Genomic DNA, 72,089 nt, shown 5'->3' on the forward strand with positions numbered 1-72,089 from the left:
AGTATTTCCCTCAATCCAAGATTAACAAAGGCAAACAAGAAATCTCTACTCCAGCAAGACATGGATGAGTCCTTGGGGTAAGCATGGGACAGGTTCAAGGGATTGCTCAGAAAAACTCCCATTCATGGATTTGATGAACCTACACAACTTACTCTTTTTTTAGCAAGGCTTAAATTCCAGTCAAAACCGAACTAAGAAAAAACACTGAAAGAGAAGATAGAGGTAGGGGAAGCTGATTTTTTTCTTTATATTCTTGATGATTAACATAGAAAAGTATAGAGCATGCATGTAACAGTGGTATGAAGATGTGTGTTGTTATGGGTGATTTACGTTTTTTTTCGTTTCTACCATTCACGTTCGTACGCTATGGGTTTCCAGTGCCTTTTCTTTGTTTTCAATAAATTGCTATAGCACTTGTTGTGATGATGTATGGGATGTGTTGTGTGGTTGGCCAAGGGATTTTTTTAGGGCAGCGTGAGAAGTCCATGGTTGGGTGAATGAGAGATGTTTCGTTTGATTTTTTATTTATTTTCTATTTGGTCATCTTTTTGGTAGTTGAGTGGATCATTATAGGTGCATGAGTCATGGGACTACTTGAGTCAATGCAGGAGAAAGAATACAAAAAGTTTGGTGGGGTCTATGTATAAACTTTTATTTCTTTGTAAGCTTTTAAGTTGCATGGGATGATGTTCCTTTTCCTTCATGGTCCAGGCACATGTTTTATAGCTAATTAGTGCATGAGTTAGTTGTTATAGATATATGGGTATTAAAACATGGGTTTTTCTTTTGAAGGGTCAACAAATGTTAGTTAGGAAGGGTTTAAGTGTAATGTTTTTTACTTAGCTTTTAAGTGCAACTTTTGGGCTTTCCACTCTTTTTCCGAAACTTTGTTAGTTGGGGTGTTGAGTATTCATGTTTGGGGTTCTATATCCGGGTGTGTTGAAACCTTGATGGGATTAGTTTTTTTTTAGAGAAGAAAACTTAGAATTTTTGTGACTACCGAGGGGTTGTCCCCAATTTCCTTTTGGCCTTGCTCCTTTTAAATTTAATTTGAAACTCTCATATGGTGAATTGCATGTGTATAGAAAGGTTTAGAGTGGAGCGGTGCAGTTGCTATCTTTTATTTTGGTTTATGCAAAAATCCTTGTTGTGTTGTTGTTTATAATAATAAGATTTTATTAATTGGGTACAAATTAAAGGAATGTGTTTCCTTGGTTATTTAAGTCTCATGGTAGATGGTAATGATTAGAAAAGGTAATTTTTTTTAGTAATTGCGGAAGATGTACGTATATATTTTCTTTTGGTAAGATATTTTTTCTTTGTATATTATATATTAAGGTATGTAATATAAAAGGCATATATTATAAGGTTCTTGCATCTTTGTTATTATTATGGATAAAAGTTATTGGCTTAAACATGGTAATCACGATTTTGTTTCTTTTAGGCTTAAATAGTCATTTGGTCCTAGTTTTGGTCGACTTTTTTCACTTTGGTCTTACTTTTAAAATTATTTTCAATTTGGTCCTACTTTTTGTTATATTTTTTCAATCAACTCCTTTTTGTTAATTCCGTCTAAATCGATAACGGATGTGAACTGTAACTGTCACGTGTCATTTTGTGATTTTTTTGATTTTTTTTAATTTTTTTTAATTTTTTTTAATTTTTTTTTAATTTTTTTATTTTTTTTTTAATTTTTTTTTAATTTTTTTAAAATGTACACGTGTCAAGTTCATATTATGCCACGTGTCATTATTGATTTTTTATTTTGATTTTTTTATTTTTTTTTAATTTAATTTTTTTAATTAAAAAAAATCCACATGTCAAGCTAATATCATGCCACATGTCAGAATCATATTTTTATATTCAATTTGTTCCTAATATTCGTTATTTGTTTTCAATTTGGTCCTAGTTTTTTTTTAGTTTAGTATTTTTGTTCCTCTCCAAAGACAAAATATAATTTGTATATAAATGTGGCTTAACTGCAGTTATATGAATATTCTTATTAAACTACATATTTTTATTAAATATTTTTAATTTAAAATTAGAGTTGGTTTAAAATTAAATAATTTTAACCTCTTAAAATTTTAAATTAATGGTGTTATTGCTTTTTTTCGTTTTAATTTTAAACTAACGCTAATTCTAAATTAAAAATATTTAACAAAAATATGCATTTTAATATATACAAATTAAATTTTGTCTCAATTTGGAGAGGAACAAATATGTTAAATTTAAAAAAAAAATTAGGACCAAATTGAAAACAATTAACGAATATTAGGACCAAATCTACTATATATCTAAGAAATTCTTAGTGCGGGTAATTTACTGAAATAGACATTCTATTTCATTAACACCTGTCTTAAATTGAGGGTATATTAGTCTTTTGAATTTTGTGTTGTTTTGCCGCTGAAAACATTAAATGCTGATTGACTTTTGCTGACAGTAAGAGCCTTCTTCTTCAAGGCAAAGAAGTTGGTCGAGATATTTTATTTTTTTCTTCTTCCGTTATTTTTCTCCTTTTTCTCCTTCTTTTGTTTTCTTTTTTCTTCTTCTTCAACATCATTACTTCTTCTTTCTTCTTGATACCAACGTAAGTGTTTTTTATTTTTATTTTGTCTATTTTTTTGGATGATTGTTGTTGTTGAAGGTTGACAAAAGTTTTGGTCAATGTAGGTAATTTATTCTTCAATTTCTTTTCTTTTTATGGTCGTGAATATTTTTTTAATGCTTCTTCTTTCTTCTTCATACTAGCCCACGTTTTTTATTTTTTGTGTCGGTCTTCTTTTTTTGTGATTGTTGTTGTTGAATGTTGACAGAAGTTGTGGTTGTTGTAGTTAGTTTATTGTTCTATTTGTTTTTTTTTTGTTCGTAGCTATTTTTTCTTTCTTCTTCTTCTTCTTCTTACTCTGTTAATTTATGTTTGCTTCTTTTTTATTGTAAAGGTCAAAGATATAATTTTTCCAATATTTTTGGTGTCGAAGAAGAGGTCGATATTTTTGTTTTTAGAAACTGTTGAACATATTTTGTTCTTTTTTATGTTGTTGGGTTTTGCTGCTTGAAGTAATTAGTGATTGAGGTTAGCTGTCTAACATCTTCTTCAATCTGTTTTGAACCATTTGCTTTGTCAAGGTTAGGTTTTTCTCTTCTTCCGTCTTCTTGGTCCATCCTTCTTTCTTCTTCTTCATTCAAAGTTACATTTTTTTAACTTCCTATTTATTGTTCTTCATGCAGATAAGAACATTTGCTTCATCAAGGTTAGTTTTTGTTTTTCTTCTTCCTTTTTTTTCTTTTTCTTCTTCTTCTTCTTTGTGGATCATTCTTCTTTCTTTTTCTTCGTACTCTGTTATTTTTTTTAACTTCGTGTTGATTGGTCTTCATGAAAGGAGATTAAAAAAGGCCCTTTGCAAAAGCAGATTAAAAAATATTCAATTTGTAGTTTTTATTTTATTTTCTTTTTATGCTTCAAATGCTTTTCTTTCTTCTTTTTTTTTTATGAAATTTTTTATTGATTGTTAGTTGTTGGATTTAACATTTTTCAATTTTGATTTTTTCAGATTTGGAGAGATAAGGCTCGAGGATAAGGAATTAAGGTCCTTTGCAAGATCTGGGTTTCTTATGGTCAGGCATTTGCACTGCTTGAGACTCTTAAACTCTACAGCAAATTGTTGGCTCTTGGGATCAAAGTTGTGTTCATCACATAAAGACCATTGGGTCTGAAGGATGTGACTGTTTCCAACTTGAAGAATGTTGGATTCGAACTAATTGCGAGGTTAGTTTTGTTTGTTCTAATGAATCTTAAACTAAACATGTTTTTTATATGTTGTAGTGTTTGATGAACACTTTTGTTGATAGAAAGAAAAACTATTTGATGAACATTGTTTGAAGAATTGGTTTTTGGGTGTAGGGATCCATCCATATACGTCATTGTCTTTATGCTTTTCTTTGTTGTTTCCTGCTCCCATGCTGAAAAAATCTGGCCGTGAGTGTGCATTTAAGTTTTCCCGCTTCTTCTTCTAATGCCTGATCAAATATTTAAATGATTCCATAATTAATGCTTGATTAAAATATTGATTGACGTATTGATTGACAGACAATTGTTTTTCTTCTTCTTCTCCCAAAAAATCTATTTTCATTCTTCTTCTTCTTCCATGAAACGACAAATGTACATGAACAGAAGAAAATCCTTCGGCCTTAAGGTTAGTGCTCCTTAAGTTTTTTTTTTCTTTTTTTTTTACTTCTTTTGCGATGAATTTACATTGAGTTTTTTTTCTTTTTCTTCGTGGTCTTCTTCTGGGTTTATGGTAATTTTGTGTTTTTGGTTTTTGGTCATTCTATAATTTGCCAAATATTGATTTTGTCTTTACCTTCTATCTCCTATATCAGAGCTTGGGTGCATCAGATGGTTATTTGGTTAACCACAGTCCTCACGATCCTGAAGGTTTTTATTTTTTTTTCAAAGAACTTATCTTTTTGGTTTCTTCATCTTCAAATATACCTATACATTTTTGCCATTCTTAGTTTTTGGGTTGAGATTATTGTAGGTACGAGAATGTTATGTTTAAACACTATGGTTTGGATTTGTTTTTGTATTTGTAATGTTACTTTGGAGGGGAGTTCGTTATATAATTATGTTTTGTTCTGCACTTAGGTGTTTGTTACATTTCGTTGTAAAATATTGGGTTTGTGAATTTCGATTTTTATTACTGTAAATATTTATGTTCAAAATCTTTTATATCTTTAAAACTTTCATATTATATAAGTTATTGTTATTATTATTATTATTATATCAATTTTCTTATTACAAATTAAAAGAAATAAATTCAGTTGAAAAAAAATAAAACCAGTATCTTATATAACAACAAATAAATACAATAAATTTAATACAACAAAGTAAAACAAAAAATTTATTATTATTGTTTATAATGGAATCGTAATAGGATTTCAAAAATAAAAAGCAACTTATCATATATTGCTTACGGGATTATATTACACAAGATACATACGATTAACTATAACCATAACATAAAAAATATACAATTCATTTTAATATAGTATATAATTATTCATTCTATTATTATTTATAATAATTGTGCTATTAAATGTATAGTACATCTCTCTTATTAATCGACCTTTCTATAATAAGTAATATTATAAAAGGTAAATGACTATTTAATTTAAATAATAATTAAAAATGTTCTTTTTAAATTCTTTAATTAATTGATATTTCTATAATAAGTAATATTATACATTTTATAATTATACCTAATAATCATTTTAATAATTGTATAATACATTTCTCTTATTAATAGAATTTTCTATAATAGTTAATCTTATATAAGTTAAATTGTTATTTTCGTAACTATTAAATCGATCATAATAACACAGAAATATAATTTAAACATTGAAAGTAAAATAAGTTTATTATAATTAATCATAGTCACACTTCATAATAAATAGCGTCAAATTTGAATAGAAGGATTTATAATTGATCTAACCATACTTTATCATGAGAAGAACTATTTATAATTAACTTCAATTAATTTCACAATAGTTTATAATGGAACGAAAAAAAAAAAAACTACTTCAATGAAATAACCTACCTACAGTAAACAAATTAACACAATATTAGATTATCAGAACCAAGTTAATAGACATACTGAGTATAATATTAGAAAATTGATTCACGAAATAAAAGGATCTCCACGAAATCAAACTGCAGAGGCATTGAAAAAACACCTAATAAGTATTGTTTGCCGCCAAAATTAAACCCTTCTTATTAATTCTAAAAATGTAATGATTTGACCACTGTGAAATAAGTTTACTTCATAAAGCTTATTTAAGCCGTGTGAAATATGAATTATATTAATAATTAATTAGAATAATTAATAGTTAAGTGTTGTGAAACATTAAAAATTAATCACCAATTATACAATACAAAATAACTAACAATAATATATCATTTCATGTTAATTATACGAAATATATTTTTCCTAATATAAATTGATTATTTTCAATTAACAAATCTATATTTAGATATAAAAAATAACTAACAAAAATATATAAAAAATATATTTTTTCTAATATAAACCGATTATTTTCGATTAATATATATATATATATATATATATATATATATATATATATATATATATATATATATATATATATATATATATAACAAATAACTAACAAATGCTATAAAAAAACATTATTGTTACTAATTGTATTAGCTAATATAAATTTATTATTGTCAATAACCAAAATAATTATTTAAATAATATATTTATCACTCTACATAACATAACGAAATCAATAAGTACACAAGTTAAATTATTATTCTCATAAATTTCTTAGTTTTATTGAATTTCATATATATTGAATACATTTACAATATATCAATCATAATATTACAAAATAAAAAATTAGGCATTTAAAATAACAATATTATAATTACTATTTTGTTATTATTATTTGAATCGATAAATATATTTTATTTTAAATTATTACTTTAATTATTATCCAACAAATTTTGAATCAATATACATTGAATATATTTATTACATTTTATTTACAATGTCAGTTTTAATATTACTTTACTACGTTATTTGTATAATAGGCATTTTACTGTATGAATAAGTTATCTTTCCAAGATTTGGCCAAAATTTGTGGTTCAAGGAAGTATTATATGGTAACAAGTAAAATCAAGATATATAGTGTTAACATATCTAGATAGTGTTATACGGTAATAAGCTATCTTACACTTTTATTTTAAATTAGGTTGATTGCAAATATATTGGTCCATTCCACTTATACTTTTATGATTTTTTGTTGTTCATATTGCCAAAATGATAAAGTTGTATTTAGTTATTTCTATTTTAAATTTGTACCAATTTAAACTTTCCAAAGTAATAATTAATTTATTTTGAAATGGGATTGGGAATATTTAAAGGATTAAAACATTTATTTGTTGATTTATTTAAATATTTTAAATTTCTTTAACGATGTCCAAAAATTATTTGTAGAATTATATTTTGTCAATATATTTAATTATATTTACATTATCTTCCTTAGTTTGCAATACATTTATCATTACATTATTATATTATAATTTTATTCAACAATTTTATTTCATTTTAATATTTTTGTTCAATTATTAATGTTATTTTTATTTCTATTATTTGTTATTATAAATATAATGAATTGTTCTAATTTATTTTAATTTATTTCTTTATTTATTAATACTATTATTTTTAATACTCAGTGGAGGTTGAATTTATATTTATCGAAGATTGGAAAGATTTATTATATTTTATTTTTGTATGGGATATATTATACAGTATGTCTATATTTTACTTTAGCAGCTACCAGTGCATACACATTTTATTTTAATATAATTCTATTTAAAAACTTTATTATCAATTTCACATTGTATTTATTTTATACAAGAGCATATTACATATTATGCCTAAATTTTATTTTAACAACAACACGTGCATACATATTTCATTCTAATGTAATATACATGTGTTTGTATCTACATGTGTTTCTATTTAAAGATGTTAACATCAAATTCATGTTATATTTTTTTTTGTATGAGATCATATTACATACTACGACAACATTTTACTTTAGTAGCGATTCGTGCATACGTATTTCATTTTAATATAACATTCAAGTGTTTATATGTACATGTGTTTCTATTTTAGAATTTTATCATCAATTTCACCATGTATTTATTTTATACACATGACCATATTACATAATATGACTAAATTTTACTTTAACAACAACTCATGTATATGCATTTTATTTTAATGTAATATACATGTGTTTGTATCAAAATGTGTTTCTATTTAAATATGTTAACATCAATTTTATGTTATATTTATTTTCTACGGGACCATATTACATTTTACTTTAGCAACGACCTATGCATACGCATTTCATTTTAATATAATATACATGTGTTTCTATTTAAAAATGTTAACACAATTTCATATTGTATTATTTTATACAGGACACTATTATATAATACACCTACATTTTACTTTGACAAGGACTCATGAATACACATTATATTTTAATATAAAATACATGTGTTTATATGTGTTTTTATTTAAAAATTTTAACATAAATTTTATTTTTTATATATTTTGTACGAGACCATATAACACAATATGCTTACATTTTACTTTAATAATGACATGTGGATACGCATTTTATTCTAATGTAATATACATGTGTTTATATCTATATGTATTCCTATTTAAAAAAATTAACATCAATTTCACATCGTACATATTTTGTACATGACCATATAACACCATATGCTTTTATTTTACTTTAATAATGATGTGTGCATACATATTTTATTGTAATATATTATACAAAGTATATATATTATTTTAATATAACATGCAATATTTCTTTTTAAAAATTTTAACATCAATTTTATATTATATTTAATTTATACAATACTATATTACATAATATATTTACATTTTACTTAAACAATAACCTATTATTATTACACATTGTTATAGTTAAATAAATTAATAATATATTTAAACAATAAAATTAATCATTATACAATTAAATCAATAACAATAATAATTATTCAAATCACTAATTTATATATAGTAACAATAAAATCTGTTTTAAATATTAAAATATATAAAACGAAGAAAAACACGACCCGTGCGTATGAACGGTCTGCTGCTAGTTGAATATAAAAAACTGACTCTGACACGTGGCATGATATTAGCTTGACACGTGGATTTTTTTAAAATTAAAAAAATTAAATTTTAAAAAAAAATTTAAAAATTTAAAAAATTTAAAAAAAAATAAAAAATCACAAAAATGACACGTGGCATGATATGGGCTTGACACGTGTACATTTATTTTTTAAATTAAAAAAAACTTAAAAAAATTTTAAAAAATTTTAAAAAATATTAAAAAATATTAAAAAAATATTAAAAAAAATCAAAAAAATCACAAAATGACACGTGGCGGTTACTGTTCACATCCGTTAACTATTTTAACGGTGTTAGCAAAAAGAACTTGATTGAAAAAAATATAACAAAAAGTAGGACCAAACTGAAAACAATTTCAAAAGTAGGACCAAAGTGAAAAAAGTCGACCAAAACTAGGACCAAATGACTATTTAAGCCTTTCTTTTATATAAGTGATTGCAGGTTTAATATATTTCATAAGGTTTAAAGAGTTTATGCCATGGGTGGTAGCTAGATAATTCATTCCCGGGTGTAGTAAATCATTCCCAGATGTAGGTGCGTGTCAATGGGGTCATGAGTTGGATCTTTTTCTTAAGATTATAGTCATTGTATTTGTGCATGATGTGATTGTGATTATAATGTTAAGTATATTATTTAAATAAATGTGATGTTAAGTATTATTCACAATCTTCTTTTGCTAAATTATGATTATATATCATTGTTATGGTTAGCTTATCCCTATTTGTTTGCTTTGTGTATTATTTGTGTTTGTGCGATGATCGTATGACGTGTGTGTTATACGTGAGTAGTTGATAATGCAGATGCTTCTGCAGTGGAGCAAATTGACGACAGGATAGGGTGAACTCGGGATTTCATTAATTTTCATTGAGTTGTTTAAATTAAATATTCAAGATGTGTAATTTTCTTTTATTTGTCATTGACATGTGAAAGGTTTTTGACAATCAATGTTTTGAATTACGATATTTAATAAATTAAATTCAAGGCTTTTACGTAAGTCCGTTTTATCGATAATTGTTTTTTCCGCTAAAAGTGTTAATTTTATAACTTTTCTTGACATTCAAAAGTTAGGGTGTTACATTAGCCATTTTGAACAAAAAACAAAGTTAAATTGTGTGACATTGTGATGGTGGAGAGAATGTTGTTTATATCCATATACCAGTGAGCTTGAGTGAAACACTTGTTCTTGTGAGAAGTGGTTCCCATTGATCAAGGAAACATTTTGCCATGATTGTTAATCCCTTGTAAACTTTTGCATGGACTTGTGAAACTTTTGTTTTGTGAGCACCATAGCTTTAGCTTGCCTTGCTAATGAAACACATGTGCCAAACAATCTTTCAAATAAAAGCAAGCACAATTGACATCTGTTTTAGTTGTTTAACTATATTCTCCTGAGTTGCTAGATCATTACAATTGTGTTGTTCATCTAGGCCAAGTTACCTTTTTGCTTGAGGACAAGCAAGGTTTTAAGTTTGGAGGAGTTGATAATGTAGATTTTTACCATTATCTTGGCTATCTTTTGCTAACAAAATCAACTCCTCTTGAGCTTTTAAACCACTTAATCCTCACTTTTACTTTGCTTTTGTGAATAAATACAATATGGGTTACATAGATCTAATTATAACACTAATCCCCATTTTTGTGACCAATTTAATGATAGGAAGCTTTTGTCTCAAGCCAAAGAAGTTGTCAACCAAAGAAGAAAGAAGAAAAAAAGCCAAAATTGAAGATATGAATATAGCAGAATCCAAGGTTGAGCGCCAGAAATCAAGGCTGAGCCCCATTCCTCTCGCATTTTCTAGCGCTCAGCTTCAGAATTCAAGGTTGGGCGCCAATCTTCTCGCATTTTTGGACGCTGAGCACCAGAGTTGGAGAAATTTAAAACGCGGGAAATTTAAAACTTTTATTATAGAAAGCTTTTGTCTCAAGCCAAAGAAGTTGTCAACCAGAGAAGAAAGAAGAAAAAAAGCCAAAATTAAAGATATGAATATAGCAGAATCCAACGCTGAGCGCCAGAAATCAAGGCTGAACCCCATTCCTCTCGCATTTTCTAGCGCTCAGCTTCAGAATTCAAGGTTGAGCGCCATTCTTCTCGCATTTTTGGATGCTGAGCACCAGAGTTGGACTTCCCCAAAACGCAGGAAATTTAAAACTTTTATTATATCCAATATAGTCCAACAACCAAAATTAAAAACCATATTTGAATATCTAAAGTTGGAGAAATAAAGGATTACAACTTATTTCCAAAAACATTAAATAAATATAAAGCTCCCCATGCTATCCCCGCTCCGTAGCTAAGTCTCACTAGAACCACCTACAACAACATCATTTGCTCCCGTGTACTGCGTACATGATCATCACCAAACACAAGCAGATAGGGTGAGCTTAACAGGATAAACATATCATTATATTTATATACATATATCAATCACTTATATATATTTCATGCAATCACACCAATTGAAAGCCCGCCTTCGATTCCATATCACCTGGCCACAACCCGGTTATTCGCGTTCTACATCTTCTAGTGTTTACCTCAAGGTGACTTGCTGCCATACCTATCGGCCACAACCGATAGAGCACGTGTGGGAAACCATTGCTACGGATCATACACCGTAACGCCAGGTGGAGTTCCCAAATATGAACATAGTTTGTAACGTCCCAAGACTACCAAACTCATCAGTTAAATACTGAGGAGGGCAATCTATCTGGACCCATCCGTACTAGCCACAACCAGCACACTCACAACGGCAACACTCGCCAACCCGAGCTTAACTCAAGGGTTCCTCATGTTCATCCGCCATCCTGAGCTCAACTTGAGGGATGTGATTCTGAACTCAACTCGATGAATGCCACATGCTTAACCCCTATCCCGAGCTAAACTCAAGGGATACCAACAATTCCACCTTTGAAGCATCACCAAAAGTCTTGTAGATCACGCATGCAGAATCTAGCAACTCAAGGCTGCAGCAGCAAAATCGCTTGGCGGGGGACACGTACCGCCAGGCGTTGCCGCTCCCAAACCTCCTGGCAAGGGACACGTACCGCCTCTGATTCATCCTCGCTATAGATACCGCCTGGTGGGACGACCCTCACCGTCAGGCACACTCCCAGTCCCTAGCTCTCTGTTGGCAGCTATCGCCTGGCGGCTTCGACTCTGCCGCTAGGCACTATATCAGTAACATTGATAGTTACTGGTTTTGGAGTTCTCCCTCGTTGATTTCTACATCTCACTTTGCACAACCCCAGTACTGAACTTTTCCAAATTAATTAATCTCAAAACCATGTGATTTAACTCAATTTCCCATGTTCTTAATTCCCATTTGGTTCACCCACCTAAGTTTACCAATAGTTCATCTTGCTTAGTTTCATTTCTACATTACCATATACCACTGTTAACCTCATACTTTTAGTACTCTATTAGTCACTCATAGGGGCCTAAAACTCATGACACATCATCCATATCTTAACAAAATTACACCACACTCCCATCTTGACCAATTCCACTCACATTCAAAACATCAGCTGGTGTTTAAATTTTTTTCGTTCTTCTTACATGTTTACCAACACTCCACTTATAAATATAACCTATCACGAAACAGGTCACGTTTCTGGACCTCCTTCACTTAGCTTACCCCCATCCATAATTTACACTCTATCAACCTTCAATTATCAGTCCTAAAAGAATTACTACGATCCAATTCAATGTTTAAGCCACTATGTTAATTCATACATGAGGATCATGTCATTAATTACCCAAGAATATCACCAATCCATTCTCCCAGTTCCAAGTTCAACTGTAACAGAACCCACCCCGGTGCCTTCCATCACAGCCACGCACCTTCACTGTCACTGCGTTGGCGCCTAGCGGCCAGCCTCGTGCCGCCAGACGGTACTTATAATTATGGGCAACTTTCTAGAATTTAAGCACCTGCGAAAGACTCCCTGACAGTCTCCACTGCTCTCTTCTGCTTATCTCGGCCATTTCGCACATGACCATGGTAACAGTGCCACAATTATTTGATTTTCACAATCCCCAACAACAATTTTAGTGCAATCACAACTATTACATGCAATTCACCAAAACCCCCGATTCTATCAACCCTAACATTCCAATATCGCTACATTAACTTAATTCTCATGCACCACGTGAATTTTCACAACTTATCATCTCTATATTTATCAATCCATGATTACCACTTTATTTCCACTAATCCAAACAGCCTAGAAAATCAGCAAAATTCAAATCCAAGCCAATATGGCTCCCGTCGCCTGGCGGGTCAATTACCACCGCCAGGCTGTTCATAGGAAACCCAGAAACTGGATGGTGTGGCTTACGTCGCCTTGCGGCCAGGGATATGCCGCCAGGCGGTTCTTCTGCAGGAAACCAAAACTGCCTAGACTGTGATGCGTCGCCTAGCGGAAATTCATCACCTGCCAGGCGGTTTCTGAAATTTTTCAGAAACCCAAAAAATTAACATGAGCGTAGTCATGCAAAATAGAATTATTCATCATACAATTAATCCAGGCATCTGCTCCTACGCGTCACTCAATATTTCTTGCTAACTAATATAATTCGATAATTATGTCATCATTCAATATGCTCAATCATATTATTAAAACAATAATAATTAAATAACACACAATAGGCATACATAAGACTTGAACCCAAGTCCTCTCACACAATTAAGTACTCTTAACCACTTAAGCTAGTACTTTTCCACGTCACTTTTATAAACATTTAATACCATAAAGGCTCCCACTACCCGTATTTATTAATTAATTATTTATCTAATTAATTAAATTCCACGGGTCTTACACGTTGAGCGGTGTGGGAACGACGCTGAGTGACACCTGTGCTGATGTGGTAAAATTTAACCTATTTCTTCTGGATTCTCGAGGGGAAACCATCTTTGGCAGTGGAAGGTGCGAGCAAACTCATTTTGGAGAGCATGGAGGTGTGCTAGGGCTATTGGGAACAACTTCTTCTTCCTCTTTGTATCTCGTTCTCTTCCATTTCTTCCATTTGTAAGCTTGAGCTCCCCATGACAATGGAGGGCTGAACCCATTTTTGTTGGGGTTAGATGTAGCCACTGCACTCTTATGTAATTGCAATGCTTTGAATATATAAATCCCTCTTTCATTGAATGCTAGTCTTCTTATTTCTTCACTTAATGCTTGCATTGATTTAGCCATCCATTGCATGATATTTGGTTCATTGGGTGTGGAAATATCTTTTGAAACCTTGATTTGGAATAAGAAAACTCAGTGGGGCTTGTATCTAGGAATGAGGCTTGACCCATTGGTTGTCTTAAACCCTAGTGCATAATGCAGATTTGCTTATTAAGAGTTCAAGGGATTAACTCTTAATAAGAAAATTTAGGCTCATTCCACAAAGGAATTAGGGTTTGAGTAGAATTGTGGGTTGACATTAGCATATTGATGTAGAGGATGTAAAATTGTAGTTGCATGAGAGCATAGTTGGTGAATTCTAACCCTGATAATATCAATTCATATCATTTCTAATCTTTTCCATTCACTAAGTGCCTTTAACTTCCAAAGTTTAATTTTAATCATTTATGCAAAATTTAATTTCTTACACAAAACTCAAAATATGGATTCATTCTTTAGTTTAAATTAGTTATTAACTACGCAATTATTTAGTATACACGAGTCTCTTAGGACTCAAAATATGGATTCATTCTTTAGTTTAAATTAGTTATTAACTACGCAATTATTTAGTATACACGAGTCTCTTAAGAAATGATATTCCGATCTTACCGGTTACTACTTGCGCAATCTGGTACACTTGCTGGAGTCATAACATTTGTCAATCACACAAATACATTAAGCTCACACTAATAGTTATTAGTTCACCAAAATCAACTAACAATGTAACACAAATTATCTCGTCACAAATGCACTAGATATCATGAACCCACTTAGTCTCAAAGACCAAATGAGTTACTAAGACCAAATGCTTCATTACCTCTAGAGACTCCTACTCACACATGAATCAATATTTGAACATGGAAAGTTCATCTCAAAGATTTCTTCACATCCTAACAATCCAAATCGGACAGAGATTCATTTAGAGCCCTTAGATGACACATACAAAAACTCAACACCCCACATGTAACAAATCAATTTAAAGACTTAAAAGATAGACAAAAGATGAACTTATTCTATTTAAGAAATTGATCGGGTAGGATTGTAGACCATGCTGCCATGAATCCTATAACATACTCTGATATCCAAACAGGTAGATATAGGAGTTAGAATCTTGTAGAGATATAATGATTTTTTATAAAATGGAATTTCATTAGCTATTTTCTATTTATAACTCAAGATTTTTAATGATAAAATAACCGAGTGTATCTTATAAAAGTTACTTCTACCATAAAAGTATTTTCTAAGTCCTTCCAATTTATATGATTTTACCTGTGATGTATTTTCTAATTCCTTTCTATTTGTACGATTTTACCTTTTTCATAGAGTATATGATTTTCCTCAATGTAAAAAATGTTTTCAATGTGTCCAAGTGTACCTCTATAAGATATTATCTATGTCTCTTTGACCCATTATTGACTTGCAAATCTTGTGTGCCATTCTAAAGACATCCATTTTGTTTTGCTCCAAATTATGAAATAGAAACAAGATGAGAGAAGTGATGGAAAGAAATCATCATCTACTTACTTGACATTCATATATTTGTGTTGAATATTACTATTTCATTATTTTTTTACATAATAAATAAGCTTATTAGATTATTTTAATTATGGTAATATTATTATAAAAAGTGTGATTAAGTGAAAGTTTTAGCAGGTTTTTCTAGAAATTTAATAGACTTGGACGTATTGTTATTTTTTGTTTTTTTAAAGAATGAACCTCCTCTCCTTAAAAGAAAAAGGTGAAATATTATATTTTCTTTCTACTTATTCTACGAAAATAATTTTATTATATGTTTAAGAAAGAAAATGTCATTTACGTATATTTTATATAGTATTTTTATATATGCATCACTTTAATAATTTTATTCTAATTAAATCTAACCTAACGTTGATATGCATGTGATATCCATATCTATGGTACAAATTTATAATGTAAACATTTTATTTGAAAAATAATACAGCTTTATCTTATTTGAAATGACACATGAAATGCGCAAGGTGAACTATAGAAGATAAGCTAAATTCATCTTAAATTAGTCTCTTTTTTTTTTCAAAGTTGAAATATAATAACATCCCTCGCTTAATATGGTTATTTAATTAAAAATTTGGTTCCATGAATGCTTTTTATGACATATATAGAAATTATATTCTCTTTGATGTGTTAGAAATGAAATTTTCTATCTTTGGAGCAACGAGAATACTTCAAGAGTGTAATACTATTGTTAGAATTATTACATCTATGCATTAATCATTAATCATTAATCCTAAATATAGGTGTAGAGTGTTGGAAATCTCCGGCCGTATCTAGTTCTATACCTAAGGTTTTAGTGTAGTCTCTTAGTCTTCTATGTATCTTTGTATGAGATTTTCATTATAAGTAGAAGAAACTAAGAGGGGTCATTTAAGCCCTCTAATCATATATTTTTTGTTTTAATCTTAAGTAATATAAAAAGTTAAAATATCAACTATGATATAAATCTAGAGCTGTCATTTTAATTTTCAATCGCTGGTCAGCCTTCGCCCCCTTTAGAGCTAGGCTTCATTTTTGTGGCCTGCACATCAGGGGGTTTTCCAAAGCCCCCGTACCCCAAACTGATGTGATCCCAACAAGGCTTATAGCTTGGATCAACGTCAAGGCCTATTCCATGACCCACATGCACCTCAATGCTCAAGTCCACTCAAAGGCTTAATAACAAGAGACATGTCAAGACATAAGATTAGACTTTATTTTTGGGTCCATTGTTTAGGCCATGCTTTAAAAATAAATTGTAAAATTACTAGAAGTAGTTTTAGGTCATAATTGATCTAGCTTTTGCAATTGTCAAGCCCAATTGCAAAAGTCTAGACCAAGTTTACATCTAGCCTTAGCCATGAGTTGCACATTTAGCACATGTGTTAAATGAGGAAAGTGTGACATGCCACATGGCATGTGATCCACTTTTTGTGGATCTTATATCTAGATCTAGATCTAGACACATGTGCTTCACATGGCCACCTTGCATTTGCATTTCATTTAGTCTTGCATTTGGTTTTCATTTTAGGAGATGCTCTCTACTATAAATGAGAGACTCCACACTCTTTGTAAGGTTACTCTTGAATTGTTAATGCAAATACATGTTGAGATCACTCCATGACTTGCATTTTTTAGAGTCCAAATTGCTGGAGCATTCTCCAAGATGTCTCCTCTAGCCCTCCTCCCTAATTTGGCCTAACCTCTTAGGAACCTTCACCAAACCACTTTCACAGCCACTACATCGCCAACCTTCGGTGTTTCATCCATTTTGCTACAAGGAAGCTTCAATCAACCATCAAATTCCACCATGGAGCTTCATTATATGGCATCTATAGCCATTTCAAGTCATCTCCATTGCGGTTTGAGATAAGTGTTCGATCCTTGCTTCAATTTTTGTCATGTTCATCACTTGTTTTTATTGTCTTGTTGTTTTCCATCCTTTGTTTTGAGTTATTCACTTGGTTAGTGATTCAAATCCATATTCTACTTGAATCAATCGGTGCATATCATAGGATTTCCATTGGTTTTCGAATCTACAACGTTTTTTTTTATTTCTAATTGAGTTGTTCTTCATTTTAATCAGTGAAATCTTGTTTGTTTGGTTTCAGTTTTCGTTTAAGCATCTATACATGTTGTCTAAGTCATGTATTTCCTTAAATGTCATCTTTCCATATGTTTTTACCGTTTGAATTGAGTTCTACACTTTGAATCTTGGCATATAAGCAAAAGTGCTGACATAATTCACGTGCTGGAAAGCAATCTGTTTTGAAGCCATTGCTAGGCCATTTTCACTGAGTGGTTCATCTTTGATGTTTCTTATATTTTCTTGAATAGTTCATGCTTGATATTATATCATTATCAATTTCATATCCTTCCAATTTGTCAAGAACATTGCATTTTCCCAAGAGCAAATGTTCTTCTATTTTCTGAAATTCTCATTTCACTACACGAAAACTCTTTGTGTTTGAATTTCTGTGAGCAATTGGATGCATCAATTTTAGTTTTGATTTTTGCCTTTGAAAGCTAAGAGATAGACGAAGATTTAAAAAAAAATCAATGAAAAATTTTGAAGAATAAAAAAATGAAAAAAATGTGAAGTAGAGGTTGTGTTATGTGTTTTCTTTACTAGCAATGAACGATAAATCAAACTTAAGTGCATTTTGGAGCTGCTTTAGTCCTACTTCGATTAACCATGATTAAGGTGACTTAATTACCTTGCCTTGGGTTTAAAGTGAAGGATTAAACAAGTTTCATAGTTGTGATTTCAATCTACTTGCTGTTTTAAATTTATTATTCTCATTCTAGTGTCATTCATAGGTTTTATTTGATGTGCTATACTTTGTTGAATACTTTTAATTTTGTTGCTTGTCATTGTTGGCTAATCTTCCATATTGTCTTATATAAACTCCCATTTGGTTTAGCTTTTATTGTGTTTGTAACCTTTTTCTTGCTTTATCCCCAAGTAGTAGGTTGGGACAGAGCTAGTATCGGGTTAGCCCCTTCTCCTTCGTTCAAAACCTAAATATTATCTTTCTGCCAAATCTTCTTCTTCTTTATCATTCAAAAATTCTTCTTCTCCCTAAATATACTTCACCCAAGTTCAAATAAAACCTCATATTTTCCAACTGCCATCGTCTACGGTTAAGCTCGGCAGCAACATACAGTGGTACAAGGCGGTGGTGATAGCAACGACCCGAGTGATAGAATAAGAGAATTGATGATAAGGTTAGTGTTTCTTTCAAATACTTTATGCAATATTTGATTTATATTTATCAATCGGCAACATCGATTCTTTGTTTCATTATTGGGGTCTTGATATATATACTTGAATTTCTTCATTTCTCAAAGGCAACATCGATTCTTTATTTCATTATTGGGGTCTTGATATATATACTTGAATTTCTTCATTTCTCAAAAGCAGTATGGAATGATGAAAGAGAATGCAGTAGTTGTTGGGTGAGGCATAGTGATGATAGAGGAATAGGTGTAGCAGTTTTTCTTTTTTAATATCGTGGTTCAACATAAAGATTTGTAACTTTTAATGGAACTAGGATTATAGTATTTTTTTTTTAATGGTTGACTTTAAGTGCCATATGAGAAATTTTCCATTATTTTGGTGTATTCGTTTAGGTTAAATACCCTTTATTGTTGGTTAATAAGTATGCTGTAAAATATTTTGTAATATTTTTTTATTTATTCATCTAGGTTCATCGTTTGAGGCTTTTTGGGGATTACCATCATTTAACTTGAATTACATTTGTTGAATTTGCACTGGTAATTACTTACTCACTTTTCAAATGTATTGTTTTCTTTTGAGTGAACTCTTGTTTACTTGGCTATTTTGTGTATTGCTTGTTGTGGGTACACTTATGTCAATAATTGTGATTCATATTTTCATAGTTAACTTATAATAATTGCACATTGCCGGTTGAAATAGCTCTAAAACAGTCTTTTTGAAGAAAAGAATCAAGAGTGTAAAGGGAGTCGTGAAGATCCTTCTAATTTTTTTTAGTAGAGTGTTAGTAAGTTATACCTTTAGAATCACCAAAACATTTTTTTAATGTTGGGTAATTTAGTATAACATTACTATTTATTAGTGTAAAATGAGAAACTAAAACTAAGATTGTAAGAGTTGTGGAATTGCCAATCTTATCAAGTGTTTGATTTGGCATCTACTACCATATATGCACATAAATGATGCAGATCTCAGAAACGATATAAATTTGCTTCTACGTTAAATTAGATAATGATATATTGTGGTTTTCCATGGACAAAAAACCACATACACATTTAATGTTGTAGTGAGATGCCATTTTGGTTGTGGGCCAAAACCAATTTGCAGAGAAAAGAAAACTATATCCATCTTAACACAATTCCTTGTTTGATGTCATCTCTCAATATGTGTTATATGATCGGTTTGTGGTTGATTTTTTCTTGTTGACGATGGACAGATGGAATGTGGTTGTTGGAATTTGTTTGTGTATCATAGTTGCAGTTTACCAATTATCTCCTTCAAAGTTTAAAATTAGTTGTTGTGGGCTGCTAGGTGTGGCCCATACTAGTTTGTTTTTTCTACATTTTTCCAAACAATATCTCCCTTTTTACTTGTAATTAGTTTATGGTTTTTTTTTTTACTGTGTCAAACAACATTATACTAGTTATGGCTAATAGTTAACTATAGGAGGTGTAGAAAACATGTCCATTTCTTATGTTGTTTTGTAATGTATGACTATAGATAAATAAAATTTTCATTTATATTGGAGCTATAATTTTAACTTACTTATAGGTTTCAATTGACTTACGTATTTTTGATTGAAATTTAATTAAATCTTAGTAACGAACTAATGATTTTTAAGATTATTTTTCTTATTTGATATCTTATATATATACATATATTACTATAAATGTGCATAATAGGTAGGATCTTATGATCTTAAGGACTTAAAACACTTTAATCTAATCTAAGGTGAAGGTCAAAAGATCAACAATTATTTTTGTAAGCATTTTATATTTAGTGTTTAACTCTTTGGAAAGTATGGAATGATTAAAGAGAATGCAATAGTTGTTAGGTGAGGCATAGTGATGATATAGGAATAGGTGTAGCAGATTTACTTTTTTAATGTCGTGGCTGAACATAAATGAGACCCAATGAGGAAGTGAGCAGTTGAATACCAACCCCTACTCTGTTTTTGTTGTATACAATAAAATAAGAAAGAAATCAAGAAATTTAAGGTAGGATCAAATAAAAGAAAAAAAATTGAATTGATTTGAATCCTATATTTTTTGCATTTGTTTTGGTTTGAGTTACCAAACTAGATGTCCTTTTGTAGCGTGTAATCCTTATTATTGGTTGCATGTAACACTTTTGGCTACTCCAAAAGCATTTTTTATGCTTTGTCTATTCTATAATGTATTCTTATTCTAATTTATGGCAAAACAAATGTTATAAATCATATGGTTTCTTTTATGTCCACAAATCCATTCTAATTGCACGTAACCCTTTCTCGTGTATATTATGTAGTGAATTTGAACCTGAAGTGGTTATTATTAAATATAATCTACTATGGTTTTGTCTTTCTTATCAAATGGCCACAAACCAGGATGGCAATATATGCTAACACATGACCTTCAAGTTCAAGATGCATTAAATTATGCCATCAAGACAATCCAGCAAAAATCTAATTCATTACTATCCTATGTACTTCATGAGGTTGTTGATGCAAAGGCTGAGGTTAGTGCCTAGTTCTCTTGTTTAACTGTCACTCCTTTTTCCTTCTTTCTTAATCGCCTCAATTCTAATAATCCATTATTTCCCTCACATCACTTCTTCTATAATTATTATCATTTCCTAAAGGAAACTTTCTTTATAATGTTTTTGGTTTGGAATGTGCTTAGTATTCTCATTACTAATATGGCATCAGAGTTAAATTTTAGCAATTGTGGGTGTGTACTTTTCAAATATAGATGCTCCATTCTTCTTGATCATGTGCAAATGTTGATTTGTACTCAAAGTTAGTTACACGGATTTTCTGAAAATCCAGTGGTAAGTTTATATATTTTTTGTTTTAAAAATTATTATACATTAAATAATTAACTCTACACTAGTAGTTTGATTGTCTTTTAATTGTTTCTGAGATAGATGAAGTTGTGCATGATATTTTTGGATATAAGGGAATCACTTATGAGTTTAAACTTCTTGAAGATGTTTAAAATTGAAAGGTTTGATTACTTCACATGAACATGCTTTTAGCTTTTGTTTGCTTCCGAAAAACATTAGTGTTTAAGATTCATACATTTTACATAATGTTACAGTACATGTAAATGTGTAACGTATATGTTTAGTATTTCCTAAGGTTTTTTGGAAAGCTTGGAGAGTATGAATTTGTCGACATTTGTAGGTCACAATTGTATGTCTCATGGTTGAACAAACAACATGAAATTCATTCAAATGTTTGTGCGAGTCTTCTCTTGCTAATCCATGAAATTTGGGCAAAAAGGTGGATTAACTCATTTTAGCTCACTTTCTTCATATGGGCATTGGATGCACATGGTTGAGGTAGTGCAACTAATTGTCTTAAGGTCTTTTCTGCCATGTTTATTTCAATTACAGATTCAGATAAAGGATCAAAAGATATGTTTATCACTGTAGTTGGTATAGTTTCAATGGTAGCTTTAGATGATGAAGATACTCCCTCAGTAGAACACCCAAATGGAAATCTCCTACACAATTTATGCAAGTTCCTTTCAACCTTTAGGTCAATTTGATGGAATTCATCTGGGATGGCTCAAGTCATGCATTACGCAGTTCACTAAAAATTTTCTCTGATTTTGTTTGTTTTCTTATTCTTATTCTTTCTTTAGAGAAAGGTTTTTAAAAGAAATAAGTTAAGATGTCGTTAGGTTCATTCTCAGAAAAGATAGGTGTGTCACAATGGATAACTTAAATACCAAGTTTTTCCTAACCAGAGTATTCCCCAACTAGTCTAAAAAACTCCTAAAAAGAAATTCTTAATCAAAACAAAAACATAAATCTTACTAGCAATTTAAAATAAATAAAGACTACAAAAATACAAACTAAATTAAATGTATACACGTTAAACAACTAAAAATAAAGAAATAAAATAAATCTCCAAGTAGCAGACGATAAATAAGAATGGAAATATTAAAAATAGTAATTGTATTGCTCGACAATGCTAAATTTGATAAGTTGTCGTTGATGCTATCAAATTAATAGTATTTAACTATAACAACTTCAGTATTACTAAGTCGTATCCCAACGAATACAAAATCGGTTTTTAACAATTTAATTCTTACAAAACCTACAAAAATGATTACAAAACAAACACAATACAAATAATAAAAGATAAAAATAAAGATCTAGCCTAAAACAATTAAAATTAGTAAAAATTAATGATAAGCAAAAATATGCAAAAGATAATATGCCTAAATATCTACAAAAATGAACCTAAAAGAATGAATATGCAAATGCTTATGATATGCTAATATGAATATGTCTAATACTATTATAAGGAAAATATGAGGTTTTGATACCCAAAAATATAAAGAGTGAATTTAATAACAATGAAGGGAACAACAAATTAATAAAAGACATTAAAACAATCATATTGAAATAGGTTGATTATTGTTTTAAAAATTATTGTTATGCATTTTAAAAATAGATTCATTACCGATTATTTAAATATTATTGTTTTAGATTTTCAAATCAATCAATGTAACTTCTCAATTAATTTGATAGCATCCTTACTTTTAACCAAAGTAACTTCTCAATTAAAACTGAAAAATTTAAATTATTCATATCAAATTTAACCAAAGTAATTCTCAATTAAATATTATTATGTCTAATCATTTATATTATTTTCCCTCTTTTGTGAAGTAAAAGTTAACCAAATAAACTAACTTATTGATTAATTCTAATTAAAGTTTTCCCCAAAAATCAAGGTAACTTCTTAATTAACATTAAAAGTCCTTGAACTCATATGATTGTTATGCATATAGATTAAACACCGTGCTAACTAGCTACAATATAAAAAACCATTAATTTTACTTCATTTGGAGATAAAAGACATAGAAAAAATATAAACCATAACAATAATCAAAAGAACAAACTAATTATTGCATTCTAACTTCAAAATTTTGTTAATAAATTACAGCGGAATCAATCTTAAAATGATATGGATCATGAATGAAAGAAAAAATGAAAAAGATAATGGAAAGAAAGTGAGAGATGTCGTGGATGGCAGCTGCAAAAAATTCGAGTTGCTAAGACTCTCCCTTCTCTTCTCCTAGTTCTTTTTATATAGAACTTTGACTAGACTTTAGTTCCATCTTTTCTGTTGCTCAAATATACTTTCTGATATATTATCCAAATATCTTTTTTAAATAATCATAAATGTCATATATATTTTTTGTGATTAAGAATACCTAAAAGATTTGGTTGAAAATCTTCTAGAATTTTTCTAAATAAAAAACTTTGTTATCTGTATTTCCTTAGCTTCATATTCTAGTGGAGTCTTCTGTTGAAATAAATAAAATGCCTCTTACATTTTGGATGAACATGAATTTCATTGCCTTTTTATTAACATGAAAACAAATGCGAATGACATATAAGTGGTGGGTATATGGATCCAAAATTGCCAATCAGTCTATGAACCTTAGAGATACTAAACCCTATCTTAAAAAAAGTCATATAATTGTAGACAATTCATATAGACCCAGATCCAATTTGTTAAACCTGCAAATTTGGTTGGTTTAGTCGTCGTATTCGTTAGTTAGCTAGTGGAATTAAAACTATAATGTTTTAGATAAGAAGTTACAAAAGTGACAAAATAAAAATAGAAATTTCATTTATTTTGGTATATTTTAGTGTGATAGATTTTAATTTGGTAGATTTTTAGTTCAATAGATTTTATCTTTAACAAATCAAAGGAAAAATAACTTTCTTCACAACTAACAAGAAAAATATTCTTTTTGTTATGAAATAAAGTTAATAATAGAGGAGAGAAGAAAGGAAGAATAGAGATCGAGAAAATGGGAGATAACTTTTTTGTGTGTCTTATTATTGATAGGAAGAGTCCTATTTATAGATATAACATGTAACCCATAAAGGATACAAATCAAATAGTTAATACAAATATTTACATAAAGAGTAATGAATCATATGATTATCAATCATATGAGTAATTGTATCAAATCTGTAAGACCCACTAAATTTAAATAATTAAATAAATAATTATTTAATAAATGCGGGTAGGAGAAGCCTTTATGGCATTAAATGTTAACCTTCATGATGTGGAAAAGTGTTGGCTTTGAGAGTACTTTGATTATGTGAGAGGGCTTGGGTTTGAGTCCTATGTATGTCAATTATGTGATTTAATATTTTTATATATATAATCATGTTGGGAAATGATATAGTAATTAAATTATATTAGTTAGCAAGAAACATGAATTGGCATGATGGTTTGGTATTGATTTGGCATTTGCATAGTTGTGGGTTCAAACCTTGGGGAACTTAAATTGAACTTCATTTTTGGCTATTTTGGCTTTGGATTGGAATTTGAAGGGTTAAAGGAAAACTCTAATGGACATGGCAGCCAAGGGTGGCTGAAAAATAGAAGTTAATTAGGATATTGAATGGTAATTAACTTAGGATTAATGCCATTTTCGTTTTCTCACATTAAACCCACTTTAAGACCATTTTAAAAGGGTATTTTGAGGTAGGAAAGAAGGTTTAGTTGGGTTGTAATTGTGGTTGCAGAAGAGAGCACGAAATTGTGAGTTTTGGTGAGTGTTGAGTGAGGTTGGGGGGCTGAGTTGGAAGAAAAGCAAGAAGGCTATTGGCGATCAAGGAGGAAATAGAGAACTTATCAAATTAAGCAAGGAATACAGGTTAGGGGAGTTCCTTCGTTGTTTTAAATAGTTATTTTGTGTAATCATGTAATGTATGAAACTAGTAAAGCCTGCATCCCTATTAAAATCAAGTTTTGCTCGCGTTTCTGGATTTTTCCAGAAACCGCTTGGCGGTAGGGCATGAGCCGCCAGGCGGCCTATGTGTTTTAGTCTGTTTTTTGGGTTCACTTATGAACCGCCTGGCGGCTGAGGATGGCCAGCCAGGCGATACAACTTGCGTCTTCCCATTGTCGCGTTTTGATTGGTTTGTTAGTGATGCCGTAATATTTTGGGTTGTATTTCTATTGCACCAATTTAATTGGCATGATAAATTATGGTTTGTAGTTACTAAATTGATGGAAATTTCCTGAATTTGAGAATGAAATTGGGGGTAAGGGTTTATGCGGGAATTGGGGATAATATTCATGAGCAATTTCAATGATTGGTGCGTTGATTATCCAGAATTGACTGTAATATGAATATTGTATGAACCTTGTATGGTGTGTGTATATAGAAACACGTTAGGATGAAGGCGGGTACTGTAATTGGAAAATTGGGGTGAAATTCAGTGTTGGAAAATTTGGGCGGAACCCAGATGTGTATGCACCGCCTGGCGGCGCATAAACTGCCGCCAGGCGGCCTAACAATGCACCCTATTTTGGTTGATTGACATGGATTTCGTGGTGTTGGTTCTTCAATTAGAAATACATTATAAATATATATGTCTAAAATGGAAAATTTATATGAATATGGCATGTTAGGGATTAAGGAAGGTTAGAGATAGCGAAGGTGGGAAAAGTGATATAATGAAATGGATGTCATAAATGTTTTGCTGTATGTGCTAAGATATATTCCAGAAAGTATGCTAATTTGGTAAAACGAGAAGTGTGAATTGCATGGGGCATTATTGTTAGAGAGAAGGTATGCTAATAAATGAGCAAAATGTCAAATGCAATGTGTGAATTTCAATTCAGTTTTATGAACATGTAGGGATGTATGAAAATTATGTTTATTGGGTGTTGTAGTTGATATGCTATATTGTTTGTGTTATTTTAAGAAGTTTGTGCGACATTGGTAATTACAATTTACATGATTAAAAAGGCGTGTATGATATTCTAGTGATAGAAGTATGCTTGGTGTGTCATAATTGTTCTATAAGTTGGTGTGTGGTATGATTTAAGGTCCATTGGGATCTGTTTTAAGTGCCAAAAACCAGTAGCATTGCGCTACTGGTATGGTGCCTGGCGGCGAGAGCGAGCCGCAGGCGGACGGAACACAAATCAGTGACAGTGGCCACTGTTGACGCGTGGCGCCTGGCGGTAGGGAGGGTTCCGCCAGGCGGAATGGAACAATAGAGGGGCTGGAAGGAGACTGGCGCTTGGCAGCGCGAGACGGGTGCGCCAGACGGTGGTGACGAGTGGCGCCTAGCGGCAGGGCGGAGTCCGCCAAGCGGTGATGGTGCAGTGATGATTCTGCAGGCACGTGGCGCTTGGCGGTGTGTGATGCCCGCCAGGCGATTTGGACCCAGTGTCCGCCTAGCGACGTGGGATGCGCGCTAGGCGGTTTTGGTTCAGTGATGGTGCGCGAGGAAAGGTTTCTACACAGCTTTAGGTGATGTTCATGATGCGAGGTTTTGGCTGGGGGTCCAGTTACGAGTGTAACCCGTATTGGAATAGCACGTGACCACTCTAGGTTGTAGCCTGGTGGTTTAGGAAGTCCAGTGGAGTGTGCGAGTTGTGGCTCGTACGGCGAGGTTCGGGTGATTGCCCTCTTCAGAGTATTCTGATAGAGTTTTGGTAGTCTGGAACATCTACAAACTTTATGTTTGTTTCGGGGAGCTCCACTTGGTGTCACGGTGAGATGCTATGGTAAGGTTATTCCCACGTGTGGACTATCAGGTGGTGGCCTGTAGTCAGAGGGGCGAGTAGACACTCGTGCAGCGAAGATCGATCATTGTTCTCACCTAAAGGGTATAGAAATGTTAGACATCTAAATGCAAGTGCGGGAAGTGGAGAATAAAGGAAAAATGGAGAAGAATACTAACTCGGGGTTTTAATATTGCGACGTTGTATTTAATATTATATTTGTTTGATTTTATTTAAATGAACTCACCCTATCTGTGTGTGTGTGGCGATGATCATGTAACTTGTTACATGGGAGCAAATGTTAATGCAGGTGAGCATGCAGATACGTAGAGACGGAGTGGGGATCACGACGGGATTGTTTACTCAGTTTTATTATGATTTTCTTTTATAATTTTTATGGTTTGGTTTTGTAATAACTGAATAGTACGATTTTAATTACTATGGAAGCGATATTGAACTTTTAATTTTTCCCGCGTTTTTGGGAAATTGTGAGAATAAATGCCATGTTTTACAAATCTTATTTCTTATTTATTTTAATAAGTAATTTCCGGCGAAGACGTTACAAAATCAATGGACTATCATTAATTCATAACACTCTCCCTTGGGTGTGCATTGATAATAGAATGTGCATCGTTAAAACCTTACCAGGAAAAACCCTTTAGGATAAAAACCTAGGGAAGGAAAAAGAGTACAACATTTTGTATTCTTTAATACAATATTGTTCATCACATATTCTATTTTTGCCCCTCATGTAAACTTATATCATTAAGATGTCGGCATCTGAACTTGTGAATCATTTGTTCAAAAGTTCTTCTTAGCAAAGACTTTATAAATAGACCTACTAGATTTTTACATGAATGAATCTTTTAAATATCTATATCATCTTTTCAATTGAACAATACATTATTGTCTACATATATGGTTGTTGATTCCTTCTTTGTTAAGGATAGCCACAAGTTTTTGCACATGTTAAATTATAGACCTTAACCAAACATATTCACAACTTTTCTCATAATTTTGTATGATTAGATGATGTTGTTGTTATGGTTTGTTTCATATACCATCATGAAATCATTGTGCTATCACATGTGAACAAATATCATGTTTGTGATCAACCATTATGACATTGTGAGGATATGTAAAATAACATATTCATAGTACCCTTAAGGTAACATGGTATATGTTTTACTCCAATCCATTTTCTTCTTGTAGTTATAGAACTATGTCTTGCTTAAAAAATTTACAGCAAATGCAATATCAGGTCGAGTATAATTAGTGAGATACATTATTGTTTCTACGACACTAAGATATGGTACTTCTAGACCAAGAAGATCATCATTTTCTTGAGGTCTAAGAAGAGATTTTATCAACATCTAACGACCTTACAATTATTAATGGACGTGACTTGTCCATTTAGAACATTTTAAACACCTTAATTATATAAGTCTCTTAATGTATAAAAACACCTTGATTTAAATACTCAATTTTTAATTTTAAACAAGGCTTTTCCTTTCAAAGATCTTTCATCTCAAATTTTTTCTTTGTGCAATCAATTGCCTTTATGAGTTCATTAGGAGTTCCAACGATGTTTATGTCATTACATAAACAATAATTATGGCAAATTCATTTTATAATATTTTCATATAAATACAAGGATAAAAAAGATCATTTCTATATCCTTCTTTTAACAAGTACTCAATAAGACGGTTATACCACACACGTCCTGATTACTTTAATCAATAAAAAGTTTTGTTCAATTTTATTGAATAACTTTAGAATTTACCTTGTTGGGCAAATTCAATCCTTTAGGGATTTTTATATAAATATCATTCTCAAGAGAACCGAACAAATAGGTTATGACATCATCCATTATATGTAAATGCAGACCTTGTTGTGCAATTGGAATAATCAAATATTGCAATATTTTTGCATCCAACACTATTGAATATGTCTTTCCACAAATCAATATCAGGTTTTTGTGAAAAACCTTGAGCAACCAATTCTACTTTGTATATAACAATTTTATATTCTTAATTTGTTTTTGCGCAAAAATTCATATGTACCCAATTAGGGATGGCAACGAGGCGGGGCGGGGACGGGTTTCGCTATCCCATACCCATCCCCGTAAAAAAAATTCATCCCCATCCGCATACCTAAACCTAACGGGTATCAAACTTTTGTCCCATCCTTATCCCCACCGGATAACGGGTATAATCTCGTATCAATACTCATACCCATTTTCTTACTACTTTTTATTAATTTTAATTAATTTTTACAAAATTATAAAAAATTACGGTAAAGTAAACATAAAATTATCAAATATTCAATATTATGAGGATGGTTGTTTCTTCGATATCAAATACTTTGAAATAAATTATAATTATTTACATTTTAAATTAGAATACCATATAAAATTTCATGAGAACCAAAACATTTATTAAATTTGCATACATTAGTGAAACCTAGTTGATCAAATTTAAAAAAAAAAGATATAAAAGGAAAAAAATATTCAAATTAAAATATATTTTAAATGTTTGTTTACTTCAATTTTTTAAATTATAAAGAATCTTTTTTTTATACAATAATAAAAGTTATAATACATCACTTGATCAAAATGACACAAAGAATAAATAATAAATATAATAATAAAATTTTAACATAGATATTGTATCTTTTGAACTCCAATATATGGTGATAAGAAAATGTTCATGGCAATTACATTAAATTTTTATATTGAAGTAAATAAAAAATATTTACACAATTATAGTGAAAAAAAATTAAAGTATTATTGTAATGAATTAGAAAATAAAAAATAATTAGATAAAATTTATCGAAATAGTATTCTACACGATGAAAATAAACTAGAAATAAAAATATTAAAAAATTAACAAATATGTGTCTTATAAACAATTTGGAGACTATTGAAAGGAATTGCACAAAAGGAAAACAAATGTATAATTAAATGTATGATAAGATGAAAAATATCTTAGAGATCTAAGAAAACTTTTCAAATATCAACATATATACTCAATTGAATGGTTGAGAAATTACAAAAATTGTTTTACAAAACCAAAAAGTTCTTCAAATGAAATAAAAATTAATAATAATAAGTAAAGCTTTTTTTTTATATTACCTAGTAAATGAAAGGTTTATGCTATTAAACACTTAAATTGAGAGTATTAAACATTCTAATGTGAAAGGAAAATATACAATAAATAAAAATATTAAAAAATAATAGAAATATTCAAATGTTAGACATCAAATTTTTTTAATTGACATACATCATTTTAACATAATTACATAAAGGTTATGATAAGATAAAAAATATATTGGAGATGCGAATGAGTTTCGTGACAACCCAAATAATTAGAAGAAATAAAAAATAGAAAGTATATATATATGGTTATTTAATTAATTGTGAATATTTTAATAATTTAAACGATAATAGAGATATGGTGGGGACGGGTATTATGGCGGGGATATGTACATCCCTATCCCTATCCCCATACCCAATTGAAAAAATCGGGGATTCTCCATACCCATTGATGTGACCCCAACAAGCCCAACCTCAAATGCATCAACAAGCCAAAGCCCACATCAAGGCCCAATCACTAGAAGCATGATGAGAAAGATTCACATGGGCCTCTCACAAGATGATCAAGTCAATCATGGGCTTTTTACATTCTCCACATGGGCTAAAGAAATCTCTAAAATATGAGATGATGCATGAAGGAAGTAGTCTAGATTTAAATTGGGCCATTGTTTAGGCTTTGCTTTCAATAAAAGCTATAACACTTTTTGGGATCAATTGGGCCGAGCCCAATTTGCTACCTTTGGCCAAGAATTACTTGAGTGACTCTCCATTTGGATGCAAGCAAAGCATGAACTAAGCAAGGAGAATGTGATGGAAGCATGGTGCGTGTGACTTGGGCAAGGAGAGTGTGATATGCCACTTGGCATCATCAAGACTCATCTACTACATCACATGGTCTACAATCAAGCTTATTCTCCAAGCTACATTTGCATTTCATCTTTGTTGCATTTTCTCTTCATTTGGTCGGCCATGTGCCTATAAATAGAGCCACTCAAATATTGTAATGGTTACTCTTGAATTGCTAATAGATGCTAGTGTTTGAGATCACTCCACACTTCTATTAACTTGAGAGCATACATGGCTAACCTTCTCCTTCATCTCCTCTAGCCACCTTCCATACCATAGCTCCACATCTACTCTTCATCTTCACCAAATTCTCCATTTCTGAGAGCTACTTTCATCTATTTCTCCAAATTCCGCTGCACTTCATCTCCTCCTCATCATTCTCCATGGATTTCCTTCCTCTCCTACACCAAGGACATCCATCAATTGGTATCTAGAGCCATCCAAGCCTTTGGTGCCTCCATCCTCTTGGTTTGGGTAAGGTTCTTGGTCCATACTTGTCTCTTGTTTCAATTTCCATTTTGTCTCTCTTCTCCACTGTTTTCTTCAATTTTGCTGTTGTTTTTTTCATGTTCTTGTTGCTCTCCACCGTTTGACATTGAGGCTACATGAATCTCCATTGATTCATCTTGTAGTACTCCTTGCTTCATTGGTGCTAATCTGTTTTAGGTTCCATTTTCGTTTTCCAGCACTTGTTCTTTGGTTCTTGAGTTTTCTGCATTTTTATTCGGTGAATTCAATCCTTCTTTGCATTTTATCATTCCAATTATGTTTAAGTCATGTTCTATGCTTTGTTTGTGCCTTAATTCCTTTTTTCCACCGTTCAATTTCATTGCTTACTGATTTGGTTGAGTTTCTGAGCCACATCTCACAACCAAAACACTATGATCCTTCAAGGAAGTGTGTGGATGTTTAAGGCCTGAATCCTCACTGTTTTTCATCCATTTCACCGATTGGATTGTACTTTTGTGTATCTAAGATGTTCTTCTATGATTCATGCTTGATTTCAGTCCATAATCAAGTTCTTTAGCTATGCTTTCCATAGAACATCTCCTCTAATTTCAGAGAGCAAATCTGCTCCAGTTTTCTTCTGTTTTCTACCAAATCACTGCATGAACAGTCTCTATTTTTTATTTTTTGTGAGTAACTCAGTGCACCAAAATTCAATCTGATTTTTGCCTCATTTAGTTAACATCTAGACGAAAAATACAAAAAAAAAGAATCATTCAAAAATGTTGAGTACAAAAAAAATGAAAAATCACGCAAGTTGAGGCTCATATTTCTGTTTTCTGGCACTGCAATTTCCAAAAATTCAATGTTCCATTGCTGTTTTGTGCGTGTTTGTGTGTTTTTAGTGCTTGTTTTCACATGAATTTTGGCTTGAGTTTGTACTCTATATTGCTTCATTATTGATTTGCTTTGGAAGTCAATTCATCACTTCATTTGCTACTGCTTTGCAATGAGTACTTCAGCTATATGATTGAGCACTTTTGTTTTGTTGTTTTTGTTGTTTTCATTTATTCTAGTTCCTTTCTAGGTTCCTTTTGTGGTGCTTGTTTTTATTTTTCAGCCTTTAATTTTTTGCTTGTCACTTCTTGAACCTCCTTCTAGTCATGTTTCATTTCAATTCTCTTTTGGTTTAGCATTTCTAATTAGCTTTTCTTGCTTTCTCCTTTGTTTGGGTTCATCTACTTGTCTCTCGGTTTTGGTTGATTAATGATGCTATGGAGTTTAGAATGGTTTGTATGATATGGTAGCATCTTAGGTGGTGGATATTGAAGTATAATTTTAGCTTGTGTGCTTATCCTTTTCCTCACCTATTGAGAGTTTTGGACCTATTTATTTGAGAGTGTGTGTGTGCTAACTCCATTGCTTGGTATAGTTTTCTTGCTATTTTGTTTTTTGGTGCAGATTTGGTGGCTGTTTTGGCCTTAAAACCAAGGCTATAGTTGTTGTTTTGCACTTCATTTGTGTGGCTTAAGGTGCTTACAAGTGCCTTACTTGGTGGTGGTCTTTGTTCAAATCAAAAGGAGGCTACAAGCCAAGCTCTTGGCTCTTGATTTTGTGCAAATTGGCAGCACATTTGGAGTTGCATTATTTCTTATTTTTGGCTTTATTTCTTTGTACTTTGTACTTCCTTTTGGCACATCTTATTTGGTACCATTTTGAAGCCTTCTTGATTGTGAAATTGCATCTTTTGAGCATCAAAATTTGAGATATTAAGTGGCTTGAGGTTGCTTCATTTTGAGTACCAAATTAGTGAACCAAAAATGCTTTCAAATTCTCATTTGTATCCATGGCCTATTTAGGTGTCTTGGGGAACCAAAGGTGTTCAATCCCATCTCCTAAGTAGAACCTTTTTCATATTATAGTGCAACGTTTTAGTAAGTGAGTGTGTTGAAAGTTCTAAGTGCTTTCTCACCTTGCTTTTAGGTCGCATAGTTAGACTTAGTGGTTTAAATTTGTGAGACCAGAGTCTCTAAAATTTTTGCCATTTAGGGGTCCGTTTTTAGTGTTAGTCTTTTCTTTTCTTTGAGTCTTGTTTGTGTTTGTTTGTGCTTAGTGTCTCAAGTGATTCTATTTACTTAGCCTTAAACATTTGTGTGATCTTTGAAACCTTTTGCAAGTACATCTTGACAAGGATTTGCCTTGGTACTTAAGAAGTCTTTAGACTCACCTCGCCTAACCTGGAGGTCTACTTGTGCTTGGTTCCTTCTTTCACCATTTTGTTAAAGTTTTAAGTTCTTTCAATCACCATGAGCACTAGAAGGGCTACTCATGCTAGTACCCAACATCAACAACATGATGAAAACAACCTCCACATAAGTGGTGATGAGGAGGTTGAGGTTGATCCTAGAGTCCTAAATAATCTCTCTCAAGAGGTTAGGGACCTTAAAATTCAAATGGCTTCCATGCAAGCCAATCTTCAATTAATTGCCAATCAACTTACCCCTCCCAACCATAATACCCATGCCTCTCCTAGGCCTTCTCGTGCCCCTTCAAGGCATGAGTATGATTTTGAAGAGGAGGAAGATGAGCGCATTAACCTTAGACAATCGCCTCATGTAAGAAGGCAAAGGCGCATACCTCCTCACACAAAGGAAGTCAAAATTGATTTGTCTCATTTCTATGGAAAGGATAATGTTGAGGTTTTTCTTGATTGGGTTGCCAAAGTAGAACAATTGTTTGAGAGTCATGTTGTGGAGGAAGAGAGGCATGTGTCTCTAGCTACTTTTAGCTTTCAAGGGCATGCTCTTAATTGGTGGACTTCCTTAGTCCTCCAAAGAAGGAGAAAAGGGCTACATGATATTGAGTATTGGAATGATCTTAAGGAAGCCCTTCATGCTTGCCATGTTCCCTCCTACTACAAAAGAGAGCTCTTGGATAAGCTCCAAAGGCTCCAACAAAGATCTATGTTTATAGAAGAGTATAGACAAAAGACGGAGCTCGACATCATGACAGCCGAAATTGAAGAAGAGGAACTTACCATTGCTAGGTTCTTAAGTGGACTCAATTACAACATAAGAGATAAAGTTGAGTTGTTCCCCTACCGCAATTTTAATGATCTTGTTCAAATGAGCATCAAGGTGGAGCAACAACTTTTGAGACGTCCTTCTTGCAAGGATTCTCCCTCTTTTTCTAAAAGTGATTTTCAAAAGAAAGATTTTTCAAAAGAAAAAGAGTTCACTCATAAGAGCCTTACAAAGGTAAGTGACAAGGGTGAATCCTCCACCAACAAAAGAGGTAGTGACATCAAATTTTTCAAGTGTCTAGGTAGAGGTCATGTGGCCGCTCAATGCCCTACCAAACGCACCATTGTGCTTAAGGACAAAGACCTCTACACTAGTCAAGAGGAGTCATCTTCAAGTGACTCTAACACTTATCATTCTAGTGATTCTCAAGAACATTCATATCCAAATGAAGGGAAACTTTTGATGATTAGGAGGCTTCTCAATAACCAGCCTAGCATTCCTCTCAATGATCAAAGAGAAAATATTTTCCACACAAGATGTGAGGTTTTGAAAAACACTTGTTCTTTGATCATTGATAGTGGGTCTTGTTGCAATTGTTGTAACAAAAGATTGGTTGAGAAGTTGAATTTGACTTTGTTACCCCATCCCAAACCTTACAAACTTCATTGGCTTAATGAAGATGGGGATCTCAAAGTTGAACATCAAGTAAAAGTCAAGTTTTATGTGATGTAATCCCAATGGAAGCTTGCCATATTCTCTTGGGGAGGCCTTGGCAATTTGATCATAAAACCTTACACAATGGCCACACCAATGAGATCACCCTCCAACATCATTCAAAAACTTTTGTTTTGCATCCCCTCACTCCTAGCCAAGTTGTTAGTGATCAAGTTCAAATGCGAGCTAGGAGAGAGGAAGAGAGTTCCAAGAACTCTAATGCTTCTAAAGATTCTAAGGACAAGACAAAGGTAGAGGAAGTTTCTTCTTCTAAGGATGTTGCTCATGAAGTTCTTTTAACTCATAAAACTCTTTTGCACACTCTTCATAATGAGCAACCTCCCTTCCTCTTACTTTTTCAAGCAATCCTTACTTGTCTTGAACATCCTTCTCTTAAAGATCTACCTCCTTCCATTCGTGCTCTCCTTCATGAATTTCAAGATATTTTTCCAAATGATGGCCCTCATGGTCTCCCACCTTTTAGATGGATTGAGCACCAAATTGATTTTGTCCCAAGGGCAAGTCTTCCTAATAGACCCGCCTATAGGACAAACCCAATTGAGAAAAAGGAGATAGAAACTCAAGTGAATGAGTTGCTAGACAAGGGATGAGTTCAAAAAAGTTTAAGTCCTTGTGTTGTGCCTGTGTTGTTGGTGCCCAAGAAAGATGGAAAGTGGCGTATGTGCTGTGATTGTAGGGCTATCAACAACATCACCATAAAATATAGACATCCAATCCCAAGACTAGATGATATGTGGTTATCACCATAAAATAAAGGCACAAATATTTTCAAAAATAGACCTCAAAAGTGGTTATCCCCAAATTCGTATTCAAAAAGGTGATGAGTGGAAAACTGCTTTCAAAACAAAATTTGGTCTATATGAATGGTTAGTCATGCCCTTTGATCTAACCAATGCTCCTAGTACATTCATGCGCCTAATGAATCATGTCTTGCGAGATTGTATAGGAAAGTTTGTTGTTGTCTATTTTGAAGACATTTTAGTGTATAGTACAAGTTCTAAGCTTCATGTGGGTCATTTTAGAGTTGTGTTATCTCTTCTCCGAGACCACCAACTCTATGCTAACATTGACAAGTGCACTTTCTGTGTAGAGAGTGTCATCTTTTTTGGGATTTGTGGTCAATAAGAGTGGGGTGCATGTTGACCCCGCAAAAGTCAAGGCCATCCAAGAATGGCCTGTGCCAAAGAATGTTAGGGACATTAGAAGTTTTCATGGATTAGCAAGTTTTTATAGAAGATTTGTCCCCAACTTCTCCACCATTGCTTCACCCCTCAATGAACTTGTTAGGAAAGACATATCTTTTGAGTGGGGTGAAAGACAACAAAAGGCTTTTGATGATATCAAGATTAGGCTCACCCAAGCTCCTATTCTTGCTCTTCCAAACTTTGAGAAAACTTTTGAGCTAGAATGTGATGCTTCTGGGGTGGGAATAGGTGCGATTTTGTTACAAGAAGGCCATCCAATTGCCTATTTTAGTGAAAACTAAATGGTCCTTCTCGTAACTATCCCACCTATGACAAAGAGCTATATGCTCTTGTGCGAGCTCTTCATACTTGGGAACATTATCTTGTGACAAAAGAGTTTATTATCCATAGTGATCATGAAGCTCTTAAGTATTTGAAGAGCCAACATAAATTGAATAAAAGGCATGCAAAGTGGGTTGAGTACTTGGAACAATTCCTTTATGTTATCAAGTACAAGAAAGGGAAAGCTAATGTGGTGATTGATGCACTATCAAGGAGATATACTCTCTTAGCCAAGCTTAGGTCCCAAATTCTTGGATTTGACAACATATGTGAATTGTATATTCATGATCCCTTCTTTGCTACCATTTATCATGATTGTCTCACTAAGTCCCAAGGCGGCTTTTATCTCTCAAATGGATATCTTTTCAAAGAAGGCCGCCTATGTATTCCTCTAGGTTCTCATAGAAAACTTTTGATCAAAGAAATGCATGAGGGGGGACTTATGAGTCACTTTGGGGTTGCCAAAACTTTGGCCATGCTTAAAGAGAAATTCTTTTGGCCCCATATGAAAAGGGAAATACAAAACCATTGCGCTAGTTGTTTAAATTGTTTGCATGTTAAGTCTAACACAATGTCTGCAGGGATGTATCCTCCTTTGCCTGTTACTTCCACCCCTTGGGAGGATATAAGTATGGATTTTGTCCTAGGGCTTCCAAGGACTTCTAGGGGTGTTGACTCTATATTTGTGGTAGTGGACCGTTTTTCTAAGATGGCACATTTTATACCATGCCACAAAGTAGATGATGCTAGCAACATAGCAAGGTTGTTCTTTAGAGAAGTGGTTCACCTCCATGGTTTACCCAAAACAATTGTGTCTGATAGGGATGCTAAATTCCTAAGCCATTTTTGGAGGACCTTGTAGTCTAGGCTAGGAAAAAAACTTTCTTTCTCTACCTCTTGTCACCCACAAACTGGTGGGCAAACCGAGGTAGTCAATAGATCCCTTTCCACATTGCTTAGGGTTTTGCTTAAGGGGAATCATAAATCTTGGGATGAGTATCTTCCCCACATTGAATTTTCTTACAATAGAGTGGTCCATAGCACCACCAAACTCTCACCCTTTGAGGTAGTTTATGGTTTTAACCCTCTCACACCATTGGACTTATTACCTCTTCCAACTTCTTTTGATTTTGTTCATAAAGAAGGGGTTTCTAAGTCCAAGTTCATAAAAGATTTTCATGAGAAGGTTAAACACCAAATTCAAGCCCAAGTTGAAAAGATTGCTCATTCTAAAAACAAGGGTAAGAGAGTTCGGTCTTTTAATGAAGGAGATTTAGTTTGGTTGCACTTAAGAAAGGAAAGATTTCCTAATATAAGAAAATCCAAACTTAGTCCCCGAGGTGATGGTCCATTCCAAATCATCAAGAAGATCAATAATAATGCTTATCAATTGGATCTTCCTCCAGAATATGGTGTGCATCCTACTTTCAATAATACTGATTTGGTTCCTTTTGTAGGTATTTTTGATGAAGAGGGTGACCACCAAGATTTGACGGCAAATCCTCTTCAAGGGGGAGGGGATGATGTGACCCCAACAAGCCCAACGTCAAATGCATCAATAAGCCTAAGCCCACATCAAGGCCCAATCACTAGAAGCATAATGAGAAAGATTCACATGGGCCTCTCACAAGATGATCAAGTCAATCATGGGCTTTTTACATTATTCACATGGGCTAAAGAAATCTCTAAAATATGAGATGATGCATGAAGGAAGTAGTCTATATTTAAATTGGGTCATTGTTTAGGCTTTGCTTTCAATAAAAGCTATAACACTTTTTTGGATCAATTGGGCCGAGCCCAATTTGCTACCTTTGGCCAAGAATTACTTGAGTGACTCTCCATTTGGATGCAAGCAAAGCATGACTTAAGCAAGAAGAATGTGATGGAAGCATGGTGCGTGTGACTTGGGCAAAGAGAGTGTGATATGCCACTTAGCATCATCAAGACTCATCTACTACATCACATGGTCTACAATCAAGCTTCTTCTCCAAGCTACATTTGCATTTCATCTTTGTTGCATTTTCTCTTCATTTGGCCGGTCATGTGCCTATAAATAGAGCCACTCAAATATTGTAATGGTTACTCTTGAATTGCTAATAGATGCTAGTGTTTGAGATCACTCCACACTTCTATTAACTTGAGAGCATACATGGCTAACCTTCTCCTTCATCTCCTCTAGCCACCTTCCATACCATAGCTCCACTTCTACTCTTCATCTTCACCAAATTCTCCATTTCTGAGAGCTACTTTCATCTATTTCTCCAAATTCCGTTGCACTCCATCTCCTCCTCATCATTCTCCATGGATTTCCTTCCTCTCCTACACCAAGGACGTCCATCACCCATACCCATATCCATACCCAGTCAATGCGGAGATTTCCTGTCAAAATGGGGACGGATTCTGGCAATACTCACGCGGACGAGTTTATTTGTCATCTCTATACCCAATGGGTTCCACACCCTCAGGTGTGCTAACTATAGGTCCAAAAATCTTTCGTTTAGTAAACAAATCTAATTATGCTTCTTTGTATATTTTCATTTTGGCCAATCATTTCTTCGTTGACAATCTTCAGTGAACATTGGTTCTTGATCCTCATTGTCATTCATAGCATCCATCGCTATATTATATGTAAAAGTTTCGTCAATATTGACTTTATTTTGGTTCCATATTATATGATTCATGATATAATTTATTGAGATCTCATCATTTTCAATAATTCCAGGTACCCGAGGTTCTTCTAGAATCGAATCATTATGTCAAATAAATCTTTTGGGATTTCAAATAGGTCATCTTGCATTTTAGCTCCCTTTCTCATTATAATAAAGGAAAGAAGTAAAGGAAGAATAGAGATTGAGAGAATGTGTGTCTTATTATTGATAGGAAGAGTCTTATTTATAGATACAACATGAACATGTAACCCATAAAAGATACAAATCAAATAGTTAATACAAATATTTACATAAAGAGTAATAAATTAATAAATCATATGAGTATCAATCATAATCACATGAGTAATTGTATCACATGGAGGACTTCACATTTTATGTTTTTTCTTTTGTTACTTTCTTCCATAAACTAAAAGTAGTCTACTAAAATTTCATTTTGAGTAGTTTACTATCATTTTTCAAATCTTGGTAAATGGAGTGATATTTAAAAAACCCGTGTACTATAATTTGAAAGCAAATTATTTATTTCATCCATTATTTATTAAAGATATTGTGAGTGACAAAAATAGAAACAAATTTGCGGGTTTTTTAATGAAGCAAAAGATCCAGTTACATTTAAATAAATTAATTGGCACACATTAATTTTAAAAGTGGGAAAGTAGATTTTTAAATTTAAGAAAATAAAAATAAGAACAACGGATAAAATTAGTCTTTCTATAAATAAAAATTACTTTATGATGAACAATTTATAAAAATATTTTCTATCCACTTCTTATATTTCCTAACTAATATATAAAAGTAGTATAATTTTTTTTTCTTTTATTTTTAAATGATAAAGTGATGTAAAAGAATTCTGTCCAAATATATACATATAAGAAATAATTGAACTATGTGTGCTACAATGATAAAACAATAATAGTTATAGTACAAAACAATTTCCTTTCGGATTTAATCATAAATTATATTAGTTTTATAATAATTACTCTAAAATCATGTCACTTGACTTCGACCGTGTAACTTTTATACCAGTCGACCAAAATCTTTGGCAAAATTAAAATATATTTAAAATGTATATTTTATTTAAAATAATTAGCTCTAAAAGTGTAATTTAATATCAAATTAATCTATAAGCATCATAATTTTGTGATAAAGTAGTATGCAATTCTTGCTAATTTAGAGTAAACATTCGCTTAAATTTGTATTTTGATATTAAGAGTTTAATGCGGATTTTATTGAAATGCAGACTTATGAAATTTTATGAGTTATATTACAATATGGAATAATATAGGTTATATAATTACAATATCAAATATTATGAGTGTTAGAAATTTGTAAGGATTATGAAAATATGAGAGATATAGACATAAGAGATATGTTACATGATAAACTTGTTATTTTATGTCATTCATATGAATAAATTGAAATATTCTCTTTATCTATCATTGGATTGGATCAGTTAAATCAAACTAAGGGTGTGTTCTTCAACGTTCGGCACATCTTATACAATGGTCAATTGACAATCATGTGAACGAATTGAAAATAGTTGTCAAATAACTTGACGTGATTTTTTCTGAAAATAAAGTTACAAAATTATTGATCCTAAAATTTTCTCTTTTTAGATGCAGATTTAAACGAGATACAAATTTAAATGAGCGTGAACTTAAGTGAATGTTTATTGTACATATTCATAAACTAAATAATAATTAATAATAATAATTTTAATTTCTTTAAATGAAATTATGACTGAATTACTCTTTCAAAACAACAGCAACAATGATAGTTTGTCATAAGTTCTAATTATAATCAAACAAGAAAATGTTATAACTTTTAAAATAATGCGAGTGTACTGCACTGACTAGATGTACTTGTAGATTATGAAATTACAATACAATTATTTAATTATTTCCTAGTACTAGGATCAGTGAATTCAGAAAAAAAAAAACACAGTGAAAACGATCAGTTTCAACCATGGGTCAAATTATAATTATAAAAAGCGCAAGAACTAAATTATAAAAAAAGACAAAAGGGAATTCTGAAAGTTAAGATCTACAAGTGGTGGGACCCACTAGCATTCAATATATACTCACCGAAGTCACAGGGCTTACCGCTTACCGTTTTCTCAGCCAATCCTCTGTTTCTGCTTTTTGTGTTCTGTTTCACTGCTTCCGGGTAACTGAGTCATGGCGATTCACAATTCACTCAAAGGACAATTTTTTCAACGTAGCTCCGTTTTTGGGGCAAGGTTCATGTCATCTTCTTGGTTTCGAAGCATCGAGCCCGCTCCCAAGGATCCGATCCTCGGTGTAACTGAAGCTTTCCTCGCCGATCAGAGTCCAAACAAAGTCAATGTCGGAGTGGTGAGTTCTGTCTCCCTTTGAGATTAATATTCTCTCATTATTTTTCTTTTTGAGAAATTCGGAGAGAAAGTAAGTCTGTGAGGATGAGATTGATTTGATTGGATCCGGTCACTTAAACGGCATAGAACTGTTATATTCGTCACAGAAAGTGGGGAAAGTTTATTGTTCTCTCCTTTTTATTGTATTGTCTGTTTGCTTTTTTATTGTGTTCCCAGCATTGATTCATGCAATCTATAGACAGTGGAAAGTAATTTTCAATGGATTTTTTGAAATACATTTTGCATGTTTGGTTGAAGTGATTCTGATATTGATTGTAATTTATTTATTTATTTTTTATTTACAAAAGGGTGCCTATCGCAATGACGACGGAAAGCCAGTGGTTTTGGATTGCGTCAGAGAGGCAGAGAGGAGAATTGCAGGAAACCAATTCATGTGAGTGAAATAATATATATATATATATATATATATATATATATATATATATATATATATATATATATATATTTTCATATGTGTGTATAAGTGTGCAAAATTTGTTTTTTTTTTTCTTTTAATAAGGATTCTAGTAGAAAAAACATAAGATAGGAAGTAATATTCTTTACACTTGTATTAAATATTATTTTTCGTTAAATAGTTTCCAGAATGTTGAATTCTACTCTATTTATACATGACGAGATTGTTAGTTTTTGTAATAATTAATTAATTTAGAACTCAGCTGTATAATAACTTTTAATTAGTTCACATAATGAAAATCTTCACCCTAAATGTATATGAAAGTTACTCTTTTATCATTTAAAATAATGGGCATGAAGTACTTATTTGATTATTTACTTGTAAGAGAATGTTAATAAGTATTTTTGTTTATTTTTTTTTATGGAGATACTCTGGTCAAGAGAATGTGTTATTAATATATCCCAATGTTAGAAGATTAATATGTTTTCTTCTGTAAATTGTAATAAAAAAATCTTATTTATTCATTTCTTATTGAGTGTTTACCCACTTTATATGAACGCAGAATTTAATTGTTTCCATGTGCTAATTTGTGGATGTCTAGTAAAGTTTACCCACTAGGAGCTTTTGCCTGCCTTTTGGTTGTGTATGGACGGTCCATCGCAGTCTCGAGAATATGATGCTACTATTTCTGGACGCATTCTTTGAGAGCTACACTCTTACCTTTTCTAATGGGGAATTACTATTCCTTGCACTGTTTAGTTAGTTGTTTAAGTGTTTTGGGAGTGATAATGTGGAGAATACTACTTTATTACCTGCTGCTTTTCTGGTTTGTAAGCTGAAAACTGTAGAAACCTCATCTTAACTATATTTTTCTATTAGAATGAGTACTTTACTTTTGTCCGAATATTCCTCAAAGTAGGAAGCTGTCAAATTTTGTTCTGAAATTAAGAAAGTAGCATTATTCTTGAAGATATTTAGTGTCAGTTGAGGGTGAAAAATGTTCAGTTTAGTAAGGAGGAGGCAAAAAGGTAAAGTGCCATAAAAAATTAAGTTTAGTTGAATTTGGCTTGAGTAAATTACACTCGTCCTTCCTGTAATTTTTTTTTTTTGGAATTTTGTCTGATACTCCTCAATTTTAGAAATCTATGGAAAACTTCTTAATTGTTTTAACAGCTTGCATACATTACATTGACATCTCTTGTACATTACACTAACTCCTTTAAATTATTACAAATATTAAAACATTGTCTTTATCACTCTTATTGTAAATGTTAAAGGAAGCAAAGATAGTTGTTCGATCCAAAATATCTTAGAGCTGATATTACCTAAGTTTCTAAATTAATTTTGAGCATGCAACAAATAAATTTAACTTGAATCCTCGGGATTCATAGAACCACATCTTCATCAATTCAAACCTGCATTCCAAGATAAACTTCTAAGGATCACCCAGCTAAGCAATTAGTGATATTCTCGAGAGTCAGTTTCTATTTTCAATATTTTTGTAACACCTAGCAATTAAACAAAAGTCTTATCATTTAGTAGCAAAAGAACAAGAGTCTTACTGGTCTGTCTATATAATTCTATTCCAGCTTTGCGTATCATTTACTAATAACGGAGTCTATGCCTTTACTTTGCACTGATACAAATGTTCATCAGGGAGTATCTTCCTATGGGTGGAAGCATAAAAATGGTTGAAGAATCGCTCAAGTTAGCATACGGAGACAACTCTGAGTTCATCAAGGATAAAAGAATAGCTGCAGTGCAGGCTTTATCTGGAACTGGTGCATGCCGACTTTTTGCTGCATTTCAACAGAGATTTCATCCTAATTCCCAAATCTATATACCAGTGCCTACCTGGGCCAAGTAAGTATTTAGTACAAATCTTTTAAAATTCAAAATACCTGTAGACTTTATGACCCTTCATTTTTTTAATATCTTTAGGTTTGAATTTTTTGTTGGTCCCATGTCTTGCTTGGATATTTATTTCTAATATGAGAAAATTACAGCCACCATAACATTTGGAGAGATGCTGGAGTGCCTATGAAGACATTCCGTTACTATCACCCAGAGTCCAAAGGATTGGATTTTGAAGGACTGATGGATGACATTAAGGTATATTTCTCTCATTCCAAACACTTGTAAGAGTTGATTTATAGGTCTACTTTTACAGGTGAAGCTTTGCTAGTACTCCATACTCTTATTACTTTTTAAATTAATTATTTATTACGTATACAGAATGCTCCAGATGGTTCCTTCTTTCTGCTTCATGCTTGTGCGCATAATCCTACTGGAGTAGATCCTTCAGAAGAACAATGGAGAGAGATCTCTTCCCAGATTAAGGTAACAATTTACGGAATAGTATTAGTAATGCATAAAATCATTGGGTTTTTTTATTCTGGTTGCTGTTCTTGACATATTTTCTTGTTCATTAGGCTAAGGGTCATTTCCCTTTCTTTGACATGGCTTATCAAGGTTTTGCTAGTGGTGATCCAGAGAGAGATGCAAAGGCCATTAGGATTTTTCTGCAGGACGGTCATCTATTAGGACTTGCTCAGTCATATGCAAAAAATATGGGACTGTACGGCCAGCGAGTTGGATGCCTGAGGTTAGTAGACTGCTTTAAACTACAGCTCAGGTGCAGAATGCTACATAAATAGGCTCTTCAGTGGCTTTTCTTGTGGTTGGACAGTTAGATATGTTGGACCTTGATGATCCTCCTAATACATTGAATGTTGAGTACCTGCAGCTATATGCCGATTGTATTATGATGTTAAAATTATCCGAAATTCTGTTATTCAGTATAAGTTTAAAAGTTAAATTGACTCTGATACCTCAGCTCCATAAGTGAGGGTATAACAGTGCAGGAGCTGGGAAACCCAACATTCTCAAAGTAATTTTTATAATTATCTGTAGCTTGACTTCAATTTATCTCCAGATGCAATGGAATTCCCGAGAGACTTACTAGAATATTATCATTTCTATTATAATATTAGCATTTTAGAATATTAGTAATTTTGTTGATTAGATTAGAATAACCAATGACTGATTATTAGGCTTAATTAAATAGTTATTTAGTCAGCCGTGTTTACTCTCTGATTGTAAATAATCCATAAATACCACAACACGTGGGTAGTAACACCATTTCTCTCAAAAATTGTGTCTTTCAACTTGACTAAAATTAAAGCAAATAATAAAAATACCAGAACTTGGACATTTTACATGCTTTGAAGGATGAATCTTGGACATTTTCTTTATGTCATCTTTGGACTTTGGGTAGCTTCACAAAATTTATGTCTTGGCTATGAAATATGAACTAGTTCTGCAAAAAAAAAGTGTGCTCATAGTTTAAAGTTCCCTGCAGTCTGCTCTGTGAAGATGAGAAACAAGCTGTGGCTGTAAAAAGTCAGTTACAGCTGATTTCTAGACCCATGTACAGTAACCCACCTGTTCATGGAGCGCTTATAGTTTCAACTGTTCTTGGTGATCCAGAGTTGAAGAAGTTATGGCTTAAAGAAGTCAAGGTAAAGAGATTTTATTTCTTAAGGGTTTGTACCAAGTTTTCATTTGTCTTACCTCCTGCGGGTAGTAAAGCCGCTGTTCTTGAGTTAAGGAAGGAATAAAGTAAGGTCTTGATATGAAACTGTTGAAGTCTACTCTCTTGGAGAGTTGGTGTCTTAGCATAACCTTCACGACGCACTTGCCTTTGAGAATTTTTCCTCCTGCTGTTCCACTTCTGGCTATGGATTTCATGCTTATTTGAAATTCAAGAAGATTTGGAAAATATTTTATATTTGTCAACTTGCCATTTTGGGTACGTCACGGCTAGATGCAATAGTTAAATGCAGTAGTGTTCTTTAACAAAATGTTAGGATTTCTTATGTGTCATTGGTTTTTGTCGTTGTGTTTTGTTAACACTAATCAATGTTAATATATTTCAAGTTGTATTTTCAAAGGACAATGTCATTAGATTTTAATAAATCGTCAATAGAAATTTACGAGCATAAAGAAGTTGTGGTAATAGATTGAAATTGGACTTACATAGATATTATATTTGCAGGGTATGGCAGATCGCATCATCGGAATGAGGACCACACTACGAGAGAACTTGGAAAAGAGGAATTCTCCTTTGCCCTGGCAGCACATAACCAATCAGGTTCGGTTGTATTTGTTTAATGTTCAACTACTGTTTCATCCACTTCGTCTTTTTTTTATTGTTTATTTTAGTAGTTTAAGGTTTTCTATAATTTTTTTTTTGTTTTCGTTTTTAATGCAACCAAACATGTTAAGACACAGGGATAGATAGTTGAGTGAGAATTTTTAATTGAAATTTCAACACCATATCCCAAGTACTGCAAGGTTGTTTCTCTGACACTTATTTTGTTATTTATGTAGATTGGTATGTTCTGCTACAGTGGATTGACACCGGAACAGGTTGATCTTATGACAAGCAAGTTTCATATTTACATGACCCGAAACGGTCGTATCAGGTAATTAATTATACACTTCACACTGACTTTTTACTTACATTTTTAGATTTGAGATTCACTATTTTCTGACATTACTTATATATGATTATCACAGTATGGCTGGTCTTAATACGGGCAACGTGGGATATGTTGCTGAAGCTATCCATGAGGTTACAAAATCTTCCTAAATCATTCAATTTACCAATTGAACAATTTATGGTTTTGGGAGGAGAGAAGTCTTCTCAGAACTAAAATAAATTTATATTCATTTTTATTAAGCACTCCGATGTGTATCAACATTTCATCATTTTTGTTATTTAGAACATTTTAAGTAGCAGATTAAGAAATGACAACAGCCAATTTAGAGTGTTTGAACTTCTTTAGATAATTAATATGCTTATATTTGGCCTATGATGTGCAATGCTCTAATCAAATTGATGATACTTTGTTGACATATATCCAGTAGTTAGATCATGAAAATATCGGCCATGTAAGTCTGAAAAATATTTAAAGAAAATAATAATCTATTGGATTATTCTCCAATTTGTATTTGTAGGAAATTTTATACGAGGTAATGTTCATCATATTTCTTGAGTGATTAAAACTCAATTATCTTTTAATTTTATATGAGTGAATTGAATACTCAAATGTTAGAGATTCATGCCTTTCCGTATTTTTAGTAAGTGTAAAAATTGTTTTTTATCATAAAAAGGAGATACTACTATGTTTGTTAAATAAAATTATGGATATTAATGGTAATGCAGTGATAGTATGAAAGAATGTTACATTCTTATTTAAGTACAAATTTTGTCTGTCTGATTTTTGATGTAATTATTATAAAAGTCCACAAATTTATACATATATAATATTTTATAACTGAATTATTATATTATCAGTAAGTAACTATTTTTTCCATAAAATTATGCGAAAAAATCTACACTAAATAATATATAATTTTATGTTTTCCATTCTATACCGCATTTATATATATTTTTTCCCGTTTCTCTCGTATTTACAAGAAGTATTATACATTTTTTAAAGAAAATTATGTCCTGGTTTTATTAGATATTACTCTTATTTGTGTAACACATTTTTCCACTCAATTTTTTGTAGTTGCTTACTTCATTAAATAACGTTAATAATTTTGGGAAGGAAAAAATAATTGTCCAAGATATATTGTCAAATAAAATTCACTTTATAGAATGAAATAGCAAGTGAGCTTTAATAAAACTTGAATAGCAAGTGAGCTTCACAAAACTTATTTCAAGGTTAAGTACAGGTGTATAAGAGAGGGTGTAATGAATAGAAAAATATTATTTTTGATTGCCTCCTTATTTCACAATTGAGCAGATCTTATAGATCTTTGAAGGTGATAGTTGTGTCAAAACTTTCCCCAAGTTAGTAAACTTTATGTTGACACATTTTTTATGCACCGATAATTTATTTGGGATTTAATTACGAAAAATATTTTATTAATATCCAAAACAAAGATAGGTAATAACTGAGAATAAAAAACTTATTTAAATGTTATTTATATTAAATCATTAAGAAAATGTAAGGTTTAAATACTATTTTGATCCCTGATTTAGTTCAGATTGTTCAATTTGGTCCCCTTCTTTTTGCGCGTTTAATTTGGCCAGTGCCACTACCATCACTACCACCCTACAACCACCACCACCACTACTAACACCACAACCATGACCACTACCACACTAAAACAACTGTCGCCGCCAAACTAAACCCACAACCACTCTACAACTACCAACACAATCACTCCCTACAACCACCACAATACTAAAATCACATTTACCACCATTACACTAAACCCACCAACAATAACACTCACAGTGGTAGGTTTAAGTCTCACCCTCCATTTCAACAACACTCATTATGGTGGTGTGGCTGTAGGGAGTGATTGTGAATAGTGATCACACAAACCTTTCTCACTCTCATCTCCTTTTCCTTCATGCACACCGGAGTTCTTTTAGATACCTACACTTTGTGTAGCACATTGACCGCCTCATCCAAAGTAAAAGACCTTAATTTTGGAAGCAGATACACAACCAGGGGGTAAAATCGGGTTGGTCTTCTAGCGTGTTTGTGGGTAGTGCTTTCATCGATCTGTGCTCCAAAATTGATGGTGGTAGTGGATTTATTGTGGTGGTGTGTAGCGTGGTAGTGGTGGTTTTAGTTTGTTGGTGGTGGTGGTGGTGACAACAACAATAGTGATGGTGGTGGCAGCAACAATGGTGATGGTGGTGATTGTGTTGGCGGTAGTGTTGGTGGCAGCAATGGTGAAAGGTCGTGAAATAGAGGGTGAGACTAAATTAAATAAATTTAACTAAAATAAAAACTTATTTGAACAAAACACAACCAGCCATAATATGACCAATGTCACGTCATGGGAACAATGTCAGCTTGTATATTTTATCATTATCAATTTAAATGACGTTAATGAAAAGGACAAAATTAAACATAATTTAGTACATCAAAGACCAAATTAAACATGCAAAAAGTGATCAAATTAAACAAATTAAACAAAAACAGGTATCAGAATAATATTTAAACCAAAATGTAATTAGATAATAAGAACTTTAGTATTAGAACATTGGATTACGGAAAAAAGTTCATCATATTTTTAGTAATATCAATTTTCTTAATTATCTTTTAAACAGCTAATTTAATTATATTTCAATAGTTTTAATTCATTGTTTCATTCTGATTATCTTCTAGTAATAAAAATATTAATTGTAGGATATATGATGATATATATAAAAAAAAATGTATACATTTCTATTAAATTATGAATAATTGTTGACTAAGACTTTATTGCTCTGAGTTGAGTCAGCTGTATGTTGACAACATCCCTTCCCCATAACCACAAGATGGCAATTATTATTGTCCTTATTTTAATAATTTTATATATAACCTAATTACAAGTGTGTTTTTTCTATTAAAAATGTGACCTCGATCATTGTCTCTAATATTTACGTTTGTCAACATATCATTTTTTTATATTTTTATATTGGTTATTTAAAATTGTCCTTGTTCACTAAATCAACATGAAGAGGCACTATGAAATAAAAATAATAAAAAAAAATTTGATATTATTATAATAATTTGGAAATTATACAATAAAATAAATATTATTTTTCTATAGATATGATTCAAAACATGGAACGTGAGTTTTTTTCTTATGGAATAAAGAAATCTAATTTTGGAGGATGTGTGTTCTTAAACAAGAAAATATGATTATATATGATTTAGTTAAGATGATCTTATGATATTTTGATCAATAACAATTTAGCTTTGATCATTCAATATAGTCCGAACAAAATATTTTATAGTTTGATATACAATGAATAATATCAAGTTTTGATGAATTAATATTTTTTTATCTAAGTATGATTATTAGATAAAATAATTAGATAATAAAGAGAAAACAAATTTAATATTTACGAATGATGTGTTGACAAAATTCATTAAAAATTTCTTTTGAGAAAATATAAAACACTTAAGATATGACTATCATAACAATATAAAAATTCACTTTTGAAATTATTAAACCGTCTTAAGAGTCATCACAAGTTTGACTTATCTCCTTAAAATTTATGACAAAAAGACCAACTTTTATACTATTGTAGGTTAAGTTTGATGTTGTCAATATAATAAATGAATATTCGATACAAATGATATTTCAAGCATAACAAGTTTAGTGCAATAGAAATCAATTTTAGCTTATATGTTATCAAACCTAAAGTTAGGACACAAGACGACTATTCAAGTGATCTTATTCAAGACGTTTATAAATAGAAGTTTAATTTTGCACCTGACACTCATATTCTATGGATATTGAGGAGAATGAAAAAATTATGCTAGCTAGGTTTCAATAGATAATAAGTTTGGATAGAGTGATACACCGTATTCACTGGTACATTAAATCATTAAGGAATTATTCTAAAAGAAGAATGAATAATAATATTTTTGACTTTTTTATTTTGATTTCTTTTTATATTTAAACAATGTCCAAAAGATGGTCGAAGTCACTTCAAATTATTTTGAAGATGTCTAATGTGAGATAACTTAGAGTTAATATAGGTGGATTCTTAGAGGTTCTTTGGAACATGCTACTATTGTGATATTTTTAGAGGAAGTTATGGTGAATACATTATAAGTTTTTTTCATTTATTTTGGGTTTCAAAGATCATTTTTTGTCATGGAGGCTATTTGCTATTTTAGTTATTAAAATTTCGTGAGATAATGATTATATTCATGTGTAGGGTTTTTCTGTCTCTGTTTTTAGTTATGTATTTTGGAGCAGCAGAACAAGTTTATGGCTATTGTTTTAGTTCCATGTACATCTTCTTTAAGGTCTTTTTAATCTTTCATGGATCTCTAGTTATTAGCTGTCATGTTTTGTAAGATTTCGATGTCAAACTTTTACATCCTTTTGTACATGTTATTGATATTTTTGTAAAAGAGTTAGAGCATCACATAAGTGCTCTTCTTTAACTTATTTATTTTTTGCTGATAAAAAAACATATTATACTCATGTGTAGTTACAATGTAATTCATTCTTGGTCTACCTTCTTTTTTCTTTTTTCTCAATATATTATTTAGATTCTTAAAGGAAGATAGAGGAAATACATTAAAAGTTGTGAAAATATAAGTTCAAGATATGTCACATTTTTCATGAAGACAGATTGTGTAGATAAGATAATAAATTTTGGAATTGATAATATACTTCAGTTGAAGTAGTTTAATGTTTTATTTCTTGTTATTAGTTTAATATCTTTACGAAATATGCGTAAGTCCTAATTTTTCTTTAGTTTAATTTGTTTGGAGGAAGTTTGTTTTTTATGTTTCCTAACATGGGTTTAGGTCTATACATTTTGTTTTTATTTGTTATTCATGTGATGACATATAATTGACGGGCTTTGAAATTTGAATCTAGTTGAAATGTTAGTATTGATAACGATGCTTAATATGAATTTTATAAAAAGAGAATATTAAAAATAAAGTTAGATTATGGGATTGTAAATATTTAAGGAAAATGTCTATTCAAATAAATGATAAACATAAAATGATAGAATAAATATGTCTAGACAATGATAGAATAAATATGATCCTATACTGAAATACCTGTGGGTCGGATACATGCCGGTCTCGAGGGGTTTTCTTCATCCACTCCCAAGTTTTTCTTAAAATCCAAAATTGTCCTTTGACCAGTTTGAAATTTTAAATCAGTAACTTCTCTCTCTTATTTAACGAAAATGACTCCTCCACTTTCTTTTAACCTAGCAGTGTCGTCCTCGCCTCAAAACCCTCTACCTCATTCTCCTTGCTCGTCCCTCAAGCCACTCCTCACTGGTTTTGTTCTTTGTGGTCTTTCTTCTTCCCCTTTGCCACATTCCTCTACATTAACACAGGTAATGTTGATGTCCTTCGTAGTTTTTCGTTTTTTGTTGCTGCTACCTGTTAGTTTTGAAATTGTTGAAAAGCCAAGAAGGGTGGTTGAATTGGCTAGTTAAAAATTTAGGCTATCTTTGCAAGCTAAAAACCACCTTTAATTGAATCAAATAGATCACCAAGTTAGGATGCAAAAGGTGTTGGACAATATACTTTCAGTCGATCAAAAATAGAGTTAACAGATTGATTTTACTAAACAGATTTTGTTCTGGTATAATCAATCGATTGAAATAGGAAAACAGTCGACTGAAATACTGAGAAAAATGAAGAAATGCAGATTTGAGATTTAAACCAGAAGCAATGCACAAGAATGATCAAGACAAGTTCTAAATGATTATACAAACATGCTCAATGCTGCAAATGTCATGAAAACATGCAAGATCATGAAAGAGATGATTAAAGCACAAGTTCTTTAAACTTTAAAATGAAAATGCATGAGAGAAAGGTTATAGAAGAGAGGAGACACAAGATTTTTATACTGGTTCACTCAAACCTGAGCTACATCCGGTTTGTCAAGGCAACCTGAGCTTGACTTTGCACTATTTCAAAAGATTTACAAAGTATCCATCCTTACACTTTCAAAATATGCAAAAACACCACAAAAGACTCTTGAATCACACAAGAATCACACCAGCACAACAAAAACCCTCTTGCAGACCTCGAAAACCACTAGGCACACACATAGAGCTTGAGAAAGATCAAACCTCAGTGGTAGCACAACCCAGCCTACCACAAACCACTTTCTCCAAGCTTCAAACCAAGCCAAGAGCTTCAAGAATTGATCCAAGATCAATCTTCAACTGCTACAAATAGTATGATCACGAAAGACAGAGTTTCCACAAGTTTCCAGAACAAAATCGCGCTCTAAAATGATCAACTGACCTTTCTTTCGAAAATCACAACTTTTATAGTCAAACTGTTACGAAATTCAACAGGTTGATTTTCAAATCAATCGGTTGATTTCACTTTACTTAAGTGAAATCAGTCGATTAAAAACTAAATCAACTGATTGAATTTGTTGTAGTTTAAGACTACTGCAGCCAACCTTTTAACCTGTTAAAAAAATCATTCAACTGATTAAAAGAGACATTTTAACCGGTTGAAAAACTATTTAACAGATTAAAAGACACACCTAAGACCAAAAACATCTAATTAATACTATAAGGTCTACAACATGAATTACAACATTAAAATACACTTTCTAAATGATGTAACTACATGGAGAGCACACGTTCCAGCCTTGATCAATATGGTTATCATCAAATCTCCTTTCCTTCATCAATGTAGGCTTCATTCCAATGGTAATGACTTCAAGATAGTTCAAAAAGTGCTACATTTAATCTTCATCAAATCTTCAAGAAGCAAATCACCTTGGCTTCTCATGTCAACCATGTTTGCCATGCATCTATTGATAGGTATAAATAGGTATAAGCATCCTTTAGGAGTATAGATCTGTGGGTAACGATGCTTGAATCGTAAACCACAAACCGGAAGTCGACTTCCGTAAGCCACAAAATGACGGAAGTGGACTTCCGTAGACCACATAAACAGCGTGAAAATGGCATAATCTGAAGTTGACTTCCATAAGCCATCAATACCAGAAGTCAACTTCTGTAATTTAAACCAACTTCCGTGAGATGAGTGACTTTCGTGTTAAAGGTGACTTCCGTAAGAGATGAGTGATTTTCGTAAGAGATGAGTGACTTACGTAACAGATGAGTGATTTCCGTAAAAGATGAGTGATTTTCGTACAAGAGGAGTGACTTCCGTAAGTGTTGTGCCCGGAAGTGAACTTCCGTAGGTGTGCAAAAAATATCACCAGAAGTCGACTTCCGTAGGCATGTGGATGACTTCCGATGAATGGAATTGGCAACGTTGGCTTTACTCACCGAATGTTGACTTCCGGAGATATTCGATTCTGAATGTCGACTTCCGATTTAAATTTTTTAATATTTATTATTTTATCATTGTTGCTATGTAATTTTTTTATGTTACGTTGTAATTTTTTTTGTAATTAATTTTACTGTAAATAAGTTTTAATATTAATTAATTATAATTTGGGTTAAATATGTTTTTGTCCCTTAACTTTAAGTAAATTTTGTAATTAGTCCATTTCGAAACTTTGGACCAATTTAGTCCTTCATCTTTCGAAATACGTGAATTTAATCCTATTAATCAAATTTTGTTAAGTTTATTTGACATTTCAAGCGCGTTTCATAATAGTATTTGACTTAACATTAAAGAAAAAATGTGTCAAACAGTGTAAACAACTAAATACAATCCTAAAATGTGTATGAAACATCAAATAAACCAAAAATATTTCATCAAAGAACAAAAAATTGGATTTACCTAGTGAATAGAATATAGTTAAAAAAAAGAATTGATTAAGATTGGATTTGATCCATATCAAATATATTATTTCAAAATGGATTCTTGAAGTCATTCTAATCATAACACTAAATTCTTTTTATTGATACATAAATGTACTCACAAAATAAAATATTTCATCGAAACATTGATAAAATTGAATCATTGATAAAATGGATTCAATATGTTCTGTCCCTAAACCAAATTTTTATTTTTTTATTGAAAAATTCTATTTTCCAAAGTTTTTTTTCTTAGTATTAGATATAAATCTACCTATCCAATCTTAGTATTAGTAATAAATGATAGAAATGAAGTTTTAACCTCTCGTCCTTTGCAACAAACGAATCATTCCTGTGAAGAATTTTCTCTTTATTGGAACATTACTTCTTTTTTTTTCTTATTATGACTGGAATAAAAAAATTTAGAAATATAAATGATTAATAAAAAATTTCTATGGAATTATGAAAGAACGAAAAATATTTTTTTTTATCGAATCATATCATTATATTGACAATTGCAAAAAACTGTTCATACTATGAACGTAGTATAATGGCGGTTGGGCAAGTATGCCCCCATCATCTAGTGGTTCAGGACATCTCTCTTTCAAGGAGGCAGCGGGGATTCGACTTCCCCTGGGGGTAGGGTGTTACGAAAGGAAGTTGATAAAAAATTTTTAATAAAAACTGAAATGTATTCTTCCTATTGTGTTGGGTCGATGCCCGAGCGGTTAATGGGGACGGACTGTAAATTCGTTGGCAATATGTCTACGCTGGTTCAAATCCAGCTCGGCCCAAGAATTTGCCGATCCACTATGAAATTCTATAACCCATTTATAGTTCTCTGGAAATGACTGATGTGCTATGATACGGAAGAATTAAAATATTAAACATATCTAAGGTTATTTCTTTTTTTTCTGTATTCCATATTTCCTTCCACAAATTCAAAATCTTGTTAATAATCGGTATTCATGTCAAGATCTGTAAGTAGAAAATATAAGGAAAAATTGAAAAAAAAAATATTTTTTTTCATTGATTCAATTTTCAATCGATTTGTTAATAGAATAAGAATAAGAAACGGATTACGAGTAATTTGTGTCGATCTCACTAAAGTGGATATCGATATACATATCAATATATAAAAAAATGCGTTTTTTTCATTTACAACAAAAAGGTTCGAATCCGAAATAGAAAAAGAAAAGGTTTGACAGAAACGGTCCGTAAAAATATTTATACAGTACACCCCTTTCCCTGGGATTGTAAATCAATTGGTCAGAGCACCGCCCTGTCAAGGCGGAAGCTGCGGGTTCGAGCCCTGTCAATCCCGTTGGATATAAATCCAAAAAAATAAAAAATAAATTCCTTTTTTGTGTATTTGTAGGGAATCTAATTGATAAACAAAATTTTATTTGGGGCTCCCCCTGCTTTTTCATTTTTTTCGCCGAAAAAGGAAGGAAAGGGATTTTGGACTTTCATCAAGAATAAATGTTTTTTTGTTTTATTTAGTATGGATAAAAGATCTTCCTATGTTATACTATTTCATGGGTTGATTTGATAGCTCAGATTTTGTGATTCATGATATTGATCCGATTTGATATCATTGAAATCCAATTTATACCATTGTTGAAAGATTGAACATTTCTATGGGATTAAATCCCGAATTTTTTTTTTAGAAATTTAAGAGAAATAGAACATAATAAAGATTATGGAAGTAAATATTCTCGCATTTATTGCTACTGCACTGTTTATTCTAGTTCCTACTGCTTTTTTACTTATAATTTATGTAAAAACGGTAAGTAAAAGTGACTAATTTCACTGAAATATGATTTCTTCATTTTTATGAATGATTTAAAAAAATGATCGTACAATCAGCGTAATCCAGATAGTAGAAATCAAATTGATTTCTACTATCTGAGAATTGCGTCCAATTTTTTTTTTCAGATTCTTTTTACAAACAATTCCGGTATCTTAGGAAAAAAAGGGGGTAAAAAAACAGGAATGGTTATTACACGGTCCGCCATTTTCCATATATATATATATAACCAGGTTAAGCGTCAGTTAATCGAAATAAAAATTTTAAGAAAAATTTGATTGGAATAGGAATCCATTTCTTCTTCTTTTTGATTCCCTTGTTTTTCTCAAAATAGGAATATGGGAATAATGAAAATATTTGTTTGATTGAAAGAGTATTTTCAATTCCTATAAGATACATAGAATACATTACACTACTAAAATATAATAGAATCCAGATAGATTTTCTATTTGAACTCAATTAATTAGTATTAGTTTAAATGAAATATTTTCATTCAATAGTTTCGAAATTCAAAAATTCAGGTAGAAATAAACAAGGTTACTTGGATCCCTTAACTCAATTTTTAGTATCCCTATAGCCCACTTCTTCCCCATACTACGAGGGAAAGGGAAAATGAGAAAACTACCATTAAAGCAGCCCAAGCAATACTTACTATATCCATGTAAATTTTGTCTCCTATCTCTATAAATATGAAGGAACTATTTCATTATTTTTTCAAATTTTTTATTCTATTCTTTTTTTTTTGTATTATTCGCTAAAAATACTATAATAGTGGAATTGCTATTACAGAGTCAAAAAAAGGATTCTGGGCTAACATTATTCACGAAAAACAAGAATTCATTCTATTTATTAGTTATTAGAACATCTAAAATGTTTTTTTTTTATTATTTTTAGTAAAATCATAAAACATTAAACATAAAAAAATTATAGGAAGTTATAAGTCAATGAATGTTACTACCAGGTGGGAATATTAAGATTTCTCTTTTATCATTTCCTTAAGGATTTCATAAAAAAAGAATCAAGACAGATTCATTTGCATACTTATACTCTTCTTTCTATTTGAAATAGTCCCTTAAATGTCTCCCAATTCGTTCTCTAAAATAATTAAAAAAACTTTTTTTCTTTTCTATTCTATTTTAGAATCAAAACTTTTTAATTTTATTAGAATATAGAATATGAAAATCTAAAGAATACTCTTTTTGAATATTACGAAAGCGAATTAACTAAATTAAAGCTATTAAATAGAATTGATCTAAATAATATTGATAAAATGTGGAAGCACTCATAAACTTTAAATTAGTCTGTATAGAAGGTTTTTCTTCTGCCTTTTCTCTACCTAAAAATGGACTTTCCTATCCGACTTATTCTTAATCCAATCTAATAAAAGACCTAGTCAGGAGACAGACACTACAATAGTTGTGTAGTGAACGAACTATCATTTCTAAATTTATGGATTCCTTTTCACTACTAGAATCTTTCCTTGAATTCGAGACAAAAATATTTACAACATTTTTTAAGCTATTGATGTTTATAATTTCGAATCAAACGCAATTCTCAAGACTCCTTTTCCCTCGCTTGCTTCTGTTGGAAAAAAAGTTTTCTAAAAAAACGTAATATAATCTTTCATTTACCGTTTCTTATCGATCAGGCGACACCCGGATTTGAACTGGGGAAAAAGGATTTGCAGTCCCCTGCCTTACCACTCGGCCATGCCGCCAATAAAAATATAGATATGAAGTTTTTGAGAATACTCCCCCCTTTTCTTTCTATTGAAAAATTGAAAAACAATCTTGAGACAAATCGCAACCGTTAACTATTCTTTTATGAATTATTCTTGAATATTTGAATAGAAATTTGTTTTTTTCTTAATGAGATCAGAAAATAAAAATTGATACATAACCAATCAATATTGCTTTTTTTTTTAACTTTGTTCATTCTAATTATAACAGCAACTTTCAATATATGTAAACCCTAGAATATCAATTTGATCTGTTACATAGATATTATCTAATCGAGTATCTTATCCATATCTATATAGATATAGAATACCAATATTATACGGTATTTGCAAGAAATTATCGTGCTTATCCTTTTTTTTACAATTTTCAATAGAAAATTTGTAAAAATTCACACAACATGTTATGTGTTTGTTATCCTGAACAAATATGACTGCAATAAAGTTAGAGACAGATCTATAGCTGCAGTTAAATATATGCATGTTTCAAAAATACAAGCCTTATTACATTACACATAACATACTCTAATCATATTCTCCCCAATTCTCTCCAAAATACTTCACTTCAAAATATATCTTTTCTTGACAATTTCGAATGGATTTTTTTTTGTATCCAATTGAATTTGAATATGTAATATCATAATAATGATAGAAATGAAATGCATTTTTTTATATTCCTAAAAAAGATATTGAAATGCCCGTAGAAATTTCCAATCCTTTTTTAGATTCGAATTTCGATTCTATCTGTTTGTTTTGTTGCAAATTCCTTCGAAGTTTAGTATCAAATTCTAATATTTCTTTCTCTTTTCATAATAGGTATTTCATACACTAAGAAATATTTGATACACGGGATTAGGTAAGATTTCATGTAATTCAGTATAAAGAATAGAAATTATAGTATTGCTAAATGGATTCATGTGATTTGATGAAGCATGACAGCAAATCGTGGAATATTTTTCGATAAAATTCACGGGGAAATTGAAAATGCTTGGGAGTGAAAATGAAGAAATGTCTACACTACCTGGATTGAATCAGATACAATTTGAAGGGTTTTGTAGGTTCATTGATCAGGGCTTAACAGAAGGGCTTTTTAAGTTTCCAAAAATTGAGGATACAGATCAAGAAATTGAATTTCAATTATTTGCCGAAACATATCAATTATTAGAACCCTTGATAAACGAAAAATATGATGTATATGAATCACTTACATATTCTGCTGAATTATATATATCCGCGGGATTAATTTGGAAAAGTAGTAGAGATATACAAAAACAAACTATTTTTGTTGGAAATATTCCTCTAATGAATTCTCTGGGAACTTCTATAGTAAATGGAATATACAGAATAGTAATCAATCAAATATTGCAAAGTCCTGGTATCTATTACAGTTCAGAATTGGACCCTAACGGAATTTCGGTCTATATTGGCACTATAATATCAGACTGGGGGGGTAGATTAGAATTAGAGATTGATAAAAAAGCAAGGATATGGGCTCGTGTGAGTAGGAAACAGAAAATATCTATTCTAGTTCTATCATCAGCTATGGGTTCGAATTTAAGCGAAATTCTAGAAAATGTTTGTTATCCTGAAATTTTCGTGTCTTTCCTAAATGATAAGGATAAAAAAAAATTGGGTGAAAAGAAAATGCCATTTTGGAGTTTTATCGACAATTTGCTTGTGTTGGTGGAGATCCGGTATTTTCTGAATCTTTATGGAAAGAATTACAAAAAAAAAAAAATTCAACAAAGATGTGAATTAGGAAAAATTGGTCGACGAAATATCAACCAAAAGCTTAATCTTGATATACCCCAGAACAATACATTTTTGTTACCGCGAGATATATTGACAGTTGCGGATCATTTGATTGGCATGAAATTTGGAATGGCTCTACTTGACGATATAAATCATTTGAAAAATAAACGTATTCGTTCTGTAGCAGATCTATTACAAGATCAATTTGGATTGGCCCTGGTTTGTTTAGAAAATATGGTTAGAGGAACTATATGTGGAGCAATTAGACATAAATTGATACCGACTCCTCAGAATTTGGTGACTTCAACTCCATTAACAACGACTTATGAATCTTTTTTTGGATTACACCCATTATCTCAAGTTTTGGATCAAACTAATCCATTGACGGAAATAGTTCATGGGAGAAAATTGAGTTATTTGGGCCCTGGAGGATTGATGGGGCGAACTGCGAGTTTTCGGATACGAGATATCCACCCTAGTCACTATGGACGCATTTGTCCAATTGACACGTCTGAAGGAATCAATGTTGAACTTATTGGATCTCTAGCAATTCATGGGAGGATTGGTATTTGGGGGGCCATAGAAAGTCCATTTTTTGAAATATCCGAAAGATCAAAAAGAATACGCATGCTTTATTTATCACCAAATATAGATGAATATTATAGGGTAGCAATAGGAAATTCTTTAGCACTTACTCGAGATATTCAGGAGGAACAGATTGTTCCAGCCCGATATCGTCAAGAATTTCTTACGATTGCATGGGAACAGGTTCATCTTCGAAGTATTTATCCCTTCCAATATTTTTCTATTGGAGCTTCTCTGATTCCTTTTATCGAACATAATGATGCGAATCGGGCTTTAATGAGTTCTAATATGCAACGTCAAGCAGTTCCGCTTTTTGAGTCCGAAAAATGCATTGTTGGAACTGGATTGGAATGCCAAGTAGCTTTAGATTCAGGGGTTTCCGCTATAGCCGAACACGAGGGAAACATCGTTTATACTGATACTGACAGGATCTTTTTATTTGGTAATGGAGATACTCTAAGTATTCCATTAACAATATATCAACGTTCCAACAAAAATACTTGCATGCATCAAAAACCCCAGGTTCACCGAGGTAAATGCATCAAAAAGGGACAAATTTTAGCAGATGGTGCTGCTACAGTTGGCGGCGAACTCGCTTTGGGAAAAAAACGTATTAGTAGCTTATATGCCATGGGAAGGTTACAATTCTGAAGATGTTGTACTCATTAGTGAGCGCCATGATTAAAAGGACTAAACTCACGTATTTCAAAAGATGAAGGACTAAATTGATCCAAAGTTTCGAAATAGACTAATTCCAAGATTCATTGAAAGTTAAGGTACCAAAAACATATTTAACCCTTATAATTTCAATTATTTACGATTTTGAATAATTATAATTTTAATTAATTTAAATTTAAATTTAATTAATTATAATTTTGAATAATTTTAATTATAATTAATTATAATTTTAAATAATTTTAATATTAATTAAATATTTGTGTAAATAAAAATTAAATATAAAATATAAATAAATAATAAATAGAGCATAAGTTATTACTCAAACCCTAACAAAATTACAAATTAAAACAAAATAAAAAGCCAATTAATCTATCTACACCTTCCAGAAGTGGAAAAAGAAAAGAAAAAACAATATCTCAACACTTAGCTTCACGCATCAAGAAAAGAAAGAAAGAAAAAAGCCAATGCTACCACATCCGGAGAAACAAATTCAACTCACCACTTCCAGAAGAAACTAAATCTACTCACTACTTCCAAAATAAACTAAATCAATTCACCACTTCCGCAATTGATAAAGACCGGAAACCGACATCCAGTTAATTTCATTTCTAGATGTCCACTTTCTGGAAGACTGCGAAAAAATAATTTCACTTTCGTCCGTTTAAAAGACTAGAAGTCCACATCCATTTTACAAACACTTTCGGATGTCCACTTTCGAAAGTTGAGATTTTTTTATTGTGTTCCAAAAGTCAACTTCCATATATGGTTATTGGATGGGAAAATGACTTCCGTCAAAACTATCTCTACATCCGTAGAACATTAAAAACTCAGCTTAGTTATTTTATTTTTTTTTCATCTAACATTTCAGTACATCAAACATAAACTTATCAAGCATAAGCATTGTAATGCATACCTTTTTTCTGGGATTAAATGAAGCAAAGTGCAAAATCCACACTTTAGATAACAACAAAAATTCTTTTAAATTTTGTAAGTGCAAGTGCAAGTGAAAGAAGAGGGAGAAATACTTGGAAGTGCAGTGAGTACATTTATACAAACACTATCAATTAATTCAGATAGTTAACTACCTATGTCACTTCATAATTGTTTAATTATTAAGCAGGTACATATATACAAATACTATCAATTAATTCAGATAGCCAACTACCTCCAACTACCTCTGTCACTTCATAATTATTTAATTATTACATTTACCTAATTAATTTTTTTTATTTATTTAATTTTTTAAGAATATAAATAAAAATGAAAGAGCATAAATCTTCTTTGAAGGTACAGAAAAAAAATAGAGGTAGCCAAAACAAAACCCCCGGTCTTGATCAATTATTATACTAATATGGCCGAGTCTCGAACGTGTTTATATCATATTCTAATTCTAATATTGATCTTGTACAATACTTTAATATATTTCAATCAAGTTTAAGATAAAATAAACATATTTAAAATATATATGTATTTTCATTACGTTGATTTGCGTAATTGTTAAAATGTAATACAATATAATAAAACGTTCCTTATTATAAATGAACAAAATACAAATTATAAATACTACAAAGAGCAATAAATATAGTTACCGAAAAGTCAATATTTTAAAAAAACACAATTGAAAAAGTAGCATCTCAAAATGTGACAGTATTGAAAAAAAATGTTTATTAAATATTATAAATAAAATAAAATTTTCAATTAATATAGAAAACTATAAATTGTCTTAAACGTCTTGTCCAATATAGTTTTCAAAATATTGGATTCAAGATACTTCTTTTCATCATTTTAATCAATGTTGATTTGGATAAATTACGTATTAATTAGAAAATACTTTTCATCATCCATCCCTACAATTTCTTTCATTTAGTCCTGTTACATTTTCATTTCATCCCGCTATTCGACAAAAAGGTAGTTTCAATACTCTATTATTGAAATAATAAACTAATATATAAAAGAACTTAAATTACTAAAACTAAATATAAAAACAACCCTATTGTATTCTTTAGGGAACAAGAAAATAGCAATAATTAGAAACAATTACAATTTGCAAGTAAGTTTCTTGCATAAATGTATAACTTAATGAATCCTAATTAGATCAAAACTATTCTTTATCATATGAAAAACTACAAATCAATCAATCAATCAAAGCATCTAGATCAAATTAATATTTTGATTACTGATTTTACCTGATTCGAACCTGTTCCACCAATTCTGGGTGTTTGTGAAATTAGCCAGTTTGTTCAATCAAAGCATACTTGACACCCGCCAACCAGCCATTGATCAATTGAACTGGTAACTTCCATCCTCCTCTTTCATCTTGATGTTCCAACGATATAACATTCAAATATAATGGAATATATATATATATATATATATATATATATATATATATATATATATATATATATATATATATATATACACACACACACCCCAACGTATATTGCTAATAACAGGAAGCATCACCTTCAAATAGGGTCACACGTGACAAACAAAATCTTTGTAGAAAAGAGAGAAACCATACCAGAGTATTAAACAGAGAGGAAATTTCTTGTTTTGAATCAAGATTTTGTCATAAGCATATTATAAACGACATCATGAATATGATCACATAAAAAACAAGCCAAACTACAACAGGGCCCCCTCATAATTCAGGTGGGCCCCTCTACATGGTTGCTATCATTTTATACTCCTAGCTTTCTGAAATCTGACCAAAACAATATACAGATGCAGGGATAAGTATGCCTTAACTAGAATGAAATACCACTACACAGAATCACCAATTTTCATGCTATGCCGAGCAGCCAGCACTTGTATACATCTTCACAAGGGGGGAAAACTGCAGATTAAGCTGGAACCCCCAATTATATATAGGCCACAATCAGCCCCTCTTTTTGATTCACATCGATTGCTACTCATCGTTTCATTACCCCTTTACATCTATGTACCCGTGGAATGAGGGGAGCTGAGACCAGTCTGCCGTCTAATATGCTCTGGGATCAGCCTATTGACCAGTTCAGGTGATACTCCAGCCAACTGTCGTCAAGTTTTCATCACAGATTCATTAAGAGAATTTTTGGGGTTAGATACTGTTCATAAATTAGGTGTATGAGAAATTGTTAATTGGATTGTTTGGATCTTGAAGAACAATGGCAAAGCAAGTAGTCATAGTAAAAAAAGCTGCAGGCTATACATGTCATGCCACATTTAATGTAAAAACATAAACTATGCTCGTACTTCCTGTTTAAAGTTAAAAAGCGAGGGCAATGGACGGCCATTAGGTAGACGAGCATTTGGCTCGCGGAGCTCATCAAAGAAAGGATGTGCACATGCTTCCAGCTGAAATAACAAAAGCCATTAGTGAAAATTATGCCAATTGAGTTTACTAAATCCACAACATACCACAAGGATTGTAGATCTAATATCATGGGAGGAGTGGAGGTATCATGGTTGTTCAACTCACCGCAGTGCACCGGAGACTAGGTGAATATTGGAGAAGTCTTGATGCAAGGTCAATTGCTTCTGGAGGCATTCGCTTATGGAAAACCTGGAACATAAATCATCAAAATAATTGAGTCAATAACTAGCAAATGACTAATAGTCAACGACCAAGCTTTATCTTACCAGATGAGGTAGGTTAAATCATCAAGCTCATCAGATAAAAAACATTGAGAATGGAAAACACCCTCAAAAACCTGGTTGTTGTAACATGTAAATCAAGCTATTCACTTTAACTTGGACAACTATTTTTCAATCTTTTTAATCTGTATTTAAAGTCTAGAAGAAATTGTTGAATATAAAAAGGAGGATGGTTGAGAAATGACTTTACCTTGTGCCAAGGATGAGCTTTAATCTGAGGGAATCTAAAATCTGTATATTCTGGGTTCATGCAACGAATTTCCTCTCGTGTGGGGGTACCGAGAACCTACAACAAAACACATAAATAATGACCTCTGTAAATATGTGTTTCAAACCACAGAAACATCAATGTACAAGAGAAATCACCTTAATAATTTCCACAAGCTGGTCCACCTGATTTTCTCCAGGAAATAGTGGCTATATAAACATTTGAAACTATGGGAAGTCAATATAATGATATATCTCGGTAAAAAGGCAAAAAACTTAGGTATGAGCAACATTAATACATAGATAGCCAGAATGTTTAACCTGTCCTAGAAGAAGTTCAGCAAGAACACAACCAGCTGACCATATATCAATAGAAGCTGTGTATTCTGTTGCACCAAATATTAGTTCTGGAGCCCGATAGTAACGTGAACATATGTATGAAATGTTTGATTCACCCTTGACCTGATATAATTTTTTTTGTGGAAGAATAATATCATAATAATATCCTAGCAAGTTGTGAACATGAGAAGCTTCATGAAATTGATAATTGAATTAAAAAAATCACATGTTACATCAACCACTTCCATTTATTTTTCATATAATAGAAAAGAAAAAGGATCAGAGTAAATATTCTTGGCATCAGTATCATCACATAAACAGGTTATTAAATCAGTATTGCATTTATGTAAACATCTTATAATAGCTTTAGCATAGCTATGTCCACTGGGAATTATGTGATTTTAGTAGTCTTCCATTATCATGGTGGCATATGAGCATGAAGCAATAATATGTACAAGAACTACGAAGATCAACATACCAGAACTTTGGCACTCCCAAAATCACAAAGCTTAACTTGGTGAGTAAGAGGGTGAACCTGTAGCCATATATGAAAAAAGATTTAGAATAAATTAATACAACTCAGGAAAGACATTGAAAGAAGAACGTACCAAAAGATTTTGAGGCTTCACATCCCTATGGCAAACTCCCAGTGTGGTATGGATATATGCTAATCCCCTAAAGATCTAAACATCAAATTCAAACCCAATCGTTACAAAGTACTAAATCAACACATGAACCACATTGCAAAGACAAAAAATGAGTTCATACTTGATATGTGTACAGTTTAGCATAGATGAGAGGCATCCTCTGGTTCATAGTATTGTAGTGTTTTATAACTCGGTACATTGTCTCAGGGACATATTCCATTACTAAGTTTAGAAAAAGTTCATCTCTGCTTGTTGTGGAGAAGAAACAGTGCTTCAGGCAAATTACATTTGGGTGATCCATTAAACGCATTAACTGCAACTCACGATTTTTGTATCGCCTGTCTTGCAAGACCTTTTTAATAGCCACTGGCTCTCCAGTCTCCAAGCACTTTGCCTATAATTTAGGTAGAAAAAAGAACACCATCCAGTGGTGGAAAACACTGAGATACTTGACAGGAGAGAAAGAATGGGTGTCAAGTTGCTGATTGTTCATCCATACCTGGAAAACTACTCCAAATGATCCAGTGCCAACAACTCGTTCTGCCATGTAACTGATGGTCTGCAAGTGGTATAGAGAAGGAATCACACAAATAAGTTAAGCAGAATAAACAAATTATGAAACTCAGATAATATCACCAATTTTATGCATAAAGTTATTGAACCTTTATAATTAAATTGTTCAAAATTATACATCTTGTAAGGACTAACATATAGTTGATAAATAAAAAGTTATCGTGAGGTAGGCACTGGGGAAATAAGCCAACATTGACGACCAGTATTATATTTTGAAAAGCCTTACAATGGGAAATTTATTAATTTCGATTCCCATCCACTAAATGTCATTCCATTATATCCCCCAAAAAGAAGTGAATAACTATCAAAATGATAATCACTTTACACAACAACACATACAATTTAAGAGGGCATGAATTAAATTTTTTACAAACAATTGTAAGTCAATAAGGAAGGGGGCTAGAACACATTCATACTTGTTTAGGTTCCCCATTTTTGCCTCCAATAGTGGTGGAGATAATGTGGCCTGTGACGGCATCATTCCCCTCAATGACAGTAGCTGACATATCCTGCAAGTTATAGCAACAAATAGATATTTAATGCAGTGATGATAACATCAAAGATAACATGTTTAAAACTATCATCAATAATTTGGTTTGGGATCATCCACAAAATATTGCAACATCATTTGCCTATCAAGTATCACAGGCATGCGGTGGCAGACACACCAAAGAATATATCCAGTGAAGTTAATTTGAGAAGGAGAAAACATAAGAAAGAAACGGTAGTATAGGATCTCAACATAATCCATTGGTTAAAACAAATGTTATACGAGAAGAAAATTGCACAGCGATGGAACATAAAGAACAGAGGGTTACCAGATGAAATAGATCAGAATGTGAGTTGAAGAAAGGCAAAGTGGAAAGAGCTCAGAGAGCACATACATCAGCTAAAGCTAAATCAGGTTATAGAAGCTCACAAGAAAGCATAAAGAAAGGCACCAATATAACTTGAGACACATACAAACAGAATCTAAGGACACTAATTCCCTGAAGCAAAGCAAACTAACCGTTTGAACTTTTGAACAACAATCCACCACAAGGGAAGGAACGACGTCACTTACACACACAAAAAAGATCTAAACAAAATCTATTCACTATTAACATAGCCAAAGACAATTAACAGTATATTAGAGATAAGTCAAATAAAAATGACATGAAACCAAAACAGACTAAAAGATAATTGCTATCAGTGGGAAATTTCGTATTGCTAAATAAGAATGTTTGCTCAGGTAAGCTAAGTACACCTAATCAGAATCTCTTTCCTTGAATTAAAGGAAACAAAAAACTGAAACATGGGATTCCACATTTTTACTTCTTTTGATTCCTTTGCTTTTTTCCAAACACCAAAATCAGAAAAAAAAAAAAAAAAAAAATCTTCCTAACTTCAATTTTCTTCAGCGTTAAAGATCCCACCTTCAAAGCATCAACCAAAACACACTCCAAGATAGTCAAACCTAATTTCCTTTCCTACTTTTTTAAATTCGTCAACGACAATAAACATCACTCTCCCAAAGAACAATAAAACCACTCCAATCATCGGGGTCGCCGGAGATTTCCCCGGCGAGCACGTAAAACCGGTAGATCGCTAAAATCCTCCGCGACGCCAAAGCTTCTGAGGCGAATCGACGTGATCGGAGCTCCGGCAAGTCCAAAACCAGTCAAAAGCTTAAGAGAGCGAGAGATAACGATTTGCTATGAGTCCAATGAGCAGAAGTACCTTATCGGTCTCCATATCGGAGCTCCGGCGCGGCACTTCGTTTTGCGGCTGAGACTGCTGCGGTTGTGATGGCTGCAAAGGCAACGCCGGCGGCGGCGGTTGCTGTTGGTGATGGTGCCCCATGGGCATGGAGGCCATATGATGTGAGACACAGTCTTGTTCGTTTCTCTCTCCTCACTTTCTCTCTCTACACCCTTTTTTCGTTTTTCTTTTCTCTCTCTCTTGGCCTGTCTGTTTTGTTCAAGGAGAGAGAAAGAGAGGATGCTCACGCGAGTTTCGGGAGAGTGGAAACACGCGTGAATCAGAGCCGTAGAGCTTTAATTTAGTGTGGTAAGGTACAGGGGAACCGATGCTATGTTCTTGCATGCAGGTATGTACTGTACCACCTTTCATGACTACTACAGATAGCACCGAAAGAGAGTTAATTTTAATCGTTGGATCTATCTTATATTCTTAATCTATGATTAAGATCTTTTTGACTTTTTTTTTAGTTCCTTTATTTTGATTTTAGTTCGTATTCATGTTATTAGTGAAGATATTTCATCAAAGTGAGAAAAGATTAAATAATTAAATAATTTACTGTACATTTTATAATCAGTTGGATATAGATACTTTTTAGGCAATTTTTTAAAAAATCTAACGATTTAAGTTATGGCAAAATATTGAGATAAGGAATGATTCGTTTTAAGAATCCAAAGACGAAAAGGTTAAAAAGAACAAGAACACATGAGGAAGAATTAAATATCAAAATATGGGTTATGAATTAAACAAATTTAAAAAGAAGGTTATATATATATATATATATATATATATATATATATATATATATATATATATATATATATTTTATTTCAATTTTTTATTTTTAACATTTGTTTACATATTTATAAATAAACATTTAAAATATAAATAATTTTTAAATTTTTAATTGATTAATTAATATTTATAATTAGATAAATTAAAATAATTATTACATCTATATGTCAAACGTCAAATTACTCTATATTAACTAATGATTTGAATATAAGTTTAAATTATAATAAAATTGTATATTTACAATTTTTTAAAATATAATATAAAAAAAATTAATTTTTTTAAATTATTTTATTTTAATTTTTAATTTAAAATAAATAAAAAATAAAAATAAAACAGACCAAGAATGGTTTGGTTCATTTTTTACCTATCAATTGAGAGATTAAACAAGTTAGACCAAAACGAAATTGGTGGATAGAAAAATCCTAACTCCAACTTATCCCATTTTGACGAATTAATTTGTGAACCACAAACTAATTATATGTTAGTTACTTTTATTGTAGTATACAGTAACTTAGTAAGGGGAATTATATTTTTTTCCTTTATTATTATTAATAATAATAATAATAATATAGTACTGGGTGTCAAACAAATTTAAATTTTTTAATTTTTTGTATTATTCATTTGATGTGTTATTAAAATATACAATTTTTTATTTTTTAAGATACCAATAAAAGTTTGATGTAAAATATTATATACGATGATGTAAAATTTGATAATGTAAAAATAATTTATGTAAGAAATTAAATTTAAAAATGACACCGTGGTACAAGTAGCTATACAACTAAAGTCGTTTCAAAAAAACTATTTCATCTTTTAAAATTTTAAAATAAATCAATTATAATCAAATTCTTGAAAATCCATAGTTGACAAAATTGAAAGTACCTTAATAAAGATAAAATGTTTGATTGAAGGAGACTTCTTAAAAAAGATTAAAATCTGGATCCTAGTTGGATCTACCATAAATTTGAGCATGATTGAATTAAAAAAAAATGCAAATTTTGATAGACCCATCAAGATCTTGTTTATCCAAGTTAAACTCGTGATGAGTTTTGTTCACCAAATATATATATATATATATATATATATATATATATATATATATATATATATATATATATATATATTCCTTCTTACATCTACCTTTCTACTTAGTGCATTTCCGGTAAATTCTAATTTCCTATTATTTTAAGATTATTTAGATTTTATTAAATTTATGATTAATTTTTAAGATGAATGATTTATTTATTATTTAAAATGAAAAAAAAAATATGCTCTTGTTTTTTAAATTTGACTCTTTTCGTAACTACTTCTAAAATTTAAATTATTTATAGATATTTAAAAAAAAACATATAATAAATGTGATAGCACATAAATTTACGCTAGTTTCTCCATAATAAAAATAATACAAATAAAATTGTTAAATTGTTTTATCATCTATGAGGAAAATGAAAATTTAATTTTTAAAGATAATTATTTTTAAATTTTAAATTAATTTAAAAAAAAATAAAGGTTATAAGGCAAAATTTCCTTATTTTTAAGAGAAATATATTTTATTTGCCCCTTACTTTTAGAATAAAATGAATTTACATATAATGAATGTAATTTTTCGGAAAATAAAACATATAAACAATATATTTTTTATAATACTTTAATACATATTTATTTATTATGTCACATAAATATTAGTGGGATAAACCACAAGTTTAGTCCATAAATGTGCGAGATTACTTTAGTCTTTAAATTTAACTATTTATTATTATTTTAGTCCTTAGAATTTTTGTTGAAACGTGTTTAGACCAACACTTTGTTTTCGGATAGATAGAAAAGAGAGAAGTTAGTATTCTGTGGGTCCAACCTCAAAAAAAATTGTTTATGAATGAGAAGAGAGTGAAAATTTGTGAAACCTAATTAAAAGTGTAGTTCTAACTCTTTATTTTCATAACATAATATATATATACACACACACACACTATGAAGAAATATGCCATTTTAAGAAAAAATTAGTTTTGATCTCTCTTCTTCTTTGGCATCCACCACGTTCATCGAGGCATTGCCGAGATGTTTGGTTCTGAATTAAACCACAAAGGACCCGCATCAAATGAGAAGCCAGTGAGAGTAACTTGGCAACATTTCACAGTTACTTCGTACCATGAAGAATTTGATGCCATAATTAACCAATTTGACCTTTCTGAAGAATGGTCTTAGGATTTGAGTGGATGGTGACACTGGGAGACATTATTTGGAACTTATCAAGTTGTCCATGGAGTTTACTGTTGCTGGAAAAAGACATGTTCTCAAGACCCAGAGCAGTGTAAAACTGATTAGAAACCAGCTAATAATGGATAAAACAATCATGAATGTGCACACATATTCATGATACAAGTCTGTCAAGAAGATGGATTCTTATTGCATAATCACAACTAATGCCACTCACACATCAACACCTGTGTTGATTTCAGAATTGCTGAATCAGTTTCAGGGTATTTTTGAATAACCTACTCAATTAACTCCTATTAGAAAAGGTCTTAATCATAAGATTTCCCTTTTGCAAGATACAAATCCACTAAATAAAAGACCACACAGACATGCAGAAAACCTAAAGGATATTTTTGATGAAGTTGTTCAAGAGATACTAGTGTCTGGTTTTATACAGAACAGCTACAGTTCTTATGTTAAGTCCTGTTGTGTTAGTTGGAAAAAAATGTCTATGTTGATTATAGGGAGCTTAGCAAGGGTACAGTTTAAGACAGGTTTCCAATTCCTTTAGTAGAAGACCTCATGGTTGAGCTGAATGATTCAGTTATTTTTTCAAAAATTGACTTGAGGGTCGGTTATCATCCAGTGAGGATGGATCATGCAGATACACACAAAAATGCATTACGAGTATTTTGGTCATGCCTTTTGGACTTACAAATGCCCCTAGGGTCCCCAGAAACTTT

The 72,089-nt window shown here is 31.5% G+C and overlaps 2 protein-coding genes, 1 long non-coding RNA gene and 1 other non-coding gene across 6 annotated transcripts; 3 read left to right on the forward strand and 1 right to left on the reverse strand.

The window, feature by feature from the left end:
* Positions 1–17,023: 17,023 nt before the first annotated feature.
* Positions 17,024–27,701, forward strand: LOC114169068 (uncharacterized). 3 transcript variants are annotated; one of them, XR_014986638.1, is made up of 4 exons: positions 17,024–18,656; positions 19,137–19,205; positions 21,032–21,162; positions 21,830–27,701. It is a non-coding gene; the product is annotated as an uncharacterized LOC114169068 (long non-coding RNA). The 3 variants fall into 3 exon arrangements; XR_014986637.1 differs by having other exon boundaries at positions 20,953–27,701; XR_003600819.2 differs by having other exon boundaries at positions 21,032–27,701.
* A 13,932-nt stretch (positions 27,702–41,633) lies between these two features.
* Positions 41,634–47,224, forward strand: ASP1 (aspartate aminotransferase 1). Its single transcript, XM_028053411.2, has 10 exons — positions 41,634–41,896; positions 42,243–42,328; positions 44,006–44,212; positions 44,356–44,461; positions 44,585–44,689; positions 44,782–44,954; positions 45,711–45,870; positions 46,407–46,502; positions 46,742–46,836; positions 46,931–47,224. Exons 1-10 carry the CDS (start codon positions 41,720–41,722, stop codon positions 47,001–47,003), a joined length of 1,278 nt encoding a protein of 425 aa, XP_027909212.2. The 5' UTR covers positions 41,634–41,719; the 3' UTR covers positions 47,004–47,224.
* Positions 47,225–55,360: 8,136 nt separating this feature from the next.
* TRNAY-GUA (transfer RNA tyrosine (anticodon GUA)) lies at positions 55,361–55,444 on the forward strand. The gene has a single exon. It is a non-coding gene; the product is annotated as a tRNA-Tyr (tRNA).
* Positions 55,445–63,741: 8,297 nt separating this feature from the next.
* LOC114169927 (shaggy-related protein kinase eta) lies at positions 63,742–68,556 on the reverse strand. Its single transcript, XM_028055327.2, has 12 exons — positions 68,335–68,556; positions 67,032–67,124; positions 66,542–66,601; positions 66,164–66,436; positions 66,004–66,078; positions 65,874–65,930; positions 65,378–65,518; positions 65,216–65,266; positions 65,040–65,135; positions 64,674–64,757; positions 64,448–64,549; positions 63,742–64,246 (listed from the first exon to the last, which is right to left on the reverse strand). Exons 1-12 carry the CDS (start codon positions 68,470–68,472, stop codon positions 64,151–64,153), a joined length of 1,266 nt encoding a protein of 421 aa, XP_027911128.1. The 5' UTR covers positions 68,473–68,556; the 3' UTR covers positions 63,742–64,150.
* Between the last annotated feature and the right edge of the window lie 3,533 nt (positions 68,557–72,089).

The sequence above is a fragment of the Vigna unguiculata genome, chromosome 11 (assembly GCF_037176805.1).
Source record: "Vigna unguiculata cultivar grain cowpea cultivar isolate G323 ecotype 2 chromosome 11, ASM3717680v1, whole genome shotgun sequence".
NCBI classification, from domain to species: Eukaryota; Viridiplantae; Streptophyta; class Magnoliopsida; order Fabales; family Fabaceae; genus Vigna; species Vigna unguiculata.

What these genes read in the sequence shown, in the direction of transcription:
- LOC114169927 (XM_028055327.2), bottom strand. Translation starts at nt 68,472, where the DNA reads ATGGCCTCCATGCCCATGGGGCACCATCACCAACAGCAACCGCCGCCG. An exon ending in CTGAACTTCTTCTAGGACAG is followed by an intron (nt 65,267 to 65,377) that starts GTTAAACATTCT and finishes ATGTTTATATAG; the next exon opens with CCACTATTTCCTGGAGAAAA. An exon ending in AAGCTCATCCTTGGCACAAG is followed by an intron (nt 64,758 to 65,039) that starts GTAAAGTCATTT and finishes TTTATGTTCCAG; the next exon opens with GTTTTCCATAAGCGAATGCC.
- ASP1 (XM_028053411.2), top strand. Translation starts at nt 41,720, where the DNA reads ATGGCGATTCACAATTCACTCAAAGGACAATTTTTTCAACGTAGCTCC. An exon ending in CAGCGAGTTGGATGCCTGAG is followed by an intron (nt 44,955 to 45,710) that starts GTTAGTAGACTG and finishes AGTTCCCTGCAG; the next exon opens with TCTGCTCTGTGAAGATGAGA. An exon ending in TATGGCTTAAAGAAGTCAAG is followed by an intron (nt 45,871 to 46,406) that starts GTAAAGAGATTT and finishes TTATATTTGCAG; the next exon opens with GGTATGGCAGATCGCATCAT.